The sequence below is a fragment of the Hibiscus syriacus genome, unplaced genomic scaffold, assembly GCF_006381635.1.
Source record: "Hibiscus syriacus cultivar Baekdansim isolate YM2019G1 unplaced genomic scaffold, ASM638163v2 tig00110332_pilon, whole genome shotgun sequence".
Lineage (NCBI taxonomy): Eukaryota > Viridiplantae > Streptophyta > Magnoliopsida > Malvales > Malvaceae > Hibiscus > Hibiscus syriacus.
The window spans coordinates 5,014,558-5,086,291 of record NW_024062688.1 but is presented as its reverse complement, the minus strand read 5'-3'; the positions used below and the strand labels follow the sequence as shown (position 1 = coordinate 5,086,291).

Genomic DNA, 71,734 nt, shown 5'->3' with positions numbered 1-71,734 from the left:
TTGTTGCTGGTAGCAACATCACTGAAAATATCCTCGCCAATCAAGAAGCTATTCACTCCATGCGCACTTCCAAATCCAAACAACGATGGATGGCGGTCAAATTTGATCTTGAAAAAGCCTTCAACCACCTTAGATGAGATTTCATCAGTGATACTCTTTATGATGCGGGTTTCCACCAGATATTGTCCGCATTATTATAGACTGTGTCACCTCATTTTCAATACAGATTCAATGAAATGGTGAACATACCACTGCCTTCTGCCCTGAAAGAGGCATTAGACAAGGAGATCCTCTCTCTCCCTACCTCTTCGTTCTTGCTATGAAACGTCTCGGTCATAGCATATACTCAATCAGGACCGAACCAATACATGTGCCTGATGGACGACGGCCCAGGGCAGCATGTAGGGTCGGGGCATCAGTTTCTAATATTGTGACCAGCCCACCTTGTGTAGGAATAAATCTGGCATGCTTCTAATATTGCAGTCAATTCCTCCTCCGTTGGATTTAACACTCCATTCGATCTTGAGAAGCGAATAATAGTCGCACCGTTGAGATCACGAAGAATACCCGCAATGTCGGCCTTGCCTACACATCCTTGAACAGCTGCATCGACATTCATTTTGAATTTATTTGCTGGAGGAGCAGACCAGGAGCCAAAGCTGGGTCTGCTGGTGCTGGAAATATGTTTTAGAAGTGAAGATGCTGGATGACTTCTAGTGAACTCACTAATTGACAAAATTGAATTCGGCCAATTGCTTTTAGCCCATGTGCCAATCCTTAGTACAACAATGTCAATTACTTGGAAAACTTCACACCGTTTATTATTGAAGATTGCTTCATTGCAGAAAAGCCAAATGGTTTATGCATTGACAAAAAAAGCAAGCTATCAGAGTGTACGAAGAGACAGTTTGATCGGCACTTGTTCTCACATGATAAGAAAATTTTCTAGGGACTCAGAGATAACAAACCGAAACGCGCACCAAAATTGCCAAATCCTCTATGAAACTTCACAGTGTCAGAATAAAGGTTTAACTATTTTCAGGCTGTTTTTATATAATACGCAAATAGACGATGCTTGCACACTTACACCACGCTTCAACAACTCAGACCAGACAGGAATGTGTTCTTGAACGGCTCTCCACACAAACGATTACACCTTTTGAGGAGCCAAACCTGACCAAACTAACCTCCACAGTCTATCTGCATTAGCTCCAACCGATGCTACTTTTAAACAAAAATCTTTGGGCATGTAGAAGCCAGAAGAGTTACCTACCCACCTCAAGCAGTCTATACCCACTGAAACTCTTGATGTGTTGGTTATTAGGGTTAGAAAATGTTGCCAAAACTCAAATTCCCAATCAAACAATCGTCAGCGTTTTTCCCAAATTCACATATCTTACCTTCCTTCTTCACAGCGTTTGTCTATTATACGGTACAAGTATAGGGGCATAAAATTATTATCTCACACAGGACATTAAAACTCATTGGACCAGCCCTGTATTCAATGATTTCTTATGGCACTTAGCAATCGTTCAGCTTTGCTCGTAATGGCACCCCGCTTTCCCATCTCTTTTTTGAAGATTATCTTATCCTTTATACCAAGGCTAATATGAACCAAGCAAATACTCTTGACGATTTCCTTACTGAGTTTGGTTACTACTCTGGGCATCGTGTCAGCAAACAAAAAACAAAAATCTATTTTTCCCCTCCACCGACTCTGAGCTAAAGTCCTCGATTAGCTCTAGACTGGGCTTCTAGATTGTTGATTCTCTTGGCAAGTATCTTGGTGTCCCGGTTATTCATAAAGAATACGATCCTCGGATTATGACTTTATCCTTGATAAGATGAAAGCTTGGTTGAATGGTTGGGCCGTTAAATCTCTTTCCCTTGCTGGTCGCATTATCCTCGCCAAGTCCGTTCTCTCTGCCATTTCTATCTATTTCATGCAAACGTCCCTCTTCCTAAAAAGCGTTTGCAATGAAATCAAAATACTCCTTAGGAATTTCATCTGGAGCTCATCCTCTAATTCTTCTAAGGTCTCTCTTGTTAACTGGGATTTTCCTTGTCAACCCCTAACTTGTGGGGGCCTCAGTTTTCAATGTGTTTTCAATCATGACAAAGCGTTCATCATGAAGATTGGGTTTACCTTCATCACTAAACCGGACACGTTGTGGGTTCAGTTCATACGCCAAAAATATAAAGTGTTTGATAGAATTCTGTTAGACATTCATCGAAACGACTTCTCCTCCTTTTGGCGCTCTCTCGCTAAGGTTTGGCCCGAGCTTCTTCCCAACGTTGCCTAGAGCCTGGGTAATGGCAATCAAATTGATCTCTGGAACGATATTTGGGTTCACTTCCTTGGTCCTTTACGTGATCACGTCCTTAACCATGACTGCATGAAAGCGTTCATTTGTTTATCTGATCTCACTAATGAATCTAGGAAATGGAACATTGACATTCTCAATTCCATTTTTACTCAAGCTGCTATCCCCCATATCCTCTCAGTTAGATGCCCTTATGCTTCAGATATTGATGATGTCTGTCATTAGAGATGGGTACCAATCATAAGTTTGAAGTTAGCTCAGCGTACAAGATCCTTGTTTCCCACCTCTATAATGAAACTGATCTTATATGGAGACATTACTGGCATCTCCCTATCCCTCAACGGATCAATGTCTTTATTTGGTTAGCCTCTCAACAGAAAATCATGACTAACCTAGAGCGTTTCAAACGTTCCTTATCTAGTGATCCCGGCTGCAATTTCTATGGCTCTACTCAGGTTAAACCACTATCCATGTGTTGAGAGACTACCCCCATGCAGCTGTTGTTTGGCGTCAGATACACCTTCCCTCCTCTCAACCCCACTTTTGGACCTCTGATCTTCGAAATTGGCTTTCCAACAATCTATGTTCTTATGCTAGTTATTCTTCCCGGAATGATCTGAACACTCCATGGAATCTTCTCTTTGCTTCTCTTCTCTGGAATATTTGGAAGAGCAGAAATGATTATGTCTTCAATGGCTCCCCTAACCCCACTACTTCAATTATCCAAAGAAGTGTTGTTTGGGCAAATCATTATCACCAGCATTGCTCTCCCATGCCCCACAACGACAATCATGAAAAGACTAAACATGCTCATTGGTCGAACCCTCCCCAGTGTTGGATAGCACTCAACACCGATGGCTCTGTCAACACTTCCAATGGCAAGAGCTCAATCGGTGGATTTTTCAGAAATGATAGCGGCTCTTGGATCTTCGGTTTCTCTCGTTCCATAGGCATCGCGGATCCATTACAAGCTGAGATTTGGGCTATTCATGATGGTTTAAACATTGCTTGGTCCCTTGGTATTGAATTTTTACAGGTTCAATTCGGACTGCTCATTGGCTGTCACCCTCATCAGCTCTTCTCACGCCCATATCAGTAATCACTCCCTGCTTCCGGCCGTTGACTCCCTTTGACACCACGGATGGGCGACTGAAATCACTTGGACACCTCGTGCAACCAACAAAATTGCTGACTCCTTGGCAAAACTTGGTTCTCAACAGCTCTATGATCTCACCATCTACGACGACCCCCCTGAGTCAATCATCCCTCTCCTATCTCTGGAGGCTGCTGCTCTCATTGTTTCTCCTATGGAGTTATTTTAGCTAGTCTATTTTCCTTTCTATTAAAAAAAAGGCTACCAACTGACGTGACATACCCATATGAACTGGAATACTAATGTGGGATGTCACGCTAATAAAAATTAAAAACATTAATAATTAATTTTATTAAATTACTAACAACCAATCAGACGATGTCACCAATCAAATGATGACATGAGACATCGTCTTATTGGTTAAAAAGGATAAAATTGAATTGACTCCAATTATTAAATTATCATGCCGTTTGGGTTTTAACATTCTAGTGATATAATTGAAGTTGAAATTTAAATACTATAATTGAAATAATTAAAAAATTATGAGTATGAATGATATACTATCTAAAGTTGAGTAACATATGATATAGATTACCCTAATTGAATTAGTATTTGTATACCCTAAATAGGAATTATTTGATCCTGTTTGGTGTTTGGGGAGCTTTGATTTGTGCTTCGCTATGGAGGATTGTGTTTGGGTGTTTCTATCAGTTTTGTAATTGTCGGCCTTTTTGAAGAAATGGCTAAGCTTTGGTTTCTTGCTCTTTACCTTTTAATGGCTGCTTTTGCATTAAGTGATCTTTTTTGAATTGTTTAATTGCTTTACCATAGAGGAACTGATACTGTCAACTTCTGTTTTCCAGGATTGAGTTGATTGTTCATACGTTCTTCGATTAATGCGTATAAACAAATGTTATCGTAGATCGATATGACACTAGGAACCAAAAATTAGAATGCATCTCTTGTTGTTTGTTTGAACAAATTTTACTATGAATGTGAATCGATTTGATACAAGGAATGAAAAATTAGAAAGTAAATCGCTGCTTGTATGAACAAATTTTACTATGAATATGGATCAGTCCGGAGCTGGGAACGATAAATTAGAATGTAAATCTTTATCTATAAATAAAGTTTACCTTAAATGTGGATTGATCCGGCATTAACGAAAAATTAGAACGTAAAACATTATTAGTATGAACAAATTATATCATGAATATGGATGGGTCTGATACCAGGAACGAAAAATTAGAATGCAAATCATAGGAATGTCAACTCATAGCTAAGAATGAATTCATACTTGGAAGATCATCGAATCACAGTAAATGTAATCTTTATTTGCTGCATGACACGAAAATATTAGCTGTAAACATTCCCATGGAACCAGGACCTGACCAGCGGCTATTCCTAATTGGCGATGAAGAAGAGTACAAGGTTGGTGGTGGATTGATTTCTGAGCTGAGATCCTGCAGTGATAGCAATGGCAGCAACCAAAGAATTCGATGATCTTGACCGAATCGAGGATGAAGGAAAGCACCTGGAAGAGATCGAGAAGCCCGACGATTGCTAGCTAGGTGTTGTTCTAGCCCTGAAGGTTTCGTTCAAGGTTTGATAATGCCGGATACCTCGAGTCTACTAGGACAGACCCGGTGTTATATACTGCTCGTGAGTTGTGGCCATTGTTGCCAAATAGTTCAAGCATTGCAGACAAATGGCTCTGCCGAAGCAAATAAACCTGACCTTTGAAACATCGTACATAATGAACAACAAAAATGCGGTCATACGAATCGGAGAGAATTTGGTGCCCCGAACATGACCAAGCCATGACTAGGCTCGGTCCAGGACTGGTCTAGTCCATCACTGCCAACACACCCTATGGACGCCATTGGTTTTCTACTAAAGAAATTAAGCAAAATGTGCCATAAATTGTGGGTTTTAAACGCTTAACTAACCTTAAAGATCTACTGTTTATATCCAGTTGCACTCTCAAGCTATCAAAAAGAACCTATGCTATTTCTGGTATTAGAGAGGACCTGTCAACCGGACAGGTTGGATTGATTTCATGGCGGAACAACTCGTGTTTCAAAATTTTTCGATAATTCTGAGTTCGGGTTGTTTAGGATTCAGGTCGTTCGAGTTTGTCGGTCGAGACATTTTGTGTCACTTGTTTGGGTCGTTTTGAATTTGAGTTGAATGGAATCGGGTTATTATTTTGCCTGTATGGTTAGTCGGGCTTTGATTGGACGAATGCGGATCAAACGATTCAGAGTTTTTGAGTTCTAAAATTTTTGAAGGCCACTTTGAGTTCAAGTCATTTGGATTTTCCATGCAACTTTTTCGATTTTTCATTCGGGTTTAATATTTAAGTTTGGGTCATTTTAGATTACTTATTCGAGTCACTAAGTTTTCGATAATTTTAGATTCAAGTCATTTTTTATCTCAATCAATTTTGAGCCCGAATTAGGTAGGTCGTGTTATTGACTTGTTTACATCAAATTAGGTTAGATTATGTTTGAATCAGATTAATCGAATATGATTTTTTGAGTTTGAATCAGAATCGATCCGGAATTATTTCTAACAACTTACAGTTGAAGACAAACAAAGAAACTAAAAGGACTGTCCACGTGAATGAAAGTGGCCTTTTGAATTATTAGCACACTTGTTGATTATCAAAGTTAATTCCAAGGTCCAAGCCTTTAATCATGATAAATTCTCCTTGTGTTCTCAATTTCATTGTTATCTCCTTTAATTATATTCAAATTCAATGCCTTAATAAAGTATAGTTTTTTTAATATAATCATTAATACCGTTCCATTAATCGATTAATATGAATTTAGTATTATATGAAAAATATTATACGATTATTCTCTCAATCCAATTTACTTTATTTGCATAAGATTATATTTCGAAGTCTAAATTTATAGGTTAAGTCCATGCATGATTGGTTCACTTTTGATCCATTAAAAAGAAATAAAGAAGAAAAAGAAAACCCCTTTAGCTTTCATGCATGCAAAAGCAAACAAAAGATGTAGTGATGGGGAAAGCAACCATAACTTTTATGATCAATGGTCCATTGTAATGGACCTTGAACCCCTTTAATAGGCCATCCCGACAGCACCATTTGTTTGGTCGGATTATGAATTTAGTACCTCTGTTTTTATAATTTCCATAATTAGTCCTTATACTTGAATCTGGTATTGTTTGCTTTAGGGGCGAATCCATAATCTGTCATCTTTTAGGGTGTAAAGTTTAATTATAAAGTTTTAATGGGAGTCGGAATGTAATTTTATTATTGTATTAGTTTACACATTTAATAATATTTTGGAGGGCTAAACTAAAGTATAGAGAGATTAAATTTCAAATTCTATCATATTAGAGGGACTAAAACCATAACTAGACATATTGATAGATGTGTATCATTGTTAGGGATGGGCACGGAGCGGATCGATTTTCTAGTTATCCCACCTGACTCGAAATTTGAAGCCTTTCAACTGATCTTGTTTCATCTCGACATTTGATAATGTTCCACCCGCTCTAAACCTGTTCTGAATTTCTGGGTAAAAGATTTATCCATGATCAGCACAAATAATTATTCAACAAAATAGAGATTATTGAATAAATGTAAGATCAAGAAATATCATAATAATTATTTCTAAATATATGGAGAAAGATATTATAATATTTATATGAGTGAGTTTGATAGGAGACTTTAACTTAAAAACCGACTTTGCCTTAATCTCGACTCTCAACTCCACAAGACCCGTCTGATTTGACATGACTTAATCCGAATTAAAAAAATAACCTTATAAAGTGTGATAGAAACTCGTTGGATTCAGATATTTTAAACATCTCTAATTATTGCATGTACTGTAAGAGTTATTGCCATATTTGATCCCTATATATTTTCAAGGCAAAACCCCTTACAATTCAAGTTTTCTAATGAAGTTTGCTCTCCAGTCCACTCCATCTACCAACCTGGAAGATATCATCTCAAAAGCTAGTAAATCAACACCACAACTAACTCAGATTTAGAGTCTCTAGCTAAGCACCCAATTCTTCTGCACTTATAACCCTTTTTGATATCCAGTTGTGCTCCCTAGGGAGTCAATGAAATAAATTACTTACATACATATATATAATATTAATATAATAACAGATACTGCATAAGTTGGTGACAACTATATTGCCTAGAGCTAAAGAAGGTTGCTTTTTTCCAGTGCAGTGTAACAAAGAATAATGCTTTCAACTTTTGCTTTTTCTTTATGATGTTGCTTTATCTTTTCTTCCCCCCCCCCCCCCGGATGCTTTGCTTTACCAGTTTGCTTTTGAAAATTTGAAACACCCCTTTGTTTTACATCTTTTAAACCTTTAAATGCTTTAAATTTGGGGCCAATTTACTTTGTTTCTTGATGGAGTTTTGCTGTCCTAGTGCAACAGAAACTCCATTCTTTTATGTCAGTGATCTTATTATATTTGCATTAGTGTATGAGCCTGCTGTGAATTCTGATTCATACTATGTTGCATTGTGTTCTATAGCTGAATCCAGGAGGAAAAGCAACAGAGAGACTATACTCGAAACTTGAAAGTCCGATGAAGTTCCATCTCTTGATTGCCTTCCTATTGCTTGTGTTATTGCCCTTGTAAGTGTTTGTTCATGTTGTGGCAGATCTGAATTCCCACAAGCAAGCTCTCCTTCGATTTGCAGCTGCGGTTCCCCATGTTCGAAGACTGAACTGGAATGCGACGACTCCGGTTTGCACCTCTTGGGTTGGCATAACTTGCAATACAAATGGTACTGGTGTGGTTGCCATAAGGCTACCTGGCATTGGACTTTATGGAACCATACCAGCCAATACCATAGGCAAGCTTAATGCCCTGAGGTTCCTTAGCCTTCGGTCCAAGGACATCACTGGAAGCTTGCCTTCTGATATCCCCTCCATTCCTTCACTTCAGTTCCTGTTCCTCCAACACTACACTTGTCTAGTGTCTTGTTCCCCGCGTCTCTATCTCCAGGTTTGAAAGTAGTGGATTTTTCCTACAACTCGATATCCGGGACCGTCCCGAATCTCAATCTCCCGAGGCTCAAAGTTTTGAACTTCAGCTATAATAACTTGAGTGGCTCCATTCCAAGTTCACTCAACAGGTTCCCTTCTGCATTCATCGGGAATCCGTTGTTATGCGGTTCGCCTCTAAAGCATTGCTCTGCAGTCTCCTCTCCACCTTCCCCTTCTCCGTCAAGCCCGCCAATAGTTTCTCAAAGCCGGTACGCTACATCGGAAAAACAAACTAGGCACGGGCTCGATCGTTACAATTGTTGTTGGGGGCTTAGCATTTGTGTTTCTACTGCTTGTCGTAATCTTCAGGTGTACAAGAAGCTGAAAAGAACAAATTTTTCTTCTTCGAAGGATGCAAATTGTTCTTCTTCGAATGATGCTCTTACAACTTCAATCTCGAGGATTTGTTGAAGGCTTCGGCTCAAGTTCTCGGTAAGGGGAGTTCCGGAACAACATATAAACTTCTTTGAAGGAAGGGGCACAGGTGGTGGTGAAAAGATTGAAGGAAGTTGCAGTTGGTAAAAAGGAATTTCAGCAGCAAATGGAACTTGTCGAGAGGGCCGGATGACACCCGAACGTCATACCGCTTCGTGCTTATTACTATTCAAAGGATGAGAAGCTGTTGGTTTTTCAACTACATGCCTGCCGGTAGCTTGTTCGCACTTTTGCACGAATGCAGAATGCTTATCTCCATTAACATCATACTGAACCTATTAGTTTGTTAAGTAGAATGGTTGTTTGTTACACTGGTATGTGAATTTGTTTACGTTTTTAGGCTTATTTATCTGTCTCCAACAATGGTAGGAAATAGGAATTCAGGGAGAACACCATTGGATTGGGAATCGAGAATGAAGATCGCCCTCGGAACTGCTCGAGGGATTGCAAACATCCATACAGAGGGCGGTGGTAAATGCACACATGGCAACATCAAGTCCTCGAATGTCCTCCTCACCGATGAACTGGAGGCTTGTGTTTCTGATGTTGGCTTGGCTCCTCTAATGAATGCTCCTGTAACCATGTCTCGCACCATTGGGTACCTTGCTCCGGAGGTGATCGAAACACACAAGATAACTCAAAAGACCGATGTTTACAGCTTCGGTGTGCTCCTCTTGGAAATGTTGACTGCAAAAGTTCCCCTTCAGCGATCAGGGCATGATGATGTGGTCGATCTTCTGAGATAGGTCCGTTCCGTTGTGCGGGAGGAATGGACCGCCGAAGTCTTCGATGTAGAGCTGTTGAAATATCAAACTTTCCAAGAAGAGATGGTGCAGATGCTTCAGATTGGACTAGCATGCGTGGGTAAAACACCCGATATGCATCCAACAATGGATGAAACTGTTAGAATGATAGAGGATATTCGACAGTCCGAATCCAAGAACCGTACATCCTCGGAGGCCGAATCGAACATCCAAACACCATGATTTGCTGCAAAGCTAAAACTTGTACTCTTTGGATTAAATATTCAATTCTCTAGTTCTTCCTAAGGTTTCTTGTCTAGAAAACCTTTGGGACAATAAGCTTCTGTTTCTTCGATTCGTTCGGAAATTACTTTTCCGAAATCTCCATGTTCCTTGACTTGCACTCATCAATGTTCTCAGAGCTTTATAACTCATGTAAAACATAATAATATGTCCAAAGAGCTTGATTTCAATGGAAAAACTCATGTCCAATAGACATGATTGTAACACCATGCCAAATTTAGCTTGTTACTTATAAAGGAATTCCTTATAACTAACAAACTCATATGGTCATCTCAAAATCCTATATTCTCGGTTCACACCCATTGTTCTGTCTTCCTCCTTCAAATTCTTTGTTGTTCTTCTTATTCTTTCTTTTCCGTTTTCGGCGTCGACAGCCGTAATCACATGGTTTTATTCAAAATGCTTTGATTACATAGAACATCAAAATCCCAATAGAATCCCAAGGTATATGCTTTTCTTCCTTTTACAATGGATTCTTCGTAGAATGATGAATTTAATCGATTCAGGTCGTATTTATGTAGATTGCTTACAGATATCTTGTTTTCCTCCCATTGTTGTTGAATCATGTCCTATGACATGCATCAAATGTAATCTGAGGGGAAAAAGATAGGTCGAATAACCGAAAACTCGAGAATTTTAATGGAGAAATATGTGCAGAGATTGTAGGATCTTTGAGCTTTGAAATCAGGAATGATGTTCTTGCATGCTGGATTGGTTTCCTCGTTTTCAAGTCATATGAACTGATTTTCATCATATTTGTAGAGGCCTGCTGTAACTTCATCGATAAGGGTCAGCTGGGCAAATGGGACAGTGGTGGAGCAAGGTGAGTCCTTCGAAAACAAACCACGTAAAGTTCCAAAAACAACGCTTTTCATCGATAGCATAACATGTTATGGAATTACGACCGCCAATCATTTGTCATTCACATTATTCCATTCATATATACAAATGCATTGTGCATGTATGTTAATCCCCAGTTCTCAAACGGAACCGATCCTGTCAAGTGCACCTTGCAATCATATATTGACGGATACGATTGCCAAAGGGCATGCAGGTTAAAGGAATGCTGTTAAATCATGCTTCAGATGATTGTTGGTGGTAAAGACAGTGCATATATACGTATATATATCGCCTAATCCATGTTTAATCACTTGTCCTGTACAGTTCTTGCAGTTCTTCAAGTGTCGTAAAGGAGGAGACACAAAGGATCAACAGGCATTGTGTCTGGAACACGCTAGTAAAAACGTTCACCATATAACTACCAAACAGAGCTGGGAGGAAAAACTAACAGAGGCAACCAGAGTCGGAAAGATCGTAAGCCCCTATACATTTTTCGGATCGATATATATGCATCAAGTGTCCTTCAATGTGTGTTCCTCATTGCTTTCATACATTCTTCTTGTACAGCTCGTTGCGAATTTCAGTGCACCATGGTCGGCTCCTTGTAGATCAATATCACCAGTCTATGGCGAACTCGGGGATAAATATACTTCTCTCGTGTTCGTAACCGTTGATGTTGGGGAACTTGCAGTATGTGAAAAAAAAAACCTTTTTTTTCTTGAATATTTTCAACTTTGTGCATGAAATGACCATTGATGAGTTACCATATACAGGAATTTAGTAATTCATGGGAGATAAGCGCTACTCCAACATTCATTTTCATTAAAGATGGAAGGCAAGTGGACAAATTTGTGGGTGCTGACAAGGCAGAACTCAAAAAGAAGATAGCAGCGGTTGCTACCAGCAAGTTTTAACCACATTTTCCATTACACAACCGTGGTGTTGTCTGTTTTTTTTAGCCTAATTGTGTCTTCACTAGCTCTTAACCCTGTGTTTGGATAGCTCTTAACCCTAATTTTGGATCATCCTAATGCTACTATTGTGTTTGTTTGAGGAATTTTAATGTTCTGTAGATAATGTTTCTGATCCCTGTTCTGTGGCATCATGGCTTTACAATTCCCTTCAAAACATCGAAAAACATCAACAGACACATCGGACAGATTCACTTGTACTAGTGTAATCATCTTACACACTTATATAGATCATGCATGTGTTGAGTTTCGAGTAATTAAAAATGTTGGATACAAAAAAACTTTCAACAAAAATTATATTAAGTTCCTTTGGTGTCATCTCAACAAACATGTTTAAGTGCAGATAGTGTTTTAATTAGAGAAACATGAAAGAACAAATAGAAACATATAAGTTCATAATAGGAAGCCTGCTGATGGCCTAAAGTCGGATTTTAAGCATTTCTGTTAAGAAATGAAGCTGCAGGCCTCACATATGTGAACCCCTTGAACGGATTCTCCCCAAAAGTTGGGCTAGCAACCGGAGAATCATGAACTGTCATGTTAGTCCAGCAGTCGTCGAAATTTGCAACACATTGGTTCCCTGCAACTTCAGGGAGAAAACTTGGCCTCATCTCTCTAGCTTCTAATTTCTTCCAGTTAATGGACTTGAACCACTTATGTCGTTTGATCTCCTCGCTACCGCCTTGCCCACTGCCAAGTCGCTTACTTGCTTCTTTCTGCAGCAGCTAAAGGAAATAACAAAATTGTTTTAAATTTAAATATTTGCAGCATCAACCTAGAGCAGCACAATTAGTATAACAGCAGTACAAGTTTATACACTTTTCTGTATAACAAGTAGAAAAATTAAGCAATAGGCATAAGTCTGTAAGAAAGTGAGTTTACCCCCTTGAGGATCGCATGTGCTTCACTCGACAAAAATGCAGGCAGCTTTATCTTTTCCTTGATTATTTTCTCCTGGATCTTCTGTCTATTTCCACCACAGAAGGGTGGCTGCAGAATAGTAAACAATAAACAAAAAGTAAGCTAAGTATGACTAAGCAATGGATGAGAAGCATGTGACACTACCCTGAACTTATAGATGACGTAAGAACAGATCGAGATCTTCAATCACAAAAACCAACCTTCCCAGTAAGCATTTCGTACAGGAGAATTCCTACACTCCACCAATCAGCAGCCTTGTCGTGGCCTTTGCCAAGAACAATTTCAGGTGACATATATTCCAAAGTTCCACACATGGAATTGGATCTTGTATTTTCGTCAAATTCCTTCGCTAGGCCAAAATCAGTCAGCATAACCTGGTAAAAGACAGGTAGCACCAGCCACCATAAAAATAGTTTAGAAATCAATCAACGCAATCAGGTAGGTCATGACAACCACAAAAACCAATCATTTGCAGGCACAAACGGTATTTTGCACACTCGTACATGTCCATCGGCATCTAGAAGGATATTTTCAGGTTTGAGATCCCTGTGCATTATGCCATTTGCATGGAGATGAGAAACGGCTGATACAATCTCAGCAGTGTATATGCGAGCCAAATCTTCCCTAAAGATGGAAATGCAAAAATGTTGGTGAAGTCCAGAAATTTACATCATAAAGAGAAATATAAAAAGCTTTCACGGCTTACAATGGAGTACCTGAACAATCCCTGGCGATAAAGCTGGAAGAAAAGATGCCCTCCATTAACGAAGTCAAGCACAAGGTGCAGCCTATATTTGGTCTGCAGCCAATGATAAATGAATAAATTGGTATTTATCCTAAATATGAGAGTCAAAAAAAAATTGGACAGCCAGAATATTCAGCACAGTATACCATCCTTATTCTACTAGCATGGACCATCTAAACATGAGAACACGATAAGAGAATAAAGCAACCAGAAATATCAAACTTTATTCTACGAGAACATCATTACTTGGAATGAGTATCTGAGCTGCACAATGAAGGGGTGATCCACTTTAGTTAATATATCCCTCTCAGATTTCATGTATTCAGCGTGATTTTTCTCCATGATCTTATCCTTGCGCATGACTTTCATTGCATATATGTCTGACGTACCACTCCTCCTTACTTGATAAACCCTTCCAAAGGCACCTTGGCCTACAACCTTCAAAACTTCAAAATCTTTGAGCCCTATAGGCTGATGTTCCAAGGGATAACTCTCTATATAACCATGAGAGTTCTCCGGAATAACATCATCAATTGATGGTTTCCCAAGCTCATTTTGAGCCTCATCCCTATCTCCTTCAATGAGTTCCAAGGATTCCCCAATTTCTCGTAATGTAAGTTTGCTAAGTTTCAGTGACTGGCTAACATAAGACGAGGGGCCAACCAAGGAGTGGGAGCGACTACAGATGACAGCTGGATCATCATAAAGCAGTTCATTTACTTCAGTTGCAACAATCAGGTTTTTAGAATTCTCTGTGCTGAATTCCATTGAAGCTTGAACCGGAGCAGGTCCAAACACGTCAGAGAAATCAAACTCGATATGATCAGAGGTCGGGGTATCAGATTGTCCCTTGGGAAAAAGCAACTGATTCTGGAAGCCTTTGAGCATGCGAGACCCATTTAAACTAGATAAGCGAGAGGAAACCATGCTGCTTTTAAGAAAAGAGGCAAGATTACTTTAGAAAGACTTCGAGTCTATGGTTGTAAAGATCCCAAGATGCAAATAGATGAAGAGGGGCAGTGTAAAATGGACTTAAAAAGCTGAAAGTTAACATATGCAACAAGGGTTCCCAGGAAACTAGGAAGCAAGCAAGCCAAAATCCAGAAGGGAAAGTCGTTCTTGTTTCCCGAATTGCAGGAAACTGTGGATGCAACAGTGCTTCTTGAATTCATTAAGATCTGCTCACAAAGCTGTATCCCAAGGCAAAGTCAGTTCCAGCTAAAAATTAAAGTCCTACTAACCACCTGAACATAGTGCAAATGCGGCATAAGATGAAGGTAAATTCCATTTGAAAAAGAATGACAACGCACACTTGATGGTGTCTTAAAGCAACATACAAAGAAGAGTGCAGTAGTGAATACTCGGCGTTGAGCGAAAATGTCTACTATGTTGCAACACTCAAAACACCGTAACAATCCGAACGAGCTTATCAAGCAAAATTCACTTCAATAATTGCATATATAGCGAAAGCAACTTCTTAAATATCAACTCTTATCAATTAAATACCTTTTCATCTAACAATTAAGGTTCACACAAAACCACATCCCCCATTTGATTAAGATTAAAATTGAAGCCAACTCAAAGCTCTAACTTAACTCAAAAGTTATGCAGAAGACAGGGAAAACAACAGTGTTACAAACAATTAGACATATCCAAACCTGAACATCCAAATCCAAACCCGACCCCGCATCCTTATTTCATAAAAGTCAACGACCCTAAACCCGGTCAATTAAACCTGAACCCGAATATGACCCGAAGTAACCAAAATTGACCAAAACCGAAATTTTCCAAAAAACTTACAAACCCAAACCGGAATGATCCAATCCAAAACCAATCTAACACACCCAATTGAGAGATGTATGATTCAACATGTACAATAATAATAAGAAAAAAACAATGAAATCAGAACTAGATCTGAGCAGCTCAAAACCCAGTTTTTAGTCTAGAAAAAACCATTATTATTTATAATAATTTCATAAAATAAGGTGAAACAGAAAAAACAGCTACTCCAATGACAAATCATGAAATAAAGTAAAAGTTGAACCAAAACTTGATTTTCTAACCCCGCACACAACAGAAAACAATTGAGCAAAGAAATAAACAACAGACTAAGAAGAATAGAGTAAATTCTATGTAAGTTAAGCGAAAAAGAGGAAGAAGGAGAGACCTTTAGTGGACTACAGAGGCAAACAACGCGGAGACGATAGCTTCTTCCTTAGAAGAGAAAAAGAGGGAATTTTTGAAGAGAAACGTGGCGTGTTTATGTACTAAAATGAAAATCTGCTTCGAATTTGTATTACGTGTCAGTTTTCTAATGGTTGGTGTAGGAAAAGTTAGAATTCTAAAATATGCGGCTGTTTGTTGCCCAAATAATTCATTTTCTTTTGAAAAACGTAGGTGCTTTAAAACTAGTTTGGAATTTTATTTATTTATTATAATGTGCGTAAAACACGTCATGAGATAATAATAAATTTTGTAAAATATAGTAAGCAATTAAAATTTATAAATATGATAAGTTATATGTAATTTTCTTTCAATTACGTATATTCTAACAAATAGTCTAAATCTTAAATTAATTTTTTAACATTTAAATTTTCAATTTTTTTACCCATAATATTTTCAGATTTTATCGGCATCTTCCGACGATATTGAATTAATATTTGATTTAAAAATGGGTTGGTGTTAAACTATTTAATTAGTCACCTAATTATTGATTTAGGTTCATTGTGAAAACTGAATTATTAGTTTTTTAAAATTATACTTAATGTTATGTTTTGATTATCCACCGTTAAAAGATAAATAGAAACACTAATGAGAAACGCTATTATAATTAATATAGTTTCTTACAAATTCTCATCCCTTATATAAAATTCTACGTACGTCTCTAAGTGCAAATGTGATACCGTAATTTTTAACAAAATTGAATCAAATCAAATATTTGCATATCGCATTGGGTTAAATTTATGTATAATTTTTAAAATTTACCTCAAATTAAACTTTTTTTAAATATATTAAAATTATCATATTATAGATTAAAAACTTTAATAGGAAAAAACCTCAAAAGTTGAGAATTAAAACGAATGCTAAAAAAACAATTAATCATACTGAATTAAATACGATGTTAATTTAAATAAAGTTTAAATGATTTGATAAGGATTTATGGATTAACGTGTGATCTTACTGTATAAAATTACAAGCCTTATTGAGTTGTATTTGACACTTGACAGAGACGTGAGTTTGGCCTTTGAACCGCGAGCCTCGTGCGAGCAATACAGGGACCAATTTAAGCAGTACAAAGACAACACCTCTCGAGTGTTGCGTGAAAATTTGGTCTTTGAATTGTGTGCCTTTGTCCTAGGAATTTAGGACCAATATATGCATGCTTTTTTTATATTCGTCTTAATATACATTTTCGATATATATAATATATAAAGCCACCTCAATAATCAAACGGATTATTATTCTCTTTATTGGTCTAAATTTGAGCTTTTTATTTGTCTAAATTCGAGTAGTAACGTCCATAGCATATGTAGAATATAATCGATTAAGAAAGATTAAGAATAGATACTACATTATAATCATACTATTTAAAAAATATCTCTTATTAACAAGATAAAACCCTCATACTTGATCCCTATCCGACTCTATATATCTAAAACCACACCCAACAAGTCTCGAAAAGCCTTATTTAGAACCACACTCCATCTCCAAATTCAATTTCAAGTTCAAACAACGATGGAAATAGCTTCTCTGTCACTCCAAAACACACCCTATCACCTTAACCACCAAACGGTTCCCAAAATGGAGCCAAATTAGCCATAACCATCACTTGAGGATAATACCATCATCATCACCATCCTATGGAGGTCTGAAAAGCCATGGGATGAGTGCAAATTTATCAGCGGTCAGATGTATGGCTATGGATTCACAGTGGTCAGATGAGATGAGACCAGAGGAGGAGGAAGAAGAGTGGATTAGAGTTGGGAGTTTGAGGGACAAGTGCAAAGAGAAGAAGGGAATGGTGGAAGTGATGGAGTGCTTGGAGAATGAAACTATCATGGGGGATGATCATGGGAGGGAGGCTGGTGATTATCATAGGAGAGCTCAACTATTTGATATGAGCTCCAGGGTTTTCCAGTCTCTCAAGTCTCATCAACAGCATTGATTTTGTTTTTCTCATGTAACGCTGGTGTTTCTTTAATTTTTCGTATTTAAAAATTCAGTGATAAACAATGTTATTCTCTGTAAAAAATCCATAAAGAAACAAAAGAGTTATTAACTGTTAGTGTTTGTTTAAAATCACCCTAAAAGCCTAATTTATGATGAACAAAGTCCATCATCTTTGGTTATGTCCCTCCAGATTACCGAAAAAAGGTAAGCAAAACTGTGTCTACAACTTTGCAATACCGCAGATGGAGGTACAAATCTCATAAGTCAATCGACCAGCAGTTGCAGTCTCCGATGAACGTTTTGTTCACATAGATAGTAAAGGAGGGAAGTCTTTATTGTCTTGCAGCTGGAAAGGTTCACTGCAGTATACCAGGTTAGCAGTTAGCAAAGGGCAAATGAAAATCAACGATTGCCTCGAATTTTCTACGACGTGTTTACCTTTTAAGCTCGCAAAGCTCCTTTTGCTCCTGCTTTTCGATCAAAGGCATGCATATCATGGGTTCTGTGTGAAGAGGTGGTGGTGAATGCATACCTGTTGAGGATGGACACTCGTAAACACCAAATTGAATGAGCAGTAAGCATTGAGAGCCATTCTCGGGCTCTGGACTCTTCAGTGCGGGCAGACTAGATTGACAGTTTTTCGTGTGCCTTTTGGTCGATGGAAGAAGAGGGAATTGTTCTGTTGAAAGATCAAGACCATGACAGTTTCCTTTTCCACAGTCATTTTCAACAGAGTCAGTTTCTTTCGGGGAGTTCTGCAACGAACCAGGAGCAGAAGACTCACAGTTCCGAGTGCTTATACATGCCTGCTTCTCTCTACGAGGCTGATGGGTCTGCAATAAATGTTCGGCCAATCTTAGTTTCAGTTAAGGCCATTAATTTAATAGTAAACAAGCAGAGCTGGTGTTGAAACTAGAGTACCACGTCGGGGATGTAAGTGCCGGTTCCTCTCGACTTTGTCATATTGTCCATACCATATGTAGCAGCTGGTAACCGAAGAGCAGTAGGATGAGAGAATGGTAGTTTCGGGATAAAAACATTCGACCCCTTACGATTAAAGTTGTTACGTTTGCACCTAACAAGCCGTCGCAGGGCATCCCATGCACTGTGCTTTTGTGTCTGAGAAGATGATGATGATGATGATACAGTGGTTGTTGGCTGCAGAGGAACATTCACTGCATAGTAATGATACCATTGACTATATAGTAGACCGTTACAGTAACCGTCATAGACAGCACTCAGATCAGAAACTTCGGATTTGCCGGTGCCAAAGGCATGCACCGGAATTTGTACATCCGGCCTCTGTCCTCTTCCATTCCGATCCAAAGTATTAACAAATAATTTTTCGAGTCCCATACCCATGTTTTCACCAGGTAGCATCAAGATTTCACCGAGTCTTTGTGCCCCATAGGTAAGTGCACATCGGATTCGGTGGAAATTACCTGCACGGGAGTACATATGTTTTCTTAATATTTTTTATTAAAAGATTGTCAAAATTCTGGTCGTTTTTTGAAACAAGGCATTATACCTTTGCTAACGCTTCGGCCTAGGTTGTTGTTTACTTTCAAAGGATCCACAATGTTCATATACTTGACAGGAAAAACATTGACCCCGATCTCAAGTGATTGCAGTGGCACGAAATACGTTTCTCTGCAATAACTCAAAACGTCCCGACTAAGCAGAAGTTCATCCGCATCGGTTTCAGGAGTCTCAGCTGCAAAATTATATCAATGTTAGATTGAAACTGAACTGATTACGTTTACACGAACCGAGAAGAATGCACAACTTAGTACGAACCGAAAACTGCTGGAAGAAAGGATATGTAAACTGGACCAGTTACAGTGATGCAGTAATTTGCCCAATCAAATGTGCTATAGTAGTCTAAAAACTTGCAAAGGACCTGTAAACAAAGCATAAAAGGTCTCGTTGTCCAAATTCCTGCAGATGATAAGGGAATATGCTAGACGGGAATAACTCACCGCGAGTGGACCGCATAATGACGAATGGAAGACATTAATGATATACAAGATCATTGTTTCTAATGCATATGTAGAAATCAAGCCATGGTGTGCACCGAGAGTTTGGCTCTCATAATAGCACCAGGACTTGATCAAGATGATACTGCGTTTGAAAAGATGATCTTTTCTGATAAGTTGGTCAACCTGAAAATGGAACAGTTAAAAAGAAGTCACATGTGAAATAAACTTGTCGCCCTCGACATTGCTACAGGATTTACTTGAGGCTGAAGAAAAGGAAGGCAAATTCAAGCAACAATGTGAGAAACAAGTAAAATAGAGGATTTTAGATGAAATATGATACCTTCTCAAGAAAGCATAGTGCGGATAGACCAGCCATTTGATTGAAAGAGATGTCCACAGGTATATCATTCACAGTACATTTTACTATCTTAACCTGCCACATAAAACTCCAACAAAAAATCAGAAAGCAACACCAGATGATTTCGGCTCTTTTTGCCAAAGCAAGTATCAATATTAATATGCTATAAACACCATATTACTATCTTAGTATGATAATTTTTCTATCGACATAGTAGCACCAAAAGTGTTCGGTGTCATGCATCCGCCAGAATCGAAGTTATGTAGTGTTATCCCATAAAAGTCCATACACATAAAAGGATATGAAGCTCCTACCTGTAAGTTCTACATACATAAAGTACAAAACACTAACTGAGTTTAGATGCATGGGTTGGTCTCTTGTTTAATTACCAATCTATGATGAACAATCCTACATATATCCGGGTTCATTTTCTCATGAAACCCGATCTGTTGAGTCTGGTAAGCAACGAAAATTGTGATGCTAACTTAACACCCAAAGGACAGCAATGAAAAGTGATAAGTTTCAAATTCGGGAAAAAAAACAGATTACCAAAGAGGAAGCAAACTAAATCTTCATTTGAACTATAAGATATCACCAAAAACTAAAAATAATAATAATGCAGATAGAACCAATAAGGAAGAACTAAACCTGAGCACGTATATATTGAACATCATGTACTACAAAATCAGAGTTATGCCGGTTATCTTGTAAGATACTACAGATATATGTTGCCAAATCTTCCTCCATATTTTGATGACTAAGAGCACTCAAATCAATATCTCCATCTGGAAGGAAGGTTTTCAAGGGAACTGAGCCAAATGAGAACACCTGAAAAGTGAGTGGGAAAGTAAAAGAACTGCACTAGAATGAAAAAAAATATAAATATATAACAAACTATTATTTGATATTCTCCGATAAGCATTATCCTTCGAATCTGTAAAAACTTGTGATAAATTAAGTATAGTCAAAAACAAAGCTCAATCTATCGAAAGGGCGACTTATCGTTCTTTCTGTCATATCTTTAGTGCGACTTATATACCATTGATAAGGTTGTAAACAAAAACTTATACATCTTTTTTTATTTCTTTACTGCAAGTTTACTTCCCTAAAAGCAAGAGATATTAAAAGGACAGCCTACAGATTCAAAAACCGATGCTAAATGCATTAAAACTTAAGGACGTGATTAGATATATGACTAGATCAAATCGGACACACCCGCACTCTTTGGAGCCAAGCACTTGAATCAGAAGCTATGCAAGCTACCTTTCTCTCAAAAAGGAATCAATCACCAAGCTATGCCTGACCATCACTAGTAGACCATAAAAATACATGCTAAAGTGCATTCAGAAGCTACTCAAAAAGACTTGAAACAAAATCAATATTATTTCATCACACTTCTAAGTAATCACTGAGATTTGGGGTTTCAGTTTTAGTCTAGAACAGTACCAAACAAGGGATATTAGTCAGATACAAAGCAAAATTTACACATAAAATGGTTTCAAAGCCAAAGATAACTCCATTCCTGCTAAACTTTAAAAGGGATACACATAAAATCCGTCAAGTGATCTATAAATTAGAAATTTTTCTCAAGAATTCAAACAGGCACTTGGAAAACAAGAACCAACAATTGCTAGAACTTGTCCAATTTTACTAAGGTTCAAAATCTGGGGAAATTGAGTTTACCTCACAGCCATAGTAGCCTTTGATTAGCCTCTGAAAGTAAGCAATGATACTATTTCGATTTTCCTCAGAAACCAAGGCAGGTTGAATGATACAAAGAATCTCCTGGGTTCTTTCCTCAGCCAAAAGCCAGAGTTCATCATCAATTGACAATGGATGAGGGTTGTTTGACGAAGAAGAGGAAGAAGAAGACAAAGATAGAGAAGAGGAAGAAGAAGACAAAGATAGAGAAGAAGAAGAAGAAGGTGATGATGGATGAGGAATAGGGGATGAAGATGAAGTAGATGACAGAGACAAAGAAGAAGACGGTGACAAACACTCTTGAAAACAATCCATTCTCAAAATAAAGAAATCAACTTTCTCTCAAAACAACATGAAAACATCCACCATTGGAACCAACATCTGCAAATCCTTGCAATTAGAGAGAAGAATAAAAAATGGGTATTAAGAAAGACATGTTCTTTCCGTTTAAATGAACAAAAAGGGGCATTAAGAAGTGTTGACAAAGCAGAGCAGCACCATGTGCAAAGATGAAAAAGGAAGAGAGAAAAAAAACAGCATCAGTTGTGTTTGAAACATATGTTGCAAAGCGGTTTTGACATCTAGTGTGACCACACCCTGAAAACCGCTTTTGTCCACTTCATAAAGCACTCTGGTAAGCACAAAAGGGGTTATATAAAAAAATCAAAACGTCTGGTGTAACTGCAATTTCATGCATAATGTTGAGACCAGTTTGGCAATATGAAAATATTCTACCTTTTGCGTAAAATAAGACATATGAGAAAAATAAGGAAATTTATCCACTACACAATCAAAGTTTTTCAAATTTCAAATTGAAATTGGTAAATTGACAATTACACATATATAAAACACTATAATGAAAGTATTCTCGGCCTTTGTTTGGAGTTTTAGTCCTATCTCAAAGTGATCCTATGGGAAGTTTCTCTTTTTTCGATCCTAGCATGGATATAAAGATCAGATCTTTTCAATACATTCTATAAAAACTTTAGAAAGAAACATATCTTTATCTAACACTCGAATTTAAGTCAGGGTAATAAAGAAAATTTGTTACAATATTTTCATCAAAGCTAGTGAATTGATGCATGACCTCATTAGGGATGTGCTTAGACAAATTAACAAAATCAAATTATTACATGGACATATGACAAATTCAAAAATTAAATAATTGGAAAGTCAACAAAACTAGGTTCTTACTTCTTTCACAAAAGAGAAAGTTTGGTCAAGACTCTTCAAATATGGAAATAAATAGCAAAAAAGTCTCACCATTAAAGGAATCTCCAAAAAAGGGATTAGTAGTAAAGAAAAAACTAGGGGGTAGAACAAATGGTAAATACAGCTAGCTGTTTATGGCACACTTAGTGTTCAATGGAAAGGGTCAAAAACCATATGAATTTGTTCCAAATTGCAGAGTTTATCTAGGCAAAATTTTATTTTTCTTCATTAAACAGGTAGAAAGGTCATAATAGTGACATATAGGGATCAAAGTAATAGCCAGTATTAATTACAAAATTAAATTCTCGACTATTCTTCAGTTTAGCCCCTAGTTATATAATTAAGTCAAACACAATGGTTATCTATAAGGGTGGTATACCCTCTTTTTATCACCAAAGACCATCATGGACTGCATTGATTTCCATGGGATTCCGTGTTTTATTATCCTGCCTAGTAATCACGTTATTGGTCTTATTTGTGCAAACTTAAGGAAAATAGATTCCCAAATCTCAAAAATATATTATTGAATTCGAAACTTCCAAAAAAAAACTTATTATGTCTAGTAAGACTATTCAAAGAAAAAAAGAATTGGACCTACAAGATATGTGTACGTTGTCGATAATATGTCATATAGACTATGCCTAAACACACATGTCGAGTGCAAGTATTTGATATCCCTTTATACTGCGCCATTCGCATAAATATGATACAATCCTGATTTCAAATCTATTAAATGTCGCCTCTTAAACGTAACGTTAAGAATCGATTAATCTAAGTTCCGGGACCGAAAATACATGCCAATTCCTTATTCGGTCTCTTACGTTTCCACATCCCTACTCACATACTATATGTACTAAATCTAGCCTAATACCAATTCCATTAGCCAAACGTGGAATCATTCATCATACACCACAAGCAATCAAAACAATGGTGAAACTGCAAATGACACAAAATCAAAGACAAGGGGACATCTTTTTGTTTGAGCTGAAGGGTATGTAAATGTGAAACCAGAGTGCATCTTCAACCTAACTAATACTTTGAAGACAAAACATCAAGTTCCAGTTTTGAGAGCAATCTAAAAAGACAAGTCTCAAAGGAGATAATCATTACCTCAAGAAAGTTACCAAATTGGTTCTTGCTTTCCTTCTTCTGGTTTGTTTCATGGGGCACTGTTTGAACACTGTTTCTCCGTTTACTGCACTGGACCCAGGCAAGAAGAAGAACAACAACAACAACAAAAGAATCATCTTTGATTCTTTGTCTCAAGCTAAAGACAAAAACACAGATGATGCTACAATCAATCAATCTATCTATCAAAAAACAGAAAACCCTAACCCTTTCCAAAAACAGAAATGGAAATGAACAAACACCTAACATTCCCCCCTATATTGGGACGGTGATGACATGGCATTCTCCCATTGGAACGAATGAAAGAAACTTACACGTGTTTTCCACATGTAAGTAAACAGTAGACTGTAGAACCCAGGTAAGAATCATTGAAGCCCAACATTTGTTTCCCTGCACCAACGACCTTTTGTCTAAAGGGTAAAAACTTTTTTAAGTGAAGTTTCGAATTATAATCTTGTAAATGTAGAAACCACTAGAAAGAAGAGATTTCTTTTTATTCGAGTTTGATTTGATTTAGCCGCAAATTAATTTGATCTTAATGTAATTATCAGATATCAAAAATCTACCATAGTCCATCCTTCGAAGTAATTCCGGCTTAACATAGCTACCGGAAACCGATAGTCTTAAAAGAAAAGAAAATACACTTGGTACTAAAGTTAGTCTAAGGCCTAGTGCTTAGACAAGCAAGAGCATTATTAAGCAGGATGATGATCTGTTAAATTGGTTCACTGAAAATTTTCTATAACGATTGTAGGAAATGAGATGTTTTTTTGGCTTAAAACCAGCAGTCGGGTTATGCTGCAACAGACTGTCTCCAATGCAATCAAGACAGACTTCCATGGGAGTAGGATTCATCAGATTTCCAAAACAAACATTTAACTGTACTCAAGGCAACAATCAAATTTGAGATGAACCGTATATTGTTTGTAGCATTCTGTTTATTATATTCTTAATTGGTAAGTGATGTTTTAAGAACAAGTGAGAAGCAAGTTTGGAGAAACAGAAACAACTGAATAAAAATTACCAGACTCAAACTAGTTTTCTCAACAATTTATAGCTTAACAAGTTTTTAACCAATCAAAACCTCCCTACACAACTGCAAGTCTACAAGCTCAAGTACACATTTTAAAGCAAAACACAGAATGGAAATCCATCCGAAACTTGAAGAGCCTTAAGCACGAGGAGGAACCGCAACACCCGGACGTGAGGCCTGACCAGGCTGCCCAGGCTTTGGCATATCATCCTGGTAAAATAAAGATCATATATGATTAATGAAGCTATTGAATGGAAAGGAAGTATTTGAGAAACAATAAACACAAACAGAAGCAAGCCTCCAAGAAACCCAAATTCAAAGGAATCACAACATCCAAGTAAGCCATTTTCCATCTTATAATGATCAGCAAACCACACAAAAAGGCAACTGACAAAGTGAGAGATGGATATTAAATATAAGGAACCGGTTCATCCCTAAAGCGCTTAAAATATCAGCTGCAGGGACATTATATGTGGTCCCTAGAAAAAGGACTCTAGGTTTCAGGTGAATTCTACGCTCTGGATAACCTCCACATCACTTACAAATTCTAAGGCATATTCCATCCATAATGATCAATAAGCCACCAAAAAATGCAACTAATAGTTTGATACAGTTGTTCGACATGTGGGACTTGTTCATCCTTCAAGCACTAGAAAATAAACTGGAGAATTGGCAAGCATAAGTTCCTAATGAATTGTTCAAATGATGGTGCCATAGAGCACAAGAAGCAAAATGTTCCCAGTACTACCGTGCCTATGGACTCCCATTAATCAGTTTTATTAGATTCAAGGCATTTTCATTCTCATAATGATCAAAACAAGCCATCAAAACAGGGCAACTAACAATGTGATTCGGATAGCTATTAGGAACTAGTTCATTGACATAACAGAAAACTTCTACCTACGGAGCAAACATGAAGAATTGCCAAAGTACCCTTCTATCATTCTATACAACATAGGTCAATAAATCTACAAAGGATTTCAATAATTCAAATTCCATCTACAGCCCCACACTACATGATAACAAAAGCATATCTTTAAATGAGACATTTTCAAAGCTTTTATCGTCCGATACAAGGAAACGATAAACAATCAAAGCAAGCTAGAGTAACTATTATTCACAACAAAAAGATCCCTGACGGTGACGAGCATCAAACCATATGTTATAAAGGTCATACCCTGCGTCTGATGAAGCGTTGGGGTGGATCACGGTTCCTCCTGTCGGTGCGGGATCGGACCCTAACAACATGAGAGTGAATGGCACACGAAACACAGTATTGCATCTTCACATACAGCTTCGGCAGGGTGTAGGCTACATAAAAACAACCAATCAATCATCAAACAGTAAATCCAAGCATATGCAATAGTATTAGAAACTAAATTAAGCATATAATTGAGAAATTACAGTCATATACGCAGGCTTCCTGGACATCTCTGACAGCAGCTTGCTCCACAATGTTCCTCACGAGAAACCTCTTGATTGACTTATCCTATTACATTCCCCAAAAAAATCAATAGAAACAAAAATGTAGAAAAAAAAGCCCAGAGACCCAGATGCGAAATTAGGTGTTAATTACCTTGGGACAGCATTTTCCACAGTTAGAGCAGCGGATGAACTTGACATGGCCACGGCCGTGCTTGTTGCGACCACCATTCCTACGCTTGAAAGTCTAAAAACAAAAAGAAACGCAATTAGAGAGATCAATTTTTTTGAAAAAGGATAAAATATTGACGAAGATACAAATGCAGAAAAATACAGATGAAACGAAATCTAACCATGGTTTGAGATTTAAGTGAAGGCTCTCTGCTTCTACCGGCTGCCGAAAGTTAGGTTTTTTTTTTGACGAAAATGATGTCTTTATACTTTATAGGCGAGTATAGTGATGAAGCTTGAAACCCTAAATTTTTTCCTTAGACCTTTGTACTTTTTTATTTTCAAATGTGCCCCCAAAAGTTTGAATGAATTTCATTGTAAACAATTCGAGCTTATTTTAAATGGATGCAAGTACAACTATAATATACATACATGAGAATTGTAAGTACAAAGATAATCTAAATCAACATAATGAGGCATAGTTAGGGCTGAGCAACGAAACCGAGAAAATCGAAAAACCGACACGAACCGAGTAAAACGGTTCGGTTCGGTTCGGTTTGGCTTTAAACGGTTCGATTTTCGGTTCGGTTTAAAGGCTTTATTTTTTTGATTCGGTTCAGTTCGGGTTTTCCATATGGAACCCATTTATTCCATATTGAACCGAATAGGCAATTTTTGTAAAAAAAATTATAGTTTCAAGTGATTTTTTATTGAAAAATCGATAAACCGAACCGAACCGAACCGAAAAACCCGAATCGTTAAAAAAACCGAATCGAACCAAAAAAACCGGTTTCGGTTTTTTCGATTTTTTAACTATTCGGTTTCGGTTTTGGTTTAAATATTGAAAACCCGTTTATTTCGGTTCGGTTCAATTTTTGGTAAAAAACTGAACCGAACCAAACCGAATACACCCCTAGGCATAGTATGTAAATTGAAGCTATACATAACCTGTATACTTGAGAAATGGTGTGATAAATTTTCATTTTTTCAATAATAAAATGACATTATCGAATGCGGTACTTTTACATTGAAAAATCACGTTGAAAAGTTGTTTGGAGAAGTATTTCCAAACTAAAACCTCATTTTAGAATCAAAGAGAAAAAACCTAGATAGGAGGAGAAAACCCTAAAAGGCTAGCAAAAGTCACAACCATAAAAAAAACAAAAATCAAAAGAAGAAAATGGAAAAGGGAAGAGAGTTGACTTTACGTTCCGGTTAAGGCTGATTCCAACTATTATGATGACCACTACGAATATCAATGGTGAGGAAAATTGGAAGGATGAAGAGAAAAATATATTTTAAACTTGCTCTGATTAAACAAGGAATAAGCAAGATCGACGGGATAAAAGTCGAAATTCATTACATTAGATCTATGTCATTTTAGATGTTTCGAGCGAAATCAACATCATATTCATATTTGAGTTTGAAGTAAGAAAAAATTCAAGAATAAGATTTTGGTGATTTTGGGTCACTATCAATAGTGATTGACTGGCGACAACAAATGAAAAAGATTGTTTGTTGCGGAAGACTGCTATCGGATAGAGCAAAAATGCAACTGATAATTTGAGAAAATAAATATTGAAGATAAAAGAGACAAAAATTTACGTGAAAACCCCCTAAATAATATAGGGTAAAAACCACGGGCAACGGTAGAAGAATTTCACTATGAGAAAAATAGGAATTACAACCTCTCTCGATCTACCAAGGAGAAAACAATGATAATTCTCTCTTGATAAAAAGGAGAAAACAACTCTCAAGAAACTCTCTAAATTCTCTATAGTATTGGAAGAAAGCTAGAATGCTTTGGGATGGTTTTGAAGCTAAATGAGCTAAGGTATTTATAGTTGAAACTTAAGGACTAATCTTGTAAATACCCTAAAAGTTTAGTGACTAAAGTTTGTAATTTGCCCATTTAGTTTTCAACCATTGTTGCACCTAATTTTGACATTTTATATTTGGTGCCTACCATTGTTGAAAATTTCATTTTTTTTAAACCTTGCTAAATGCACTTTCGGTGCATGCTTTCAACAATCTCTCACTTGAAGATTTGATTGGCACAATCATATCTTCACACCATTCTTTCTACCTTGTACCATCATGTTGCTTACGTCTCTGACAGGCCACAGGAGGATCGACACCAGGTAAATTTATCAGCATTGATTGCCTTCGTCATGAAATCTGCTATGTTGTCTTTGGTATGGATCTTCTGTATATCTATTGTTCCTTCTTCCATTTTTTCACGAATGAAATGGTACTGAACTCGTATGTGCTTTGTCCTTGAATGAAATGTTGGATTCCTTGCTAGATGCAAGGCGCTTTGACTATCACAAAACAGAGAGACATACTCTTGATTGTGCTCAAGCTCCTCCAATAACATCTTCAACCATATTGCTTCTTTACTGGCTTATGTAGCTTCTACATATTCTGCTTCTGTTGTGGATGTAGCCATAACTGACTACAATTTTGAAACCCAGCTTACAGCTCCACCAGCAACTTTAAACACATATCCTGTAGTAGATTTGCTTTTATCCAAATCGCCTGCATAGTCAGAATATACATACCCATTGATTAGTAAGTTTGATCCTCCGTAACATAATGCAACATTTGAGGTCCCTTTGATGTATCTCAGGATCCTCTTTACTGTATTCCAATGCTCTTTGCCTGGATTCACCATGTACCGACTAACCACTCCCACTACTTGTGCAATGTCTGGTCTTGTGCATATCATAGCGAACATCAAATTTCCCACTGCTGATGCATACGGTACTCGAGACATCTCCATCCTCTCTTCTTCACTGCTAGGACTCATACTGGAGGATAATTTGAAGTTAATAGGAAGAGGGGTAGAAATTGGCTTACAATCTTGCATGTTGAATCGTGACAAGATTTTCTTCAAGTAATTCTTTTGTGAAAGCCAAATCTTCCTATTACTTCTGTCTCGGTGAATTTGCATCCCTGGAATCTTAATTATTGATCCCAAGTCCTTCATTTCAAATTCCCTAGCCAGTTGTGCCTTCAATTCTTCAATATGATCTTTGTTGGGTCCTGCAACCAACATGTCATCTACATACAACAGCAATATAACAAAATCGTTATCACCAGACCTCTTGAAATAAGCACAAGGGTCTGCATTAAGTCTGTTGTATCCAAGGCATATAATGAAGGAATCAAATCTCTTATACCAACACCTCGGCGCCTGTTTTAGACTGTACAGAGATTTGTTCAACCTGCAAACCAAGTTCTTCTTTTCTTCTTCTTCAAAACCTTCAGGCTGGAGCATATAAATCTCTTCTTCAAGATTTCCATGAAGAAAAGCTGTTTTAACATCTAGCTGCTTTAGATGTAAGTTCAATGTAGCACACATTGCCAAAACTACACGAACTGTTGTTAGTCGAACCACAGGAGAAAATATTTCATTGAAATCAATACCTTCTTTTTGAGCATATCCTTTGACCACCAGTCTTGCACGATACATCTCAACTTGATCGTCATCATCCACAGTGAAGCATCTGAGCTGTTTATGAAGGGCTTCGATTCGCTTGATTTTGAAGACCAATTTGTTACCAATTGGCTTCCTTCCTTGTGGTAGTGACACAAGGTCCCATGTATTATTTTTATGAAGGGCTTCGATTTCTTCTTGCATCGCCATCATCCACAGTGAAGCATCTGAGCTGTTTATTGCCTCCTGGTATGTTGATGGCTCATCGTCCTCTGTTAAAAGACAGTATGCAATATTACCTTCTATAACATAATCTGAGTGCCAATTGGGACGTCTTCTCACACGATCTGATTGACGACTTGTTGAAGCTTCAGAATTCTCTGGTTCTTGTTCATCTTGTGATGGTTCTGCTTCAGAAGAATCTCCTTGTTCAACCTCATTTTCCACATGTATCTGTGTAGTCTCTGACTTTTCAGCGCTATCATCATCTTCTTTTCTTTGTAGCTTATCTTCTACAAAGATAACATCCCTGCTGATGATCACTTTGCGGGCAGTGGGATCCCACAAGCGATACCCCTTTACTCCATCAGCATACCCCAAGAATTTGCATTTCCTGGATTTTGGATCCAGCTTTGAAATTTCTTGGGAGTTGTACATCACGTACACTATACTTCCAAATACATGGAGGTTTGAATAATCAGCTGGTTTTCCAGTCCACATCTCCATTGGTATCTTCAGCTCTATTACAGTTGATGGAGCTCGATTCACCAAATAACAGGCGGTATTGACTGCTTCTACCCAGAATGATTTTTCTAGGCCTGCATCCCTCAACATTGCTCTTGTTCTTTCTAACAAGGTTCTATTCATCCGCTCTGCCACTCCATTTTGTTGAGGAGTGTTCGCCACTGTGAATTGTCTTTTGATGCCTTCTTTCCTGCAAAAGTCATCAAATTCTTCGCTTGTGTATTCTCCTCCATTATCTGTTCTAAAACACTTGATCTTATTTCCAGAATCAAGTTCCACCCGCGCCTTGAAGTTTTTGAAAGTTGAAAACACGTCTGACTTCTTCTTGATAGGGTACACCCAACATCTCCTAGAGTAGTCATCAATAAATGAGACAAAGTATTTTGCTCCACCTAGGGATGTAACTGGTGCTTGCCATACGTCAGAGTGAACCAATTCTAGAACATTTTTGCCTCTAGAATTTGATTTGTTGAATTTCAACCGGTGTTGCTTACTTGTTATGCAATGCTCACACAAAGGAAGTGTTACCTTTGTTAAGCCTGGAAGTAGTTTTTGCTCCACAAGAACTTCCATTCCTTTTTCTGACATGTGTCCAAGTTTCTGATGCCATAGCATTGTAGAATCTGAACTACATGAGGCAACAGAGGCTTCTGCTTCTAGCAATGTCTCTCCCTTCAGTATGTACAAGTTTGTAGCTATCTTTTCACCTTTCAGCACCACAATCGCTCCACGGAACACCTTCATGATTCCTTTCCGTGTTTCAATCTTGCTTGCATTATTATCCAACAATCCGTAAGATAATAAATATTTCATTAGGCCTTTCACGTGCCGCACATATCGAACAACTTTAATTGTTCCATCATACATCTTCAATTTGATGGTTCCCACGCCAATGATCTCTAAGGCATGATCATTGCAACTATACACAGATCGTCCTGAGACAGGTTCATATTGATAGAACCATTCTCTTCTTGAGGTCATGTGATATGTTGCTCCTGAATCAATGAGCCATATATCTGCAAATCTTTTTCTTCCTTCCACGGTGGTTGATGCTTCACAACATAGAGCATCTCCATCATTTGAAGTGTTTGCGGTATTACCTTGTGGATTAGAGTTTTTATTTAGACTCCAACAATCATTCTTCAAATGACCATTCTTTCCACAGTTGTAGCACTTTAAATTCTTCTTGCTCCTCGACTTCGATCTACCATGTTTGTGATTGCTGCTTTGGCCACGTTTCGTTGATCTCCCTCTCATCGTTGTCAACGCTTCTGATTGTTGCAGATTTACTTGTCTGTCTTCCTTGTTCTTGCGCCGATTTTCTTCTTGTAGAACAGCAGCTGCAACATCATCGAAGACTAGACTGGTGACATTACTGTTTGTCAAGTTGATGATAAGTTGATCATACGAATCATGTAGACTTTGAAGTAGAAGTTCAACACGTTCTTGTTCTCCTATTGTACATCTTAGGGATGTAAGCTGAGAAAATAAAGTGTTCAGCGTGTTTAAGTGCTCAGTCACTGAAGTAGATTCTGGCATACGAAAAGTATGCAATTTCCTCTTAAGGAAAATTTTAATGTGCAACGATGCATCCTCGTACAATTTGGTGAGATGATCTCATATCTCCTTAGTTGTCTTTTTCTCCTCGATGCTTGACAATACTTCATCTGCTAATGCTAGATGAAAGTTTTCCATATCATTTCCGTCCATTTCGATCCATTTGTTGTCATCTGCAAAATCCACCGGCCTTTCACTGATAGTCGCTAGACACCCCGTCTTTCCTCAGGATGGCCTTCATCTTTAATTTCTACAATGAGAAATTTCTCTCATTGAACTTTTCAATATCAAATTTTGTTGTCATAGCTTCTTTTACATATAGCTCCCACTATTTCACTATCGTGAATAGTTCTCTAGAACCTTCAAAGAATGGGTAATAACTTCTTACTTTCTTATGTTGGAGGATCCACCTTTTAGTGGCAACCACAAAGACAATAAGCAGATATTTCACACTCTAATCTAGCTCTGAAACCAATTATTGCGGAAAACGGCTATCGGATAGAGCAAAAATGCAACTGATAATTTGAGAAAATAAATATTGAAGATAAAAGAGACACAAAATTTACGTGGAAAATCCCTAAATAATATAGGTTAAAAACCACGGGCAACGGTAGAAGAATTTCACTATGAGAAAAATAGGAATTACAACCTCTCTCGATCTACCAAGGAGAAAACAATGATAATTCTCTCTTGATAAAAAGGAGAAAACAACTCTCAAGAAACTCTCTAAATTCTCTATAGTATTGGAAGAAAGCTAGAATGTTTTGGGATGGTTTTGAAGCTAAATGAGCTAGGGTATTTATAGTTGAAACTTAAGGACTAATATTGTAAATACCCTAAAAGTTTAGTGACTAAAGTTTGTAATTTGCCCATTTAATTTTCAACTATTGTTACACCTAATTTTGACATTTTATATTTGGTGCCTACCATTGTTGAAAATTTCATTTTTTTTTTCAACCTTGCTAAATGCACTTTCGATGCATGCTTTCAACATTATTGAAATGTGACGATAGAATCAATGACAATGTTTAAAAAAAGAAAGATTTTTTTTATAGCACAAGACTACCGAAAACTCAAACTAAACTATTCGCCATCTGCATCATTTTACAGAACACCGAATATCTCATCCGGGGGGAACTATGTATTTCACACTCTCAAGCTGGCTCTGTCCCGCAATCAAGGCCATGTAATCCACTGTCAGATTACATTGCCTAGGCACATATTGAACTCCAAGTTGTCATGCACCAGTATCATTCCGTATTGTACCACCACAAGTAGTGAACCCATCCTCCTTATGACGAGCCTCATCAGCATTGACCTTGATCCAGCCCGCCAGAGGAGACGACCACCGTGATCCTCCTATTCATCCTTGTTGCCTCAAAAGTTCTTTCCCTATCCATCGTTCGAAGAATAACTGAATACCAATGTCTGCTACGGTCAAGCATCGTCCTAGCACCGTCTAATGGATTATAAAAAACAACCTCGTTACGGTGAAGCCAAAGATTTCAAACAATAATCCAGAAGAACATATCCCAGTGCTCAAAATGGCCATCAACTACGTTCAGGTTACCTAAGTTCCAACTTATCCACTGCTTCAAATCCATGCCTAAAAAGCTAGTCAGTCGAACTTGTTTCACCAAAACACCCTATTAGAACCAAACCATGATAAATATGAAAAACTAACCAAGATCTAATCATATCAAACCATCAAGAATAAAATATTAGATGCGGAAGAGTACCTGAATTAATTGATAGGTTAAAATCTTTGAATCTTTATTTAGTTGTGATCTTCAAAGAATATAGAGTTCCCTTAAGTATAAGTTCTCTGACATTAATAAGATTAAATACAAGATTATCTATTTCTTAGGGACCATAATCTCTTTATATAAATCAGCTATTGTCTGTACTTATAAATATGTCCCTCACCGAATTATAAATACAACTTTAATAGTATTTACACTTTTATTTCCATAACACTTCTAATACCTTATGACTTTATAACATAATTGGTCACTTAATTTATCTCATATTTTATGAAAACAATATACATTATAAATATATGCCAATAATTATGGATTTTAATCCAACTATTTCCTACTTGGACAACATATGTTTCCTGATAAATGTATAACCTTATGAGATCAAAATTTGTTACCATGTAATAGGTATTCTAGAACAATCTCATCCATCAACTATATTTATATAGGATTGTCATATCTATCATGACTATACCCATTAGTGGTCACGTATATAAACATAGTCAAATGACATAAATTAATCATGAAGCGTAGCATGTAAATTACATGCAATGTGAACCAAACGTACCTATTTCCAACTAGTCCTCTTTAAACATTAGTGAGATCAATCTTTACCAAAACCAGAGTATGGATAAACCCAAAACAAACTTTATTTCTGCAAAAAATAACCTTAAAATAAATATCCTTAATCTGAACAAAATTGTGTTTATAACAAACGAGCATTTAAATTACAAAATCCCACTAAAACTGAATATCCTTAAATGATATTACACTCACATGATTAGTGTGCTCATGAAAGACCTAGGCTGACAGTTCCTTAGTAAGCGCGCAATAATTAGTTTGTATCAATATACTCTATAAACACGTAACCATTATGTATTTTTTTTCTTTAACAACCAGAAACATAATATCTATGTGCTTAGATTTTAAGGTATTTATATTGTATATGGAATAAAGGTTTGTAACTTTATTGTCACAAAATAAATTAAGTGGTCTTTCTTACCAATCCACAACTAAAAGTTCACGTGACAAGATTTTGCATCCATATTCCAATAAGTCGCAGTCTATAAACCTAATAATTAGACCTCTGATATGCGAGCATGTATTATTTTTGTTCTTAAATGCATCGTATGAATTAATTTGGCTGCTACCCAACGATCCATACATAATTGCTTAAATATATGCTTAATATCCTAAAATCATACACTATATCTAAATGCGTATAAACCTAAGTATATATTAAATTATTTTTTATTTTGAAGCACAATGAACCTTTCTAAATTTTCTTAGTTTCAAAATCAACCTTAGAGCACTGATCAAGATTAAACTTGTTTCCTTTAGCAATAAGGGGTATTGTTTGATATACTCCCACTAAACTTATATTATATACAGTTGTCAACCAAATTCATCTCAAAACAAACGAGATAATCACTGAGTGAAATTTGTTATACAATTAATGAGAGTATACTTAAAATCATAAATTAATTTCCTTAATTTGCATGTCATTAATTGTGTCATCATACACAATTTTCTAATTGTACTGTATAAAATATCTCATCAATTTTACCATTGTAAAACACAATTTAAAATTCAACTTATGTAAATCAAGATTAAATATGAGCAACAAGTATCATTGTAACACCCCTAACCCGTATCCGACCCGAATATGAGTCCGAGGTGTCACATTAACTTTTCAAACTTTGATACTTAAAGAAAAACAGGGAAATTTTAAACTTTCATTAAAACAAAATATGTTAATTTACATAAAAGAGACCACAAATACAAAATCGATCAGAGCATTCGTAATTAATAACTTATTACATGCCAACACTCTATACACAACCAAAATACCTACTTTGTCAATTAATTCTGATCTGATCTATTAGTAGTGATTTTGTCCTTGCCACTTCTATTCTTGCTCTTCTTGTTTCTTGGTACCTACGTGTAAATCACTTACACGTTAAGTCATAGACTTAGTGAGACAATAAATAAACATATAACAATATATTCATGGATATGCATTTTTACTATTTGATCATGATATTTCAATATGCATGTATCCATTACACTAAACATATATAATCATATCATGCACATACAAAACTCATTTTCTTGTGCCACTTTCACTTTAATTTATTTTTCATTTGTCCATGTACATTATTAAGAACAAAGGTATTGAGTACATAGAGGTTGTGCACTATGCTGTCACCACAGCTCGTATAATTCCCTCAAGGGGCACTGAATATTTGTCCAAAAGGACCACTGGATATGTCCCAAAGGACCACTGGATATGTCCCGAATGACCACTATAACCCTCGACTCTTGGCATGCCAACTATACCTACAACTCTCATATCATATAACATGGGCTTAAATATGAATACATTTATCATTTCATATCTCTTTCATCACTTTTCATATAAACACATATAATCATTTCCATTATTCCACATACATGGATTGTATTCTCTGACAATGACATTCATTCAGTTAATATCATATTAACACATAATGAATTATCCATGCAATCACTATAACAATAATAAATATATGCATGTACATGAGTATAGAATCATGAATTCAACTATCAGAGATAGACTTATCACAAGTCTTATCTCTATACACTTTAACTATAAAATGCACTCACCTTAGTCTTGTTTTGATTCGATTCTAATCCTTCGATTGTTCCAGAACAAGATTACGTTCTATATCTACATAGTAATATATTGATACATATCAGTATACTAATTGATATATTCTAAACTATTACTCCTTAGGCTAAAAAGAAAGTTATTTTCACCTTTTAATGAAGATATGCATGGATACACTCTACAGTGTATCGATGCATTCCATAACGTGTGCATCGATGCACTACCTGTGCATCGGTACACAAATCACCTTCGATGTTTTAATCTTAAGGGGGTGCATCGATGCACTACTTGTCCATCGATACACTTATGGCATTCGATGTTTTTATTTTAAAGGAGTGCATCGATACACTTCATGTGCATCGATACACCTTGAACAATTTCTGGGATTTTACCCTTGATGCATCGATACACATTGAATGTGTACCGATTCACTCTACCCATAATTCACTTCTTGAACCCGAAAACTCATCCCTTTTAGCTTAAATCCTTCATGTTTCATCCTCTTTTATATTCTTAACTTCAGTACACATACTTAAACCAATCTATACTCATTTATTTCATCTTAAACCTCAAAATCCTATCCTCCTCATGAAATTCAAGAATTATACCAACTTTGCAACATGATTTAATTCCACTTATAACACTTAGTATGTCTTAACTAGATTGATGACAAGTCAAATTTAACTTCCAATTCTAGATATGAACTCTATTTCAAGATTTTATTCAAGAACCTCTAATCTTTAATCTCTCATAACTCCATCATCCTTTGATTTTAAGATAACTTAAGCTTTCCTTAAGCTTAGTTATCATCTAATAATCAAAACCAATTTTAAATTTAACAAGAAACTCAATAATCAGAAAACTCACCTTTGTTTTGCTTCACACGCACAAGGAAGAAAGAAGAAGAAGAAAACTCTGGAAGCTTTTGTGTTCTCCTCTCTTCAACCCACGTGGATTAATATATAACCCTTCTTTACTTATTTCCTTATAAATGACCCCTTTGCCCTTCCATTCATTCTTCCTTTCAATTCAATCTTATACAATAATTTACATATAAATCTTTATACTATTCAATCATTCTATTTTAATCACCAAATTCTAAGACTTTATAATTTAGTCACTAACTCGGTATTGAGGATGTTACAACCATGATTATCCTAAAAGAGTATTTCAATGAAACCAAAGTGAAAGTGTCTACAAACTTAATGCATCCTTTCTGAGTACATCCTTTAAATACAAGACATGACTTATACTCTTCTTTGGTGTCAAGGTAAACATCACCGTTTGCATCCATCTTGATTATAAATATTCATTTATAACCAATTAGCTTTACACCTTTAGGTAATGTGATAAGTTCTCAAACTTTATTATTTTGAATAGAACTTATACTCTTCTTCTATGACATTAATTCACTTATGAGAGTCAGAACTTTTATGACACGACAAAAGTTGATTTGATCATCCTCCATCATTCCACTATCATCCTTATTTCTTAGAGAAATACGACATAATAATATAAATATTATTTCTCTCATCTCGTGGATCTTCTTAATGACACTTGTTCTTTGAGGTTGTTGAGGTTGTTCTTCCGAAATGATTTTTCATCTTAAATAGAGAGTTGGTCAAAATAACCTTATTGAGATTATGGATTTACTTTTTGATTAATGACATGGAATATCGTCAAAAGTGACAATAAAAATTGAGTTATAATCTAATTATTCCTAATTATGAGATCATAAAACTTATAACCCCTAAATTATTCAGAATAACCAAAGTAGTTGCTTATTGTTTTAGAATTTAATTTCTCCTCATATGTTATAACTTATTTCAAAATAGAGCAACCCATTATAACATATTATTGTCTCTTTTGAGTTGGACCTTAACAATTCAATTCTGGTTTTATTTTCATCCTTATCTTTATATACACTTTTCAAGTGAGTACTTTCAAACTTTATTCCTCTTGCACATAACGAAAAATGCGCTAATTTAGAGTTCGTTTATCCTTTTGAGTTGATTAAACTCTATAAGAAGTGATACTAAATTCACAAGAACAAGTAATTCTTCAGAAAAACTCTATCTTAAGTGTCTTAAGTTTTGAAGTAATATGAAACATATCCATAATGTACTCCCTTACATTTCTTTGACCCTTATACTTTATAGACATCAAATAAGTCAAAAAATTATGTCATTTAAACCTCATTGTTTTGAGATATAAATATTTCTCAATTTCGCCAAGGAAATTATTGGCCTAAGTAATCTTTTCAGATTATGTTCCCCTAAAGGCTTCTAAAGTGTTGTGTTTCATAACCATTAAACTTATGCAATTTGAACAAATTTCACCTCTAAAAAATTTCTTATACCAATTAAGTATGGTATCCCCATGAGAGGTGGAAATTGTTTTTTCGTTAGTGTAAAGTTTATGTTCATACAACCAAAACGTTATGTAAGTGCATTTTTCCATTACTTGAAATTTGTCTCATGAAGCATGAGAATAAAATTGATATTAGCAGAAATTGTAACAACAAAAGAACTAGATGAACAAAATAAACAAGCTCACATAAGCAAACAATAAATTCAAAATAATGGTTAATTCTCATCCCAAGATACCAAACACTACATCAATATCAATTCTTTGGACGATAATATTAATAGTAAACGGTACTCTTGTTGTAGTAATAAAACATTGACAATAAGTTATGCCGAACAAAAGACTAATTTTTGGACTAATGTAATGCTCACATAAAATACTTTATAATTGTCACGTATTATTACGATAGGTGTAGTTTGAAATTCGACGAAATATTAACTTTCCTTTGGGTCCATTAATAGACGCATAAATCACAAGAAGCATAAATCACAAGAAGCATATAATCATCTTGATATCTTAAATAAATCAATCTATACAAAAGAAGTCAATTCGGTTGTTTTCGAAGAATTCCTTAAACATGCAATCAATTCATAATTTCATAAATTACCAAAGACAACCCGAATTCAAAACAATATTTAACCAAAAGTCAATGTCAAAGTACATATTAGTGAATCAAAATTTTTTCAAAATTTTTTTAATCAACTGAATCGAATATATCAATACCAAATATATATTTTATAATTCATAATAGTTAAAAGCGAAAACTGAAGTTTTTAATCACATCATAATTTTCGAAGTAACTTATAATAAGGTTGTCTAAAAGACCTTATTAGAAACCAAAAGCCTAATTTTTTTTACTATTTCTCGACAATTTCATAATTATGTTTTCACCAAATTAAACCAAAACACGATACAATAAATCGAAACGAAATATGTGATTATTCTTATAAAGAAACCTTATTGTAAGTTTGTGCCATTATACCAACTTAAAATTTTGGTATTCACCATAAAACACCCAAAACGCTAATAACTACGGTTATAATAATCGATGAGAAATTAAATTAAAACTTTATACTAAAACAATCATAATTATTATACGTCAGTAGAAAATCGTTGCTTCGGTCCCATCGTCGCAGGTAAACGCAACAAAAATATGAAGAGGAAGCAAATTCTCCACAAGTGCCCAACGCCATTGTCCCTGATCATCAGCCATATCAGTAACTATCATCTTCTGCATCCCAATATCTCCAGCCGTTAACACATAATTTATCGAAGGACTATAATCGTATCATAAAAGATTTTAAAATAAGAATCCAATAATAAAATCATATCATAAAAGATTTAAATAGAAATTCATTAATAAAAATTATATTTATTCTAGTTATTTATAATTTTAATAGCCATTGAAGAATAGAAAGCAGTTTCCTAATCAAAAGTCATTAATATTGAAGATATATGAAAAATTGAAGATATTTTTAATGCTATATTAATATTATATGTCAAAATCTTTAATACAAACATCGTAGTAGGAGATTTTTTTATGTTAAAAGATATTATTATGCAAATATTATAATTTACAGCACTTTATATACATCAATATTCATTTACAATTCTTTCGAATATTATTCATTTACATTGAATAATAGGTCTATATTTGAATCAAATTTCCAAATAAGAAAAACAAAAATAACGTCTTTTTCAGACATTAAACTGCAAAACCTAGAACCTTGATATTTTTGAAGCTTTGCAGATTCATATAGGTAACTAAACACCCAAACTTCCTTTCAGATCGAATTCAGGCAAACATACTCGATAAACTCCAGCACGAAGGCGATTACGACGACTCGTTATTCTGAGAACAAACAATGTCCTTGAGAGCTTTAGGTCTAACCTTCTCCTGCAACATTATCTTACACTCTCCAATGTGTCACCACAAGAGTTCTTCATCTCCATTAGATAGAAACACGGGTGAACTCGAATATCTCTGCGTCGATAGCCGATGCATCTTTTAGACCCATGCTCGAATTTTATATATACTTATTTTTTTCTATTTCTATTACACCATTTATGTCACATGTACATACATTTACCTCGGTGGAGTTTTTCAATTCCATTAACAGTGTATGGAATGATTTTCCATATATTAATATCGTTTACATTGAATAATAGGTCCACATTTGAATCAAACCAAATAATAAAAGAAAAAACATTGTTTTTCAGATATTGAAATGCAGAACCAAGAGCTTTTTGTAGCTCTAAACATTCATATGGGAAACTAAACATCCAAACTTCCTTTGAGGTTGAATCATGTAAATAAACTCGAGAAACATTGATACGAAGGCGACTACGATGACTCGTTATTGCCAAGACCAAACAATGTCCTTGAGAGCTGGTCTAACATCCTCCTGTAACATACTCTTAAACTCCAATGAATCACCACTGGACTTCTTCATCTCCACTAGATGGAAAGACGGGGTGACCTCGAATATCTCCGCATCGATAACCAATGAACCTTTTTGACCCTTTCTCGATTTTTCGATTTTCAAAAGCCCTCCATCTTCCTTCTTGATTTTGAACTTCAATTGCTGAGCAGTGTCCTTTAGTTTGGATGTGATGTCAGAGGCACCGTGCACAGAAGTTAAGTGAACTTCCTTCTTCTTCTTCTCATCGTCCGTTTCTGTAAACAATCCAATCCGCTCGATAACGAAATGATGTCGAAAGCATTCAACTTAGAGAGGTTATCCTTGTGATTCTTTGCTTCAAGTGCTGCAGTGTGAGCCTCAGATTGAAAAACCACATCGGTATCAGCACAGGGCAAATCCTGTTCTGATGTTTTCTGAAGTGAGTTCGATTTAAACCCCTTCTTGAACCAACGTTTTGACATTAGTTTTGCGATTGAAATTCAAGATTTCGGATTAGGATTGAGGATTTTCGATAGCAGCTTGGTTACATCAGGTGAAAACCAACTAGGAAATTTGACCAACTAGGAAATTTGTAATCTGCCGTGCTTATTTTCTTATACATTTCTAACAGATTTGAATCACGAAACGGAAGATAACCAGCCAGTAGAACAAAGAGGATCACCCCGCAAGACCAGATATCGGCTTTGCTACATATGCTGGGGTTCCACAAGTTGTGTGGAGCAATCCATCTTGATGCTTATTCACACCAAGTGCACTCAAACCGAAATCCAACACGTCAAGGGTTCCATTCTCGTCTAGGAGTAGGTTCTCGGGTTTCAAATCCCGATGATAAATGCCTCTTCTGTGGCAAAAGTCGACTGCACTGATCAGCTGATGGAAATACTTCCTTGCAATGTCTTCTCTCAGCTCCCATTCGCCGCTACCCTGTTGAAGAGCTCACCACCATTGGCATACTACATAACGAAGTAAATCTTGTTTTTGCTAGCCAGGACCTCGTAAAGTTCCAAGATGTTCGGGTGCTTGACGAGGCTCATACTCGATATCTCCTTCTTGGTTTGATCTATCATGCCAACTTTTTGAATCTTCTCTTTCTCGATGACCTTAATCGCAACGCTCTGCCTGGTTTCGATGTGCTTCACATAGTAAACTTTCCCAAAGTTCCCTTGTCCTAACAACTTTCCGAATTCATATTTGTGCATCAACACCTTCCCTTTCTCTCCATTCTATAAAGCTTTAATCCTAACAAACTCCAAAAATGTAGTATCTCCTGCAGTAATTATAAATAAGCATACACTCTGGCAAGAAACTCAACCGTCTTCAACGATGTAATCCAACAAGACGGCAATGTTGTTTTCGGATCTGTTAAGAACTTGAACACCGAGCAAGACCAGGCTTTTTGTTGTGTGACCAACGTCATAGAGAACGAATAACAATAATTTCAATCCGGATCCATGATTATAGAGTATGGATAAAGTGTTCTCAGCGTGCAAGTACATCTTTCTGCATCCTCTACTCCTTTCTTAATGCTTTCTGAAAGACAAAATGAGGCAGTTAGGCAATGATTCAAACACCTGGAATGCACCAAATTTACCAGTAAACACAACAAGTTCAACTTTCTCTTTTCTTCGATTCGACCGTCACGTACAATCGTAACCTCTGCAACATTCGCAACCGACAACAGACGTCACAATCATAATTTAGCACAATGCTTTCAATTGTCCTCAAAAGTAGGCCGAGAATGTACAATGATGGATACCAAAAGCATCAAGCACATGAATTGGACATTAGGTACTAACAACTTGTTTCGATTTTTGGAGTTATAAACAATCATTCAGAGATTCAAGAACAATGAATTCTAGAGATGAAAGACTCACAGGTCGAGAGTAACATCATACAACTCAAATATTATTCTTCAAAGGGTTTTATCTTTCGTCTCTGTAGAGAATTTTAACGAATTCACCATGCAAAACTGAAGAGTTTGTACTTGATGATATTGGACCCTTATTAATTCCCACTTTATTAATCTTTCAGGATTCGACAAACTTCTATCCGAGATAATATCTTAATTGTTTGATGTACTCTTCGACCTATAAAAAAACACACAAAAAATGAATTTCTATCAAAATGAAAGATCCAAACTTACTTTTGAAGGCCAAACTGAAAAAAAAGAAATGAGGGAATCCATGGAAGAAGACACATTTTTAAGGACGAGGCGAAGGGATGAAACCAAAGACACATGCTGAATGTACAATGGGATGTAATGAAATGGGATATTTGTAGTGTAATAATTGGAATGATTGGATTTTGTTTTTACTAAATACAGAAAGTGTTGGTTATGCGTTTCTGATAGCTGTCGAAACCGGAATGCAAGCTTTGCTGTTGAGACGATATGAGGGCCTAATGTCACGCTCCCAGAACTTCGACGCCTCACACCGTCGGAATATCAGAGTCAAGGTCTGACGGGTCGTGCGGCCTTAGACGCTTTAGACGCTCATCGGTCTTAATCGGCGACTAAGTAAGCCTTACCCAAGCTAAGTGAGTGTGCAAACTCACAAAGGTTGGAACCAAGCCCTCAAGGCTTCGGATTGCGGAAGCTTTAGAATGCCGACAAGGTCGGACTATCGTGTGGAAGTGCTAACACGAAGGTGGCTACTCCTGGCCACCAAGCTAGGCAACAAGAACAAAGAAACTAAAGAACTCAGAAAGAATAGAGCAAATGCCTCAGAGCTTTATTACTCTCTCTCACAAAGAGAAGAATGGAATTGGGTGATTACAAATGAGGAGGAGAGCTCTCTATTTATAGGGGAGCTCCCTCTCAATCGATGGCTAAGATCATTTTACATTAAGGGCTAGGATTGATTCCCACCTAACCCAATCCCTTAAATCAATGAAATCCCACCTAACATTATCCTTCTAGAATCCTCCAAGGAACGGGCCAGATCTGATGGTTCTGGGCAAGCCCAATAGTCTGTATAATTCTCTTACAGATATCTGCTCACATGTCTCGGTTCGAATCCACGAGCCTCGATAACACTGCCCCCATCTCCCTCGTCGCTCCTCTCGGACGCCTCGGAATAGATCCTTCACGGACTTGTTAAGCATTCTCCAAGAATTGGCTAAGTCTGGTGGTCACGGTAAGTCCGATTCTCAGTATTGAACCTCTTGGTCGGACGCTTACACCAATGTCTCGGACCCAAGTTTCTAGCCCGTGACATTCTCCCCCACCGAACCTAGCGACGCCCTCGTCGCTGCACTCGACGATCCTGGGTAACACTATCTTGGAAACTCTTCAGTGCCTTGGCTTGTCGTGGTTCTCCCATACGAACTGCTTGCCTTGGCTTTTGCCTTATGTAACTTCCTGATCTTTCACGCCATAGTTCACATCAACTTGGTTGCTTTTCGACGCCTTCGCTTGCTCATGTCCCCCCATAAGGACTCAGCCTCCCATAATGGCTGTGCTTGCTTCGGCTCTTGCCGCCAAGTGATGAAATGGGCTAACACGCCCACAAGTGCATCTCTTCCGTAGGAACTCTTTCCTACAAGTCTTGATTTGCCTCGATTTGGACCTCCTTGTCCCTTGCGGCAAAGTCTTGGATCCCATCCAAACTTTGTTCCTTCCGCGTTAAGAGTTAGGTCTTGCCCGACCTACACTCACTTAAAATTGCAAATCAAGCTCACAAGAACACAAGAATAGTGTTGAGATGTACCTTCCCCTCTGATTAGTTGGCATTTACTCAAAATTTTTGCGTCAGCCCTTCTTGCTCAATGAAGTCTGACACTCCCCGCATTGAACCCTTGTCATTGGAGTTCTTTGCGTCATCATGCATCGGCACTTTCTCACGGCAAAGTCCGATGCCCCTCCTTGCTTCCTCCCTTCTAACACGAAGGTTGGAGCTCGCTTCCCACCTTTGAAATGGGTGGTGTCTCCACGGTTGCCTTGTCCCTCAACGTCTTGGCCTCCTTCGACTCTTGTCTACGAGTCTTTGAAGGATTGTTCCTCTCCTGAACATCCTCGGTAAGCCCTTGTCTCGACTCCTTGGACATGGTCAACTCGGTCTGCCCTTGGCCTCTACTTGCTTTGACAGAAATGAACCGTATTGAGCCAAGTCGCAACGCCCCCTCGATCCTTGGTTCGTCCTCTTCTTTGGACAACTCGATCCTGGGCTCATCCGTTACCTTGGATGAATCGGCTCCCCTCGGGTAATCTCGCAACACTGTTGGCACCTCAAGTTTGCGCCCCTTCGCTTGCTCGACACTTACCCTCGGCTTAACATCTTCGGCACTTGAACTTGTGCCATGATTGCGCACATCGCCTCCAGACTCACCGTCTGGTTCATCATTGAGTGGATCTTCTCTACCACTCGAGGAACAACCTTCCTCATCATCCGACTTGCCTTCATTTTGGAATCTCTTGCCGCTACCCTCGGCTTTGGGCTTTGCTTTGGAAGTCTTCTTCTTGACTCCAAATTCTTTGATGGACTCGGCGGTTGTCAAGGCTTTAGACAGCCCCTTGACTTCCCTTCGCTCCAACACTTTCTTTGCCCACGGCTTCAATCCGAACATGAAGGTGAAGAACCCTTCTTCGTCAGTCAAACTTGGGACTTTGAGCATGAGTCTTCTGAATCGAATCACATACTCCTTCAGTGTCCCCTTATACCTGAGGCGCCTCAGCTTGGACCACGCCTCCATCCTGGCATGCTGTGAGTGAACCTGCTCACTTTGTACCCTCGGCTTGATGGCTTTATTACTTGCTATCGCACCGGGTCTTTCCTTGTGCTCGACTGCTTTGACACTCGCAGTCTCGGCACATCTCGATCCTGGGCGAACTACTTGACAGCTTGTAGTCGCTCCACACTTGCCCCTTGATTCGGCTACTTTGGAACATGTAGCCTCGTCAAGTCTTGCCCCTGACTTGATTGCTCGATCATTCGCAATCGCATCTGGCTTCCTTCTCGGCTTGACCGCCCCATCTTCGACAGCCTTGCCTCGTTTTGATCCTTGCTTGGCCGCATTGATCCCATCAATCAGACCAAGTCTTTCCCTTGACTTGGCAGCTTGAACTCTTCTGCCTCCGCCAATGCTTGCTACTCCTCCTTCTCCCATCCTCTCCATGATGGTTGTAAGGCGACGTTTCTCGGGACATCCTCTAATCAAGTGAGGACCATCACAGAAGTAGCACTTGAGCTTTTCCTTGCTCGCCTTCTTCTTTTCCCCGGACTTGGCCTTGCCATTCTTTCCCGATGGCTTTCCTTGGCCGCGAACAGTCGTTGGCTCAACTTGGCCACTCGAAGAGCTTTCTATACCATCTCCCCGCTGCACCATTTCCCGGTCTCCCCCATTGTTGCCACTATTCCTGGGCATGGGCCTGGACGACACATTGCTACTTGGCTTGACATCAGCAAGCTCGGTTAGCGTTCCAGCTACAGCTATGGCTCCCGAAAGTCTCTAGGCATCACCTTGCTCTTCCCTGAGCATCGCCCCTGGTCTAAGTCCTTCCAAGAAGGTCTTGAGCGCACCCCATTCACTCATTGCTCCCTTGCATATGAGTAGCTCCCTCTTGAGCTCATCCACCTCGCTTCTCAAAGCCGCTACCTCGGCTTCTTGGGCATTTCTCCCTCGAACCATCTCCAACTCGTCAAGAACTCGTTGCGTCTCGACCTTGAATCTACCCTCTATGGACTCTAATCGATCAAGGCGGGACTCCACAACGCCCTGGGTCTGCTTGGCCTCATCCTCGGCTTGTTCAAGTCTCCCGACCCTTTGTTCCCACGAAGTTGAGATATGCTCTAGATTAATGAGCTTCTCGGTATGGTCAGCAATAACTTCCATCCAATAAGCCCACTTCTCATTCAACGAGAGTTCTTCTTGTTCCTCATGAAGACTCACCTCGTCTTCATGAGAGAACGTGTCTCGCTCGGACATGCCTTCGGCGTCACCCTTGAGCCTCTCTACCTTGAGAACCGGTTCCCTTTGGTGTGCTATCGTTGCCTCCAGCATTCTTTGTGAACTCGTCACGGCATCCTCATGCTTGGACACCGACGATGCTCTTGAGCCCAACGGACTTTCTTCCCGTTTCCCACCATGGCACTCCTTGCCTTTGCGTGCGGAAACTCATCTTTTCTTGTGCCCCATTCAATAATCAAAGTAAATTGATTGAAAGTAAGTAAAACAAACTTACCCGACTCGCACCTTCCACCAAAACACGGTTGAAACGATCGTTGTTTGCCCACAACGACTCGCTCTGATACCACTTGTCATGCCCCCAGAACTTCGACGCCTCACACCGTTGGAATATCAGAGTCAAGGTCTGACGGGTCGTGCGGCCTTAGACGCTTTAGACGCTCCTCGGTCTTAATCGGCGACTAAGTAAGCCTTACCCAAGCTAAGTGAGTGTGCAAACTCACAAAGGTTGGAACCAAGCCCTCAAGGCTTCGGATTGCGGAAGCTTTAGAATGCCGACAAGGTCGGACTATCGTGTGGAAGTGCTAACACGAAGGTGGCTACTCCTGGCCACCAAGCTAGGCAACAAGAATAAAGAAACTAAAGAACTCAGAAAGAATAGAGCAAATGCCTCAGAGCTTTATTACTCTCTCTCACAAAGAGAAGAATGGAATTGGGTGATTACAAATGAGGAGGAGAGCTCTCTATTTATAGGGGAGCTCCCTCTCAATCGATGGCTAAGATCATTTTACATTAAGGGCTAGGATTGATTCCCACCTAACCCAATCCCTTAAATCAAGGAAATCCCACCTAACATTATCCTTCTAGAATCCTCCAAGGAACGGGCCAGATCTGATGGTTCTGGGCAAGCCCAATAGTCTGTATAATTCTCTTACAGATATCTGCTCACATGTCTCGGTTCGAATCCACGAGCCTCGACAACACTGCCCCCATCTCCCTCGTCGCTCCTCTCGGACGCCTCGGAATAGATCCTTCACGGACTTGTTAAGCATTCTCCAAGAATTGGCTAAGTCTGGTGGTCACGGTAAGTCCGATTCTCAGTATTGAACCTCTTGGTCGGACGCTTACACCAATGTCTCGGACCCAAGTTTCTAGCCCGTGACACTAACAATGACCCTATACTTCTCATTGAGTCTTCTGTTTTCCGCATTATGGAAAGGTCTAATATCATTCTGAGTCCCTGTACTTCTCATGGATTCCACTCCATTGTATATTGCACATCTTTTTTTCTTCGGGATTTATTTTATGAATTGTTTTACATTTTAATAATTTATGAATTTTTATTTTTAAAAGGTCATTTCCACTAAAAATATTTTTTTTGAAAAAAAGTATTATACATAATGCATTCACCTAAAATTGAAGAAGTCATACACATACATTTAATGAGGATGTTAGGGATAGAGATTATATCAAACCAATATAATTTAGAAACTTGCATATGAAATTAGGAGTAAGTATTTAATTAAGTCGAGTTGATTGATCTTATTATAAAAAGTGATTTTTAGTTGTTATCCATCCTACTCTGATAGGTCGATCAAAGTGTAACTTTGGATGCCATATGTCGTATGTTGTTGTAAGGTATGATATATTAATGTTGATCCCCATCAGTTATTTAAAGAATGAAAATTTTCATTATCGTTATTGTCGTTATTAGTGAATTTTCTTCGTAATTATCTTTCTCTTCTTTTTCCCTTATTTTTCTTACAATTTCATGTAAAAAGTGATAACAATGTGCTTTGTAGGTCAATAAAAGATTTTATTAGGATAACTGTCGTTGTAGCCGTTGATAGCTTTTGTCAACCATAACTAATGAAGAAATCCTAAATCATATGAGTTAGTCAATCAATCCAATTGTTCCAACCCCTTACCATAAGCGTGCTCTATCTATTAAGTTTCTTTACTCATAAACTCAATTCTTATAAGTGATTTAACTGTATCAAAAATAAATTGAATGATGAACTAAATCAGACTAAACCAATCTAAACTGAATTTAACTCGTTAATATGACTTGTTTGATCAACTAATTGTTCGATTGATTGTTAGCTTTGATCATAGTTGACTTTAATTTATGATCTAAACTTTTACTTTATGTTTTGTGTCGGATCTAGGGATTTTGATTTTACAATTTGTTTTTTCAATTCTAATTCAAAATCTTTATTTTACGTTTTACATTACTCTGAATTATATTTATGTCATATATATAATCTGAAAGTAAAGGATTTATATATTGATTTTATATTATGAAAGTGATCACATATCTCCACTCTAATATATCAAGACTACTTTCATTCTAAATTGATATAAATGAGTTGGATCTATTACATTTCAACTCAAATAGATATTTTATTATTTTAAAAAAAAATTATAATTTGATTTATGTTAATATTTATATTTTTTTTCTTCTCGGTTTTAAGGTTAATTTTGATGGATGGGTATTCCAGCAGAGATTTTCTGCATATAAGGACTCGAACTTAAAATATGTTTAAGCAATATCAAACTGTTTATCACTTAAATCTATTCCGTTGATAAATAAATATTTATATAACTAATAATTTATTTAAATAAAATTGATATTTTATTTAGTTATCAATAAAATTTAAATTTAAACCGAATCGAACCCATTCATAACTTTTCCAAACCGAACCGTTCCAAGAGAAAATTAAGAACAAATTTCATAATTAGAAGGCTGAGAACACTTGTTGGACATTGTAGAAAAAGCCAACTTTAAGCCCAGTAAATAGACTTTCCCACCGGTTGAGCCAGCCAGGCAGGCACCGGGCACTCATCAACACCAAAACCCCTTGCCCTCTGCCTCAATACTTCGATTTCAACATTGGGAATTTGTTCCAGGTTTGATCCATCGAATCCTCTTCTGTTCTTTATGTTTCTTGGTAAAGCTGATATGATTTCTTTGTGTTTCTTGTAAAAGGGTATACCAAAATCTCATTATATATTTATTTTCTTGTCAATTGGGTATGCTTTTGTTAATAGCGTATATTGAACTAGTTTGTTGAATAATCTTGTTGGAATAGAACAAATAGTTGATAATCACTAGGTTGATGCACTGAAACCCAAGTTTGTAATTGCAACAAAAAGGGTGTTCTTGTTTTACCCTTTTTATCATTTGAAGTAATTTGGGAGTTCTAGAGGAAACCCATATTTTGTTTTTCTTGAAATATATTATGTGAAATCAAGAATCCAGATGGACTATGATTTTTAAGTTAAATCAAAACACGGCTTTTTTTATGTGTTTGAGTGGAGGCAACAAGATTTCTTTATGAGATTGGATGTCTGATAATGAAACTTTGCAGATGTCTCCTAAATGTGATAACATTTCACAGAGTGGATCTAAAGAAGCTGAGGATTCATGCCTTCCTTTACAATAACTGGGTCTCAGCAGTCATCTGTCAGTTTAATGTTTGAAAGTCCTATGCCGACTCTGGTTTACAGTAGGAGGAAGAAACGGCGTGGAAACAGCACCAGTGGCAGTGCTGTTGTTGCCAACTTTTGTGCACAGGAGCCTGTGAATTCTAGAAGAAGCGGGGATTGTCTTTATGTTGTCAGTTCTGATGCTCTTTCAGAGGCAATTGTGGAGCAGAAGGGAATTTCTCGAGATGAACATGAAGCCGCAACTGTTAGAGCTCCCATGGAAACTCTTGATTGCAGTGGAGGGCCTCACATTTCAAAGTGTGAATTTGTTGCTAATGGAAGTTCTGGTGTGTATGACCACAGTTCTGATGATGTACATAAAACTGTTGTGCAGAAAGAACTAGATGTTGACAGTATAAATGATAGTTGCTCATCATCAAAGTCAAATATGGAGCTTGCCTTAGTTACTCTGAAAGATGAGATGGCTGAAAATGGTGAGTGCTCCTCCTCTTGTGTGATAGCTGCTGATGTTGTGAGGGAAGATCTATCTGAAAAAGATGTGTGCCATCGTATTATTCATAGCCAGGGGAATGATGATGACACTGGGCCTTCAAGGAATTGTATCAACGAGGAAACTAGGACTACTGGTGGCGGTAGTAGTTGTTCTAGGTTGTGCAAATCTTGTAGTCGTTCAGGAACTGTTCAAAAGATGCTAATATGTGATAGTTGTGAAGAAGCATTCCACATACGTTGCTGCACTCCCAGGATAAAGAAACTACCGATTGATGACTGGTATTGTTATTCGTGTATGAAAAATAAGCGAATAATGCTCAAGGAGGCAACTGCAAGCAAGGCTTCAAGTATCACTGGTGGAATGGGTAGATGCAGAGATGTATCACCTGAAGGGGAATTCAGTCAAATAGAATTAACGTTGAGAGATACTGAACCTTATCGAACCCGCGTACGGATTGGAAAAGGCTATCAAGCAGAAGTTCCTGACTGGTCTGGTCCAATTGATAAGTATGTTCCATAAACTATTATTTTTATATTAATTCTATTTGGAATGCATATGTTTCGAGGTTTTCTATGCCAAATCATAAGCACTTTTGATTTCCATGCAAGTATTGATTTTTTGGAAAAAAAAGTCTCGGGTAACATCAATAATCATTGCAGGGTTATGTTCCTGACCTTGTTTGTGATCAATATTTATGCCATGATATTGTATATTGCCCCAAGATTAAATTTTCTGATTCATTTGTTGGGGAAATTCTGAGTTGGATACTTTAAAGCACTAAATGAAGGTTTGGCTGTGTAGGGGTGTTTTGAAAGAAGGGAAAGGGAGTTTTGGGGTGTGTGTGTGTGGGGGGGTATTACTATTGTGAATGCTAGATTAATGCAATTAACTCCACATTTCCTCGGATATGGATTTTGATTCATCATTGGTTGCCTATAGTCTACTCAAGTGATTGATTGATTAGTGACAAAGCCAATGTTTAATTTATTGAAATTTTATTTACCTATGCTGATAGCAATCTTTCTTATTTGTTTCATGTTACTTTTTCCTCATATAAATTTCATTTAGTTTACTTCATTTCACATTAGAAACCATAAAAGATAGAAAAGGTTAAATGCTATCATATGACTTCTTGCTTCGCAAGTGTTGGAGTTCATAAATAGTTTGTATTATGATGCAGTGATGTTGATACAATTGGTGAACCACTAAATTTGGATCCTTCAGAATATACTGATTTCCATGTAAGGCTTCAATTTTTCTTTTTTCTCGGTTTGCATTTCCATTTTGCAGATATGTGACTTTTCTTGTGGAAAATTGGCTCATTTTTCTTCATAGGAAATGAATTGCTACAAGTTAAATAAATTGAGCTTAATAGGGAACTGGCTTCAATGTAGAGGGTTGGTAGAAGGTGTGGGCAACAATAATGGAACCGTCTGTGGAAAATGGCGCAGGTATAGCTTGGTTGCATTGATATTTTACTTTCTTGTTATTTATGTTGGCACAAGTTGGTATTTGCTAACAATTCATAACGTTTTTGTCTAGGCAATAATAACCAGTTTACTTTTGATCGACTTCGATGAATTATTGTTGAAACTTGAAGTGATCAATTTGTTATGTCCAAAACTCGAATGTTGACCTTGGGTAATCATATCCTCAAGTAAATATATTAGATAATGATGAATATTGGTATATGATATCCTCTAGTAAGTAGTTACTTAACCTGCTTTTTCATTATCTTATGTTAATGGTTAGAAAATAACACTCTTTCTCATAGTAAAAATTTGAAAATTGATGAGATGGAAGTACATCATATCACTTTTCTTATCAGCGGATATTGAGGATAAAGATGATTTCATTGTCCTCTAGAACTCAATGAATTCAGTACCGACTTAAGTACTGAGCATTGCTTAGATGGGTCATGGAGGTCTGTTACCTGGTTGCTAGGGACTTAACATGCACATATTTTGTTGTTTTGGTTTTTGTGTTTCTCATGAAAGATGCTTAGTTTTTAAAGCTCTTTCTTTTATAGGGCTCCACTTTTTGAAGTCCAAACTGATAGTTGGGAGTGCTTCTGCTCTTTCCAGTGGGATCCATTACATGCTGATTGTTCCGTACCTCAGGTGGTAACCCTTTAACAACTTTAATTTTTTTTTTATGTTATTGTTTTCAGATTTCAACCTTCAGCTTCAGGTTTTGGTTTTTGGCGTTTTAAATAAATTAACTTGGAATTTTGTAATACTAGGGAATCTCTTCTTGGATCAGTTATCATTTTAGAATTTTAATTTTGTTTTTCTCAAACTGAAGACCAGTCCAGGTCTCATGTCAATATGTTTCATTTGGAAGCTCAAAATTAAAGGTGGATCATATTTCATGCGTCATCAACTTGTAATTATTTTTTTATAAGAATTGGAGGTCTTGTTAAAAATTCCCCTTCATAATTGCTAAAACACCAAGGGGTATTCTAGCAAAAAGCGGAAGGGGAAAAAGAGTACCTCAAGTTTTATTGAATAATAAAAAACAGTAAAAGAAGCTTAGTACAACAGATTACCTATCCCCATGTATAAAAACTTTATGACCCTTCATCAGCATCTCCCCCAACCCCAAAAAGACCTCTCTATCAACCAATTCTTGATGAATGCAAGTTTTTTCATAGATTTCGATTGGAGACTCAAATTTAGGCCATGCCATCCATAGAAGTGGATAGAATCTTGGTTATTGTCCGTTAATCTGCCCAAAACAAAACCTGCAATTCATGTAATAGAACAAGAAGTTAGTCCCATTTTAAGGTTTTACAGCAAATTGTCAATAAGCGCTTCTGTCATCCCGTCTTCTTATCAGACTGCTAGAATCCCTGGAATAGGAACTGCAACTAGGTGATGTCCTATATATTTTCTCTGCTGTTGTATTATAAAAATGCCAGTTTTATTTTATTTAAGTGATATAAGATAAATTCAGTTTTAGACAGCAATAAAAATGCTACAAACACTAGAGCAAGCAAGTAAATTTCTCTTGAAATATTTTATTCAGTTTTAGGTTATAATTGTTTCTAGTATGAATGTGTTTATCCTCTAATTGAACTTGTTGCTGCATTTATTCGATCAGGAGCTGGAAACAAATGAGGTTTTGAAGCAACTCGAATATGTTAAGATGGTATGCAGTATGCATTGATGCACTCATTAATTATGTTCCCATTACTGGTTTCAATTTTTTGTGTTTTATCTTTCTATTTCAAATAATGCATGGAAGATAGGGTTAAACAAGCCTATGAGGCATTATACGTATAAAAATAACTTAAGTTTGAGATGTTGTGTATTTCCATATAAAAATAGCTTCTACACTTAACAGTATACCTGTTCTAAAGCTCTCCAAACCCTCTGGTCTTATATTTGTTTTAGTTTCTTTAAGGTGTTGTTAATACTGCTATTTCACATTCTTTGCAGTTAAGACCTCAACTATTAGCTGAACGGCAAAAATCAGATCAGACCAACAATCGCACTTCGCAAGACCTTAAAGATACGAGAAATAGACAGAGCTAGGCTGCACGCGGCAGTGGTAATTTCCTGGAGTATCTATATAGCTTGCCTTGAAAAGATCTTGTATATCAGAAATTCCTTACAATTCCAAAGGTCTTGATTTTGCAACTAGGTATCTTACAATTCCAAAGGTCTCGATTTTGCAACTAGGTATCTTCCATACCGGTTACTTGCATTCTATTGTACTATATTGGAGAGAAATCATCTAGTATGAATGAGTATTATGCATTGCTTTCATGTCCTCCGTTGTCTTGTATTTGCTTTGGCTTGCCTGTAAATTCTTGCATTTGTCCAAAACTTTTATTACACACGTCCATGGTTGTAAAATCCAGAAAATTAGTAAGAAACCAGTAAAATCCGGCCAAATATGCCGCCGGCTTACCTTTTGTTTGGGGTAAAAAAGAGATTGTAATCCGCAGATGAGAGGAGAGGTTGCAGATTCTAGCATTTGAATATCTTGAACTTTTATATATACATATTGAGATTTGTTCATTTGTTTAAGATAATTGCATTGTTAGAATTGGAGATATGCATGCATATGAATGATGATCAATTACTCACATTTATGGGAATTATATTTATGCTTAAGTCCTAGGTGCTAACCAGTGGAAATTACACCATTCTCATTGAAATTGAGAAAAAACATTAATTGCTCTACACGTATACAAGGCGGTTGCACCAAGATCATATTTTTTTTCTACAACTAACCTTTTTTTTATTGTTTTTCTCATTGAAATTTATGGGAATTATATGTATGCTAAAGTCCCTGAATTTGGCATTTTTTCCAATTTAATCGTTGAACTTTTTCTGGGTTAGTCCTTGAACTTAGGGGTTTTTTTTATCCAATCTTAGAGAATCACATTATCAAAAGGACAAAAAATTGAAAAAGTTAAGTTTAGGACTAAAAGTTGGTTTATCCCTTGCTATTACTTTTTTTTTCGGGTGATTTTTATGGGTTTTGCTCTCCATTTCGATACAATCCTTATCCACTTCTTTGGCTTCCCTTTCATACACATATTTACTTGATGTCCAGAGAAATGCTCCTGAATTAAGGGTTGATATGACCAAAAGGAACCCATAATAATAATAATCCAAGTGAGAGTCATTCAATTTGTCACCAATCCAGCTCTTATTCTCACCTCTTCCTGTAGTTTTATCCACCGTTGTCACCAAAAAGCCGTTAAAGAAGTTCCCAAGCTTTACATGTCTTCTGGTCACTGATCATAGAATAATTCCAGCAATCTGACAGCATTGAACACGTTGGTTATCACGAGCAAAACATATTGCGGCAGTAGCCAGAATATGTTCATGTGAACAATTTGTTTCGGCCCTGTGGTTTGATGCACTCTTATGACTTGCATTCTCTGAACTTCCACGATGTACGCAATGATGATCACGACAATCTGCATGATGAATCCAATGCCGAGTCTTTGAAGGAGCGTGATTCCCATTGGATTTCCTGTTTTCCGTCGCATGAACGACACGCGGTAGCGGTTGCACATCGGCTGGGTGATTAGCATGGATAGCGTCACGAAGCTACCTAATGAAGCTGCCGGGATTTGAAAGCTAGAACCCAAGCTCCTGTCCATGGTGGTTCCTTGTTTCACAAACAATGTGTTTATTTGAGCCCAAATGGTTCTTGGAACCAAGAGCGAGCTTTGTTCCTTCCACTTGAGTCACAGTGCAAGGTGGTTTACAACAATAATAATCATTGATTTCGATTTCTTTTCGTCGTGGACACTGTGCATTATTTTCGCAACCACGATAAATTCAGTTCAACAGAAAGACTTATACGGGGGACTGGATTTAAAATCATCTTCCCCACCAGGAGATTTCCTAGTCATGCACATGCATTATTAGATCCAGGGCACCCAAAAAAAAGTATTTAAAGCAGTCTGGCGCATTTGTACGGTCTCTGATAAACCAATGCACTTATTAATTCCATTCCACAGTGATTGTAATTCCATTTTTTTTCAAGCCTTTTTGTTTATGAGTATTATTAAAAACAGTCGGAAAATTAGAATATTATTTTATTGAATCTCTCAACTATTAAAATTTACTAAATGATCTCATGATTATAAGGCATTGTTTGTTAAGCTTTTCGTTTACTAATTTTACAAAATGATCGTTTGACTATTCATATGTTCTAAAATCGTCATTTTTCGTTAAAAAATTATGGTTGTCTTAGGTGGATGTTAACCTACTGACTATATATATGATAAAATCATATTTTTAATGATGTCTATTGTACCGTCGTTTTTTTCAAGTATTAACTCAATGACATAATGTTTCAAGCACTAGTCGATGATATAATATAAATGGAGAGTTGATCTACGAAATACAGTTCAAACAGTTATAGAATAAGATTTTATCATATCCTAGTCAATATGTTAACATTCAACTTAAACTATAGTTAATTTTTTTAATAGAAAAGAACAATTTTGGAACATATGAATAACCAGATGATCATTTTGTAACTTTTAATAGTTGAATGACTCAACAAAACATTACCTTATAATTAAATAATCATTTTATAAATTTGAATAATAAAAAATTCAACAAAACAATACCATGTAATCGGAGAAAAATTATATACTTTAGCCAAAAATTAAGAAAATAATAATGAAATAATACTAAATTCGAGTCCCTCAAATTTTTTTGAGTATACTTGACTTAGAGCATCTCCAATGTTGCGCTACAATTGGAGAATATCTCCACTGTGGAGAAAAAAATCCTCCAGCCCATCGCTAAAATCATCTCCACTTTGGAGAATCGCTACAGTCCGAGCCATATCTGGTGCGGTACTGTAACATGCGCTACAATTTCTTCCTTTTTTTATTGATTTTTTTTTAAATTCAATTAGATTAAATTACAAGATAGATAAAAATACATTGAAATTAGATATATAAACATACTATTTTTTTTTGTAATTTTTGTAATTTTTTGTAATGTTTTTGTTTTTTTTTTAAATTCAAGTAGATTAATTTGCAAGATATATAAAAATACATTGAAATTAGAGGATGAACGAGATCTTAATTCTTCAATTGTAGAAGAAAGAGATGTGTCGCATCCGAATGTCGAATTTATTGAAGATGAGGAGACTCAATTTCAAGAATTCCTTACTCGATTTAGACAAATAAAAAATGCAACTGTTCATTTTGTCTTACGAAATACATTAATTGAGTATTTGTGGAATGAATATTTTAATTCCGAGAACTAAAATATATAATTATGTAATTTTTTCGCATTATTATTATAAAATGTAATTTTCTTATTTATTTGTATTTTCGCAATATTATATATGGATGTTTTATTTATGTTTTTAATTTTGATATTTATTAGAAATCTATATGTTTTATTTTATATTTATAAAATTAATATTATAATAGTTAAATATTGTGAATAAAATAAAGTTGATGGTAATGTAGAGATAATGATAGAGATGAATTATTATTTTATCTTGAGAGTAGAGATATAAATACTATAAAATAGAGACGAGGACTAACTTAATACCCTTAAATCCTAGGAATAAAAGAAAATCCTCGACCCCAACCATTATCATTTTCGAAGCTTTTTAAATTTTTATACTTTTATCCCGATCCTCCATATAAAATTTCTTTCACTTCCACTCTACTAGCGAAATCCTTCCAAAAATTGAGTGCGGATATTGGGCTTCTTCTTAGATTGGATCATTCATTGGGTTCAAAAACACTACTCTGTGGAGGATGGAGTTGCAATCTCCTTCAACCGTCGAAACTTTCCTCATTCTTCATTGAAGTGAAGAAAAACAAGCTGAAAGGGCAAGGAAGTGGAGTTTTGGCCCAACAACTCTTCTATTTTTCTCCGATTTTTATGTGAAACTGAGGTATACATACGTAAATACATATGTATATTCAAGCTTTTGAATGGTAATATTGTGTGGGGTATACGGGCAGTAGCCTGCTGTAATTTCGACTAGCGTTTTTTACTCGTAAAAGTAGCTTAGTCGAATAAAATCTGCGAGGTATTCGACAGAATTTCTTTGTCTTTTAGCTATAGTTATGTACTTGGCTTATGGTGTCTATTTTCCTAAATTAACTTCCTTGAGTTGATTTAAGGTCAAAAGTCGAGGACTTTGGTTGATTGTATTCACAATTTTGGCTCCAAGGCGACTACCTACGCTTCATAGAAATACAATACGGAGACTGAGAGGGGCGCATGAACCATTTGTACTATCGGTTTCTTTCATAACTTAACTGATATTATCCGTTTCCTCGATGAAGTTTGTAAGTTCCATGCTTTCCCTCATTTTTGGTTAGTAGGGATTGGTTGCAATTCGGAAGGACTGTTATTTTATACATTGATGAAGTTTAGAAAACATTTCGCAAATGGGTTTTCTCAGATTTAAAAGTATACTTTTTAAGTTTTAATGATAGTTAAGCAAGTTGGTAATAAGTTATTAAGATTTACGTTTGATTGATTGATTCTAGCCTTTGTTAAATGAAATCTTAATTAGTTAACCAATGGAACTTTTTGTTTGCTATTGGAAGCAACAAAGCAAGTGGAAAGTAACAATGAAAGGGTACTTAAACTTAACATTTTTAGCTAAATGAATGTGCAACAACTATGTAGGTTCGTTTGTTAAGTTTTTAAACTTCATTTGGTGTATGAGAAAATTATTCTTTTATGCACCTTGTGTGCATGCATGTCTGTTCGTATATATCTTTGTTTTTGCTTTTTATTCTGATTTAGGGGAATTTATTGAGGTTGTGCATTTGCAGACATGCCTTAGTAAAGGAGGTGGTTTCCATTTCCCACCTTGTCATATGCTCAACGTATCCGGGTTTAGGATCTTACTTGATTGCCCCTTGGACCTTTCATCTCTTGCTATTTTCAGTCCTGTTCCAGTTGCTTTAGAGGCTCATGAGTCTTTGGATTCAGATTCGGTTGTTAGAAAAAAGCAGAAGATTGAAAAAACTCTTGATGCAAATGACTTGGTATGTGCAGAGCCTTGGTATAAAACTGTAAAAAATTTGCATCTATGGGACGCTTCCTTCATTGATGTTGTATTGATCTCAAGTCCTATGGGAATGCTTGGCTTGCCATTTCTTACTCTATCTAAAGACTTTTCTGCAAAGGTAACTAGAGTTTGGAAAATGTTTCATTTTTTTAAACATGAAAATTAAATGGTGATGCTTGTTAGCCTTAGCTGACAATTGTTTCTGTGCTTTGATTTTTACCCTGGTTAGATATATGTGAGTGAAGCAACAGCGAGAATAGGGCAGCTTATGATGGAGGATCTTGTTTCAATGCATATGGAATTGAGGCGATTTTATGGACCTGAGGATACTTGCTTCCCTCAGTGGATGAAATGGGAAAATCTTGAAGTTCTTCCTTCTGAATTGAAGAAAATAGTATCAGGAAAAGATTGTGAGGAGCTGGGAGCTTGGATGCGTTTATACAGGTAATTATCATTCCTTGGATCATATGTAACCTAAAAACTGCTTTTAGAATATGCTAACAAAGCCTTTTAATTTTTTTTTATGAAATCCATCAGTTTTGCATCTTTAAAATCCATTTCTGTCCAGAATTTTCTCTTTACAGCAACTTGAATGTAGATTTTTTTTTGATAGGAATTGGAGACCTCATTAAAAACCTCCCTCTTAGTGGTTCTTTACCCTATGGTAAGAACCAACTAGCGGAAGGAGGAAAAGAGTGTCTCAATATATTGAATTCAAACGAAGTACATAAGCCTAAAAAGAACTCCTGAGAGTTACAAAAAACTTAAACAGACACTATTTAAACCTTACTGCTAAACACCCAAACCCACTGAAACACATATAACCATCAGCCAATCCCCTCCTTAGCTAATTTATCAGCCTCGCAATTACAGCTTCTAGGAATCCACCTCACAATAATAGCATGCCTAGAAACAATAGACACTAAGTCCTGAACAAAATTAAAAAGAAAAGTAGGAATTGTGGCTTGATCATGAATCCAATCCACTGCTTGCTTACTGTCACTTTCCACAATGAGTCTTCCCTTCGACACCCAATCTGAGGCGACAAAGATTTCAATGCCTCTTTTGATAGCTTTCAATTCTGTTAGAATGATAGGATTATGACCAACCTTTTGTGAAAAGGAAATAAGCTCAGATCGATTCCAATCACGCAGAATACCCCCAATTCCAACAATCATACCTGTTCTACTAACAACTCCATCCACATTCATCTTATAAAAATCAATAGGAGTAGGAGTCCAACATACCTTAGGCCTATTCAAATCCATGAATGCCGAAAGATTATCTGCCAGTGAAGGATCACCAATCAAAGAATCCACCTGAGTAGAGATATTCGAATACTTTGCTAGGAACCATTTTGCTAGTCTGAACCGAACAGTGAAGAACAAAATGAGTCTGCCCAGTTTTCCTTTACCAAAAATTATTTCATTTCTGATTTTCCAAATTGACCATAAGACTGCCCCAGGAATAAACTTCCACATAGTTGAATATGGCTTTAAATCAGACCAAGAGCTTAGAAGGGACTGTGGATCACCGGGTTTAGCTGACAGAATACCCCAAAAGCCTATTACTTTGTTCCATAAATCCCACGAAACCTGGCAAACAATAAAAAGATGCTGAACAGTTTCTTCACATCGATTACATAGAGGGCAAAGAATATCATCCCCAATAGGAACCCCCCTTTTCTTCAATTCCACTTTCACGACAACTTTTTTATGGGAGACTTGCCAAAGGAATGCCTCGACCCTAGGAGGGACTAAGCCCATCCAGACACATTTATTCCACTAAAAAGAATCATCATTATAAGATGATAGAGACTTCCTGCACGCCTTTACCGAGAACAACCCCTCACATGCATCGTCCCATAGCAAACAATCCTCCACTGAATCAAACAATTTAATGTCTTTAAGTAATTCCAGTAGCTCTACCAACTGATCCACCTCCCAATCGCATAGATTCCTCCTAGTCTTAATATTCCACTCCCATCCATTCGAATCAAAACTACCAAAATCTGCAACATTTCCCATTTTGTTTGATGATAAGGCATAAATCCTATGAAAAAGGAGTTTTAAAGGTAAATCCCCTAACCAAACATCATTCCAAAAGGAGATCGAAATACCATTTCCTACTTGTAGCTTTGCGTGTGATCTAAGGCAACCTCCAATAAAATCATCTTTGGTGTAGTTATTCACAATTCCCCTCCAAATCCAAGAGTCCTTGGGAGAAAGGACCTTGGTAATATCCATAGAGTGGCAGCTAACATTGTGTTTGCTACAAAAAAACATCTTCCACATCGAATGCTTCTCATTAGCATACTTCCAAACCCACTTTCCCAACAAAGCTCGATTAGTAAGATTCAAATCAGCAACTCCCATGCCTCCACCACTAATCGGATTACAAATCTTGTTCCCAATGCAATTTCTTCTTCTCATTCCCTCCACCCCATAAAAAACTGCCATCATAGAATTTAGCTTCTGACAAATCGAAGAAGGCATCTTGAACATAGAAAGATAGAAGATAGGTAAGGAAGACAATACTGATTTGATAAGAACCAATCTACCAACCAATGACAAAGAAGAGGCTTTCCACCCTGCCAATTTTTTATTAAAATTCTCGATTACAGGCTCCCACAATCTCACGCAATTCCTTGTAGCCCCCAACGGTAGGCCTAAATAGACCGACGGAAAGGAACCAGTAGAGCAGCCAATAGCCGAAGCCCAATCTCCCAGAATATCATCATCCACATTAATACCATAAAGTTTACTTTTAGCTAAATTAAGGTGAAGCCCCGTTATTAAGCTAAAGATACTCAAAACTCTTCTAACATTCATAATTTGGGTAATGGAAGCATGACAAAAAATAATTAAGTCATCCGCAAACTGAAGGTGAGACAGTGAAATTGTTATGATTCCTGCCAAAAGAGAACCCTTGGAATAGGCCTAAGTCCTCGGCTTTCGATAACATCATATGAAGTAATTCACCAACCACATTAAAGAGAAGAAGAGAAAGACTACAACCTTGTCTCAATCCTTTAGCAATAGGAAACTCTTCTGTAGGTGACCCATTAACTAAAACCGAAATTGAAGCGGTAGAAATACACTGTGAAATCCAAGAACACCACCTATCACCAAAGCCCATATCTTTCATAAGCTTTAAAAGAATCTGCCAGTCTACAGAATCGTACGCTCTACTGAAATCCACTTTAAAAACAGCCCCCCCGGAATAAAAGCAAACTGAGTGGGGCTTATAATATCATCAATACAGGAAGTAAGTCTCTTTGAAAGAACTTTTGGAAGAATTTTATACAAGCTGCCCACAAGACTGATAGGCCTATTGTCTTCAATACTCTCTGGATTACATTTCTTTGGAATCAAGGTAATAAATGCATGATTCACCCCATGAGCCCATCTCTTCCCTTTAAAGAAATCTGTAAAAAACAACATGATCTGCTCATTCAAATCCTTCCAATATTTCTTATAGAAACCCATTGTAAAACCATCCGGACCGGGAGCTTTTGAACTTTCAGAGGTTGAGATAGCTTGCCAAACTTCTTACTCAGAAAACTCTACTTCAAGATACTCCCTTTGAGCAACTGACAGTTGTTTAAAATCAAAATTAAAACCATCAGTTTCCAAAGTTGATCTCTCATTATAGGCATTCTTGAATAAATTGAGCACACATGCTTTTATCTCTTCTGGATCCTTAGTGATACCACCTTCAGATTTCAATGAATGGATAGTATTAAATCTGCTCCTCTTCACAGCAGAAAGATGAAAAAACCTTGTATTTCTATCTCCATCTTTAATCCATCTATTTCTGGACTTTTGACACCAAATACTTTTCGATTCTCAGCAGCCTCCATAATTCCTTCCGAGATTCTATCAGTTGGTCCCACTAACCTGAAGACAAAAAACCAGCTTGCAACTTTTTGTCCAATTCATTGATTTTGAATTCCAGCTACGAAATTGAATCTGCCAGCCCTTTTGTGACTATTTCCAGACCAATTTTTTATTTTAGTTTTAGCAGCCTGCAGCATCGTAAAAATGCCCCCATTATTCCTTTTCTTCTTCCCGACTGCCAATGATTCTTTAACCAACTCATCGAAGCCTTGTTCTTCCAAAAGAAAGTTGAAGAACCTAAAGTTTAGGTCCCCAATTGATAGAAATATCCTCCAACAAGATAGGATTGTGGTCTGAAATTGATTTCGGTAGTAGGCATTGTGCAACATTAGGAAAACTGTTAAGGAATCTGGCACAAATTAGGAACCGATCTAATCTAACCCAAGTTGAAAATTCTCTATTGCTACACCATGTGAAAGTTCCTCCTGACATAGGCAAATCAATAAGGTTAGCATATTGCACAAATGATCTAAGAACATCAATGGAGTGCCAATTTTGTGATTTCCTTTGCTTTTCTTCCGGTTCAAGATACGCATTGAAATCTCCCCCAATACAAACTGGTAGATCCAGAGAAATAACAAAATCCAGCAACTCCCCATAGAACTCCTCCTTTTCAGCTTCTAAAGGAAGTCCGTACACATTTATAAATGCAAACTCCATTTGACCATTAATGAATTTCCCCATTAAAGCCAGAAACCTACTATGAACGTGTTGACCTGTGACTTGAAAAACACTTTCATTCCACAAACTAATCAACCCCCCCGATGATCCTTGAGCTGGAGACACCAATACTCCCTTGAGCAAATTACTTCCTAACCTCCTTGTAATCACCAAAGGGCATTGTTCTAGCTTCGACTCTTGAATGAAAAGAAAAATTGGTTTTATTTTCTTTACTTGCATTGCAACTGCTACGGACTTCTCACCTTTCCCTAGACCCCTTATGTTCCACGAAAGAATACTAATTTTATGCATATAAAAGATTCACCCCAAACACCAAAAGACCAAACATGCAAACAACCTAAACTGACCAACAATCAACCTTCCATTACTACCTCTGAACCTTTCTCAAGACTTAAAATCTTTTCAATAAAAGCCTCTTTCCCATCCTTAAATGAAATACCTAACAATTGACAAACTTCCCAAGTAGCCAAAGCTTCCTCCAGCACCTTCGAAAAAAGGATAGGAGAAACAGTTGTAATGTTGACCACCTCCAATGCATCAGAGATTAAAGCTCTTTTGTTAATTCTTAGATTTTTAAGACTCCATGAAGTTGTAATTGAAGCTGCTGCCTCACTCTCAGTACATTTGCTACGAATTGGTGGGACCGAAGAAGAACTCTGAAGATTGACAGAACAAATAAGATCCTTATCCTGCTCACATCCATCAATACTTGAAGGAAGTTGCTGACTAAAACTAACTTCAGTAGTATTCTGTTTCAGCTTGAAAATACTGTCTGAACCAGAATTTTCTTCTTCAATATTCAGACAAAACCAGAACCTTGTAGCTCTTGACCTTTTGTATACTCGAACAATTCCTGCCCTTCCCCTCCTTCCATTAGGAGCATTCCTTATTGACAGACCAGTAGAGACAGGGAAACCCAGATTCAATCGCTTAGACCTCTTCACAGTGAATTCACTAGTTTCATCCTGAATCAGATTCCCTCCTACTAGCTTACCGGAATCATTAACCTCAACATCCTAAACTCCTTCAATATTTTCCTCAATTAAATTGCATCTTTCATCTCCATTTAAATCCAAAAGAGTCTGAACCTTGCTTTGATTTTCTAGCCCATCCCAATTTACTTTTACAGCAGACCCAGCAGGAGTAATTTTTGTAACTGGGGAATATGACTCCCAGTTAGAGTCAGAATGGGCTAAAAGACTCTGGTCCATAACCTCTCTTAGCCCAAGACCCGCATGCTCCCTGTTAGAATTTAATTCAAATTCAAAATTGCCTGACACCCCATTAAAATTGGTTTGCGAGTTTGACTTTAATTCCAGAGATTGTTCCCCACTATCTTCTTTTAGCCCACTTTCTTAACTTTTGTGTAACCACGTGACCACCTTTGACCAAACTCCCTCAGCTGATCTCCCATGAGCGTCTTCTTCCTTCTCTGCACCTACTCCATCACCCTCCTTCGAAAAATCGATATTGTAGGTATCATCAGAAAAATTCTGCAGCTCATCTCCATTTACATAAGAACTTGCTTTACACTTTGAGGCCAAATTAATTTTAACTTTAAAGGATCTACCATAAGAACCTACAATGACAGATTCATGAACATCAAAAGGACTTGCTACCCTTAGCAGCACTCTTGCCGAAGAAAGATCCACTCTTAATCTTGTCTCCTCCGGGATGCTTACAACCTTACCCCACGCTCCTGCAAGTTTCTCCAAAAACGATTCATTCCAGCTTAACAGTGGTAATCCAACCAGCTCCACTAAGCATAATGCCAGAGGAACACCATCTTCATTCACCAACGGAGCTAACCAATCGAACCATAAGTCAAACTTCTCTCGATAGTTCGACCACGCCTTTAAAAAATCTTCATTTGAATTGAACACAATAATACTTGCATTCCTAACGAATCCCCACCCAACTATTTTTACCTCGAATCCCTCCTTAGCCATAGCTTTCGTCACTGCCTGGGGCTGAAGGTGATATTTAATGACTCCTGATCACCCAACATGAATCTTGTAATGGGATGTACATTTCCCATACATTCCTTACTCCAGTAATTTTCTTACTCTGACCATCCTTATTTCCCAGTATGTCGTGATCCTTCCTCCTATTATCCGTATTCAATACCTCCATATACGTTCTCCCATCTCTCAGACTTTGCAGTTTCTCCATTTCAAGCTGCTACAACCCATTGTCCCCTCTACCTGGCTTAATTCCTTCCTCCTGAACTCTGTTTACCTCTGTTACTTTTTTCCTACCCTTCTTGTACTTTGCAACCCCCACGGAGACTCTCTTCCCATCGATCAGTGTTCCATCAACATTCTGTATTGCTCTTCTACAACCTTCTTCCATCACATATTGCACAAAGGCAAACGTTGAAGAAGTATAATTCGGTTTAACCATAAAACTTGGAATAAAGACCCTAACTACTCTCCCATAAAGATTAAAAATCGCTCTTAACTCTGATCTGGTAAATCTCTTGCTAAGATTGTCGACAAAGACAGTCCATTCCTCATCAGAGGCTGAACGACCTGTCACACTTACGCTCTTACTCTCTCTACCTTTTTCTCTCTCCATTTTCCTCAATGGCTTTGCTGTTATGATTGGTTTATATTTGAATTTAGATAGCAACTTGAATGTAGAATTTGATATATAGGAAGTTAATTGAGTGTGCTTTTCAGTGCAGTTGATGTGAAGGATTGCATGAGGAAGATTCAAACTCTAAAATATGCAGAAGAAGCTTGCTACAATGGAACTTTGATCATAAAAGCATTCAGCTCTGGTTTGGAAATAGGGGCCTGCAATTGGACAATAAATGATCCGAAAAGAAATGTAGCTTATATTTCAAGCTCCATCTTTGTTTCAACACACACGATGGATTTTGATTTCCTTGGCCTTCGAGGGAATGATTTGATAATATATTCAGATTTCTCATCTCTGGATACCACAGGAAATATGGAGAGTGATGACACTTGCTTTGATCCAGTTACTTGTACTTCATCAAATGTTAGGTAATTCTGCTAAGTGTAATAAAATATCAATTTAGTCTTTGCTTGTGTGCCTTTTCATTTAGAAAATACAAGATATATTTCTTTAGATTGGTAGATCTGAATATATGCATCATGATTGTAGTGATGATGTCAACAATTTGGAAGAGATAGCTGCATCCTTGCTTAAGGATGATGAAAGTAGAGAGGAAATGGAGAAACTAGCTTTTATATGTACACATGCCTTCGATTCTGTTAGAGCAGGTGGGTCGGTTCTTGTTCCTATTGATCGACTTGGGATTGTTCTATGCCTTTTGGAGCAAATGTCACTTTTGTTGGAGTCTTCATCTCTAAAGGTATTACAGTTTTCTTTTCCTTTCGTTTGGATTAGCGTATGTTGGTACTTATCTACACAGATATTGGAGACATTTAGAGACAGAGCCGTACTGTCAAAAGGAACACAGTAGCTGACAGATATGAGATAAAAAGAGTGGAATCACTGTATATCAGCTGGATCCATTTTTTGTGAAAATTGTTCTTCATCATACCTAATTCTACTAACTAAAACTTAAGGTGTATTTCTCTAGCTATATGATTGATATGATTACCTTTAAACTGTGACCTTTGCCTTTGACCTTTCTAATAATTAGAAGGTGAGGTTTGGCCATGCTATAGCATAAGTTTTCACTTTTAAGACCCAAGACTTGTGTATGGGTTGTCATTTTAGTGACTAAAATCTATTTCAAGGCCATGATCTTATAGCTTAAGTTTTCTGGTTGAGCAGTTCTCTGACAGGTGAAGAAATAAAAATGTTTTAACTTGTATACTTGCTTTGAGTCACGCCACAAGCATTCATATGCTATACATTTGTCATGCAGGTTCCAGTATACATTATTTCTTCTATAGCAGAAGAATTGTTTGCATTTACCAATATAATACCAGAATGGCTCTGCAAGCAGCGACAAGAGAAGGTGAATTTAATCGGTGGTTTATTGTCTCAATGTAAATAAAGGACCTTTTCTTATTCCTCTTTTTGTTGGTGTTACAGCTTTTTTCTGGTGAGCCATTGTTTACACATGTCAAGCTCATAAAAGAGAGGAAAATTCACTTGTTTCCAGCGGTTCATTCAATTGAGTTACTGTAAGATATGCCCTTTTTGTTTCTGTTTCTGTTTGCTGCTGATTGTTATGCTTGTGAACAGAAAATGTTACCTGCGGCATGCTCATTCAATGGATCTTTGAAAGTACTTTATTTTATCTATGTTGACATTTTTACCTCCCACTAACTAATTTTTGATTGAGCACTTTTCTCTTTGTTATTTTAACCTGTTCTATCTATTCTTGTTCCAGATACCTAAAATTTAAACAGAATTTAAACTTTTCACGAGAGACAAAAAAAGATCCAACTTCTTAAAATTTGTAAAATACTGATTTTAAGTAGAGAACGACATAGCAGTAGAGGCAGCTCAGCACTTGGTCTATTTTGCATGCTAAAACGCATTTAAACTTCATACGGTAGAAGAAATCTACAAATTGCTTCATGTTGGTACAAGGATTAACTCAACACCAACTGCGTGTATTACTTAGTTTACTATGTTTAGTAAGTGATAAGGTGTAACAATTTTTCCCAAGCTGCTATAACATATGCTTAAAATTTATGTTTCTTGTTGCCCATAGAAAAGTATAAATAAAAGAGTCATGCTTTTTCTCATTGCATTCATTAGTTGTGAGAAAATAAGTCCTAATACCGTGAGGTTATCGATTACTTACCAAGATGTTCAGTGCCACAGGTATTAATACCTTTTACCAAATGACCATGCTTTACCCCTGCCCACTGCAGTTTCTCATCACATCAATTAGATGTCATTCTGAAAGAACCATGTATTAGGGAAGCAAAAACTTGTTGATAAAGCATTAAAATGTCTTTAGAACTTACTAACCCGTTTTGTATGGTTAGGGATTTGAATGGTTATCATGTATCATATAATCGTAATCACTTTAAGATGCTAACATTATGTACACAGAACCAATTGGCAGGAACCTTGTATTGTTTTCTGTCCTTACTGGAGCTTGAGACTCGGTCCAGTTGTTCATTTGCTTCAATATTGGCGCTCAGATCCAAAATCTTTACTTATCCTTGAGGTGATTCTTTGCATCTATGTTTATCAGTGCATCTTTATTATTTGTTTATGGCAGGATACAAACTTAATATGACCTTCAGAGAATGCTTTTGAGTGATGGACAAAATTTATGTGAGTTTTTCAGAGTGGTGTTGATGCTAACTTAGCACTCTTGCCTTTCAAGCCAATGGAAATGAAGGTTCTTCAATGTTCCTTTCTGTCTGGAATAAGGTAAGCTCTCTCTCTCTCCAGAGGATGCACACACAAATAGTTCGCCTAAAGTACTTTGAGCCCAAGGAAAGCCTTTTAAAACATTCGTCTCACGTGCTCCTTTTGGATTGAGATGAGAGAACTCAAGTTATATGTTCAACAGAAGCTTTGACTTGACAAAGGGGCAATTTAGTGGGCACTATTCTCGTATTTTAGGCTATGCAAGTCTATCTGAAACTATCTTGAAGAAAATGACTGAATTGTGAAGTTTGATCTATATATATGTATATATCGCATAATAGAATTCGATCTCTATCGGTGCTGATCTCCATTTCGTTCTCTGTCAAGTAAATGAAGTATTTTTTGCATCATCAATTGGGATTATCCTTTTAACAAATTTCTCTAGCTTGCCTGATGTTTGATGACAAGGAATTTATGCATTTTTACTACAAATTGTTCGTTTCTTTTTGCGGAAAAATAAATGAAAGAAAAAAGAGAGTTTGTCTCGGTATTTAGATTCTATTGCATAAATGTTTCTTTTATTCTTCCTGCAGTTTGCGGAAAGTTCAACCCTTACTGAAGGCATTGCAGCCAAAATTACTTCTGGTAATCTATTTTACTTTTATTGTATTTGTTTCTTCCACATGTGTGGGATTTTTATATATGGGACTGCACTTTGTGCTCACTTTTAATACAGTTTCCAAAGGGATTGAGGTGCAAGATCCAAATTTCAGAAGCAAACATGATTTTTCGATACTCTGAAAATGAAACATTACGTATACCAAGCTCGAAGGAGAGCACAGAAATTGATATAGCAACAGATTTGGCTTCCAAGTTCTGCTGGAAAATGTTGAAGCAGGAAACAATCACGAGGCTAGATGGAGAGCTTTTCATGGATCAGGGCAAACATCGGTTACTTTCTGGATTCCAGCCGACAGACTCCAAGCAGCAAAGACCGTTGTTACACTGGGGTTCACCGGATTTGAAAGGTCTTCTGACTGAGCTGTCCAAGATGGGCATTACTGGAACCGTAAAGAAGGTCATCGATGATGCAGAACCTGAAAATGCCGCCAGCATTATAGAAATTGTTGGTCCCAAGAAAGCCTTGATCGATGTTCGAGAGAACGGTACTGTTATCATTGCTGCCAACGATAATTTAGCCTCTCATATTTTCAAAGCTGTAGATATTGTTTTGGATGGCCTTTGAATGAAATGTAATATAGATGTTAAAGCTATACTGACATATGAGATTCGGTTTGGATATATAAAACATGCCATGCTAGTTTATGTGTCAATTCATTTACATAAACGTACGTACGCTCAAACCCACAAGTTTATATAACCTCAAGATATTTGTTATACCTTCGGATCTCTTCCGTAAGTCGTGTTTTTGCGGTTAATCCTTTGCCTATCAACGTCTTGAGAGGAATTCCTCCGATGATCATAACCTTCATAAACCCGCATCATTTTGATTAGTCATAATATTTGACTTTTGACAAGTTCACGTGATTGTTAAGAGTTAAATCTATTGTCAGACGATTATATTTATTTACTATGTCAACTTATGAGTCAATTTACGAGTAACTATAATGACCTTAGGCCTGATCTTTTCATACAAGACTTAGAGTTAAATCTATTGTTAGACGATCATATCTATTTGTTATGTTAACTTATGGGTCGATCTACAAGTAACTATAATGACCTTAGGCTTGATCTTTCATATAAGACTTAGAGGGGATTCTCTCCTTTGAAAAGAGATGGCTCATCGTCTTTGGCTCCAATTTTTATACCGATTATCGATTGTGACTCTACTTAAAAAGAAGATGAATCATCATTGACTGTTGTAACTCAAATATTATCATCAACAATATTACAAAATTTAAAATAAAATTAACCCATCACATGAAAATTCTAAACATAATACA

At 36.9% G+C, this 71,734-nt stretch overlaps 5 protein-coding genes, 1 non-coding gene and 2 pseudogenes across 8 annotated transcripts; 3 read left to right on the top strand and 5 right to left on the bottom strand.

Moving 5' to 3' along the window:
* Positions 1-7,817: 7,817 nt before the first annotated feature.
* LOC120119518 lies at positions 7,818-10,082 on the top strand (annotated as a pseudogene).
* Positions 10,083-12,177: 2,095 nt separating this feature from the next.
* LOC120119519 (serine/threonine-protein kinase AtPK2/AtPK19-like) lies at positions 12,178-14,616 on the bottom strand. Of its 2 annotated transcripts, none has more exons than XM_039139337.1 (6): positions 13,673-14,616; positions 13,398-13,480; positions 13,185-13,305; positions 12,882-13,055; positions 12,643-12,750; positions 12,178-12,476 (listed from the first exon to the last, which is right to left on the bottom strand). In XM_039139337.1, the coding sequence occupies exons 1-6, from the start codon at positions 14,351-14,353 to the stop codon at positions 12,192-12,194; spliced, it is 1,452 nt and encodes a 483-aa protein (XP_038995268.1). In that variant the 5' UTR covers positions 14,354-14,616; the 3' UTR covers positions 12,178-12,191. The 2 variants fall into 2 exon arrangements, with proteins under 2 accessions (XP_038995268.1, XP_038995267.1); XM_039139336.1 differs by having other exon boundaries at positions 12,178-12,485; positions 13,673-14,353.
* A 3,066-nt stretch (positions 14,617-17,682) lies between these two features.
* On the bottom strand, positions 17,683-22,059 carry LOC120119516. Its single transcript, XM_039139334.1, has 10 exons — positions 21,854-22,059; positions 21,617-21,805; positions 20,582-20,761; positions 19,916-20,008; positions 19,576-19,758; positions 19,394-19,496; positions 19,125-19,310; positions 18,518-19,038; positions 18,035-18,429; positions 17,683-17,955 (listed from the first exon to the last, which is right to left on the bottom strand). The coding sequence occupies exons 1-10, from the start codon at positions 21,947-21,949 to the stop codon at positions 17,901-17,903; spliced, it is 2,001 nt and encodes a 666-aa protein (XP_038995265.1). The 5' UTR covers positions 21,950-22,059; the 3' UTR covers positions 17,683-17,900.
* A 2,953-nt stretch (positions 22,060-25,012) lies between these two features.
* LOC120119517 (40S ribosomal protein S26-1-like) lies at positions 25,013-26,881 on the bottom strand. The gene is made up of 5 exons (XM_039139335.1): positions 26,783-26,881; positions 26,584-26,676; positions 26,412-26,496; positions 26,185-26,318; positions 25,013-25,217 (listed from the first exon to the last, which is right to left on the bottom strand). Exons 1-5 carry the CDS (start codon positions 26,783-26,785, stop codon positions 25,146-25,148), a joined length of 387 nt encoding a protein of 128 aa, XP_038995266.1. The 5' UTR covers positions 26,786-26,881; the 3' UTR covers positions 25,013-25,145.
* LOC120120159 lies at positions 25,350-25,450 on the bottom strand. The gene has a single exon (XR_005515879.1). It is a non-coding gene; the product is annotated as a small nucleolar RNA snoR99 (small nucleolar RNA).
* A 14,461-nt stretch (positions 26,882-41,342) lies between the features above and the next one.
* Positions 41,343-42,818, bottom strand: LOC120120150 (annotated as a pseudogene).
* Positions 42,819-50,190: 7,372 nt separating this feature from the next.
* LOC120119515 lies at positions 50,191-55,149 on the top strand. Of its 2 annotated transcripts, none has more exons than XM_039139331.1 (8): positions 50,191-50,348; positions 50,810-51,887; positions 52,562-52,622; positions 52,717-52,832; positions 53,411-53,501; positions 54,484-54,531; positions 54,822-55,007; positions 55,046-55,149. In XM_039139331.1, the coding sequence occupies exons 2-7, from the start codon at positions 50,866-50,868 to the stop codon at positions 54,915-54,917; spliced, it is 1,434 nt and encodes a 477-aa protein (XP_038995262.1). In that variant the 5' UTR covers positions 50,191-50,348; positions 50,810-50,865; the 3' UTR covers positions 54,918-55,007; positions 55,046-55,149. The 2 variants fall into 2 exon arrangements, with proteins under 2 accessions (XP_038995262.1, XP_038995264.1); XM_039139333.1 differs by having other exon boundaries at positions 50,760-51,887.
* A 3,409-nt stretch (positions 55,150-58,558) lies between these two features.
* On the top strand, positions 58,559-71,021 carry LOC120119514 (integrator complex subunit 9-like). The gene is made up of 12 exons (XM_039139330.1): positions 58,559-58,779; positions 59,012-59,179; positions 59,675-60,031; positions 60,143-60,357; positions 67,175-67,504; positions 67,626-67,836; positions 68,359-68,451; positions 68,529-68,620; positions 69,504-69,621; positions 69,745-69,830; positions 70,364-70,415; positions 70,507-71,021. The coding sequence occupies exons 2-12, from the start codon at positions 59,171-59,173 to the stop codon at positions 71,014-71,016; spliced, it is 2,073 nt and encodes a 690-aa protein (XP_038995261.1). The 5' UTR covers positions 58,559-58,779; positions 59,012-59,170; the 3' UTR covers positions 71,017-71,021.
* Positions 71,022-71,734: the final 713 nt, after the last annotated feature.

Coding starts and splice junctions, on each gene's coding strand:
- LOC120119517 (XM_039139335.1), bottom strand. Junction 26,319..26,411: donor GGAAGCCTGCGTATATGACT/GTAATTTCTCAA, acceptor GTTTTTATGTAG/CCTACACCCTGCCGAAGCTG. Junction 25,218..26,184: donor AACGCTTCATCAGACGCAGG/GTATGACCTTTA, acceptor TTATTTTACCAG/GATGATATGCCAAAGCCTGG.
- LOC120119519 (XM_039139336.1), bottom strand. CDS start 14,353: ATGGTTTCCTCTCGCTTATCTAGTTTAAATGGGTCTCGCATGCTCAAA. Junction 13,481..13,672: donor AGCTCAGATACTCATTCCAA/GTAATGATGTTC, acceptor CATTGGCTGCAG/ACCAAATATAGGCTGCACCT. Junction 12,486..12,642: donor CACATGCGATCCTCAAGGGG/GTAAACTCACTT, acceptor TATTTCCTTTAG/CTGCTGCAGAAAGAAGCAAG.
- LOC120119514 (XM_039139330.1), top strand. Junction 60,032..60,142: donor CTAAAGACTTTTCTGCAAAG/GTAACTAGAGTT, acceptor TACCCTGGTTAG/ATATATGTGAGTGAAGCAAC. Junction 67,837..68,358: donor TGGAGTCTTCATCTCTAAAG/GTATTACAGTTT, acceptor TTTGTCATGCAG/GTTCCAGTATACATTATTTC.
- LOC120119515 (XM_039139331.1), top strand. CDS start 50,866: ATGCCTTCCTTTACAATAACTGGGTCTCAGCAGTCATCTGTCAGTTTA. Junction 51,888..52,561: donor TGGTCTGGTCCAATTGATAA/GTATGTTCCATA, acceptor ATTATGATGCAG/TGATGTTGATACAATTGGTG. Junction 52,623..52,716: donor CAGAATATACTGATTTCCAT/GTAAGGCTTCAA, acceptor TTTTCTTCATAG/GAAATGAATTGCTACAAGTT.
- LOC120119516 (XM_039139334.1), bottom strand. CDS start 21,949: ATGGATTGTTTTCAAGAGTGTTTGTCACCGTCTTCTTCTTTGTCTCTG. Junction 19,759..19,915: donor CACTATGCTTTCTTGAGAAG/GTATCATATTTC, acceptor TTCCATTTTCAG/GTTGACCAACTTATCAGAAA. Junction 19,039..19,124: donor AGGCCGAAGCGTTAGCAAAG/GTATAATGCCTT, acceptor ACTCCCGTGCAG/GTAATTTCCACCGAATCCGA.